The sequence below is a fragment of the Myxine glutinosa genome, chromosome 3 (genome assembly GCF_964187855.1).
Source record: "Myxine glutinosa chromosome 3, kmMyxGlut1.1, whole genome shotgun sequence".
Classification (NCBI taxonomy): domain Eukaryota; kingdom Metazoa; phylum Chordata; class Myxini; order Myxiniformes; family Myxinidae; genus Myxine; species Myxine glutinosa.
Window position 1 is genome coordinate 76247317 of NC_136263.1, and position 72089 is coordinate 76319405.

The window sequence follows — 72089 nt, forward strand, 5'->3', positions numbered from 1 at the left end:
CATAGCCAGTGCAGGCAGAGGTGAGGGCATAGCTAGTGTAGGCAGAGTTGAGGTCATAGCTAGTGCATGCAGGCAGGGTGAGGGCATAGATAGTAGAGGCAGGGTGAGGGCATAGCTAGTGCAGGCAGACGTGGGGGAGGGCATAGCTAGTGCAGGCAGAGGTGGGGGAGGGCATAGCTAGTGTAGGCAGAGGTGAGGTCATAGCTAGTGCAGGCAAGGTGAGGGCATAGATAGTAGAGGCAGGGTGAGGGCATAGCTAGTGCAGGCAGACGTGGGGGAGGGCATAGCTAGTGTAGGCATGGTGAGGGCATAGTGAGAGCAGGCAGAGGTGAGAGCATAGCTAGAGCAGGCAGAGGTGAGAGCATAGCTTGTGCAGGCAGGGTGAGGGCATAGCCAGTGCAGGCAGGGTGAGGGCATAGCCAGTGCAGGCAGGGTTATGGCATAGCTTGTGCAGGCAGGGTGAGGGCATATCTAGTGCAGGCAGGGTGAGGGCATAGTTAGTGCAGGCAGGGTAAGGGCATATGTAGTTAGTGTAGGCAGGGGTGAAGGTGTAGTGCATGCAGGCAGGGTGAGGGCATAGGTAGTGCAGGCAGGGTGAGGGTATAGCTAGTGCAGGCTGGGTGAGGGCATAGTTAGTGCAGGCAGGGTGAGGGCATATGTAGTTAGTGTAGGCAGGGGTGAAGGTGCAGTGCTTGCAGGCAGGGTGAGGGCATTGCTAGTGTAGGCAGGGTGAGGGCATAGCTAGTGCAGGCAGTGTGAGGGCATAGCTAGTGTAGGCAGGGTGAGGGTATAGTTAGTGCAGGCAGTGTGAGGGCATAGCTAGTGTAGGCAGGGTGAGGGTATAGTTAGTGCAGGCAGTGTGAGGGCATAGCTAGTGCAGGCAGGGTGAGGGCATAGTTAGTGCAGTCAGAGGTGAGGGCATAGCTAGTGTAGGCATGGTGAGGGTATAGTTAGTGCAGGCAGTGTGAGGGCATAGCTAGTGCAGGCTGGGTGAGGGCATAGCTGGTGCAGGCAGGGTGAGGTTTTTGTGAGGCAACTTTGTAATGAGGGCTTAGTGATTTTAGGAAGAGAAGGTTTAGTCAATGCAGACAATGGTAAGGGTGCAGCAGTGCTGTCTCGCTTAGCAATATTTGGAGGTGCTAAATCTGAAACAAGAGTTCAGGACCATTTCCCTGTATATATTGTGAGCGTTCAACAAAGTATAGCGTGCTTATTTTGTTGCCATGCCCTCTGCCTGAGGCATACAAGGCTACCTTTATTCCTGGATTCATTTTTTACGAACAATGTTGAGTCACATGGTTACCTCATGCAATAATCATTCCGCAAGTGCAACTCATGCACCCTTTAGTTTTTAGTGGTAATGCAAGGCATTCTTAGCAAATTCAAAACAGTCTCCTGAGACACTAGCATGTGGCTCATCCAAAAAACACACTAATTATACTATTTACCAAGCCAGGTGGAGCAGAAAACGAAGGAACATGGAGGTGTATACTACGTATAAACACTGTTCGTACGGGAGGAGGGACCTCCTTTTTATTCTCTTTATTAATATTGTTTTTTTTTTAGTTTAGGTGAAAGCAAATTTGAGTAAAAAGGAGAAAGGTTGGAAGATCGTGAAGGAGTATGGTAAATTACTTCATGAACAGAATGGGGATAGAAAGGTGAAATTGGCTGGAAAAGATGGCGATGGAGGAAAGAGAATGGGAGGGGTGAGACAAAATGTGGTCACAGGTGGGGGAAGAGGCAGTGGGTGAGGGGGGGTGTGAGGTGAGGAACAAATTATTATCTACAGTCACGTGAAAAAGTAAGTACACCCCAGGTAAAGTTTTGACTTTTTCAACATATTTCAACATACAGCTATTTGATCTTCATTTCAACAATATTGATAGATAAAGGTGATATAATATAACAAATATCATGAAACATTTACATTTTGTAGGCCATTGTATAATTTAAATAAACATAAATGCAAATTTCACATGTGGAAAAAGTAAGTAAACCCCTACATTTATCACTACTTCAAATACCTAAAATTAGAATCAGGTGCACCAGCTCAGGTGCAAATGATTAGAACATCGTTAGAGAGGATCTTGGAGGAACCTGTCTTATTTAAACCTCAAACATTTAGTTTGGTTTGCTCTTTGTTATTGAAGTGTGTGGCGTCACCATGCCTAGACCAAAAGAGCTCTCTGAGGCCTTCAGAAAGAAGGTTATAGATGCCTACGAGTCTGGGAAGGGATTTAAAAAGATCTCCAAACAATTTGAAATCAATCATTCGACTGTCCGGAAGATCATCTACAAGTGGAGAAGATTCCAAACAACTGCCAACTTGTTCAGGCCAGGCCGCCCCAGCAAGTTCAGCCCGAGAGCAAAACGCAAGATGCTGAAAGAAGTCTCTAAGAACCCCAAAATGTCATCACGGCACCTACAGGGAGCTCTTGCCACTGTTGATGTCAATGTGCACGAGTCTACCATTAGAAAGAGGCTCTACAAATTTGATCTACATGGGAGGTGTGCCAGGAGGAAACCTTTGCTGTCCAGAAAGAACATCAGGGCAAGACTAAAGTTTGCCAATGAACACCTTGGCAAAGACCAGCATTTCTGGAACAATGTGCTCTGGACAGATGAGTCAAAGGTAGAGCTATTTGGCCACAGTACCAGAAGACATGTTTGGTGAAAACCAAAGACAGCATTTGACCACAAGAACCTGATACCAACTGTAAAGCATGGTGGTGGAAATATTATGGTTTGGGGCAGTTTTGCTGCATCAGGGCCTGGGCAGCTCATCATCATAGAATCCACTATGAATTCTTCATTGTACCAGAGGGTGCTTCAGGATAATGTGAGGCCATCTGTCGGAAAGTTGAAGCTCAACCGAAGGTGGACCTTGCAACATGACGATGACTCTAAACATACCAGTAAATCCACCAAGGAATGGCTGAAAAGAAAGAAATGGAGGGTTCTGGAATGGCCAAGTCAAAGCCCGGATCTAAATCCCATCGAGATGTTGTGGGGGGATTTGAAACGAGCTGTGCATGCAAGAAACCCGTCAACCATCGCACAGCTGAAGGCATTCTGCATGGAGGAGTGGGCAAAATTTCTCCCAGTCGATGTCAGAGAGTGGTAGACATTTATAAGAAACGCCTACTTGAGGTTGTTTCTGCCAAAGGCGGCAATACCACCTATTAGAGCCAAGGGTGTACTTACTTTTTCCACATGCGAAATTTGCATTTATGTTTATTTAAATTATACAATGGACTACAAAATGTAAATGTTTCATGATATTTGTTATATTATATCACCTTCATCTATCAATATTGTTGAAATGAAGATCATATTGCTGTATGTTGAAATATGTTGAAAAAAATCAAAACTTTACATGGGGTGTACTTACTTTTTCAGGTGACTGTATATTTTTTTGTTTGTTTGTTTGTTTATGTTTAAGATATTAAACAAAGGGTAAAAAGTTCAGAGGAAGTGAGGGGTGAAAGTAAAAGGTCATACAGAGAAAGGACGATCGTAGACACACAATGACTAACGAGGGATCTGGGTAGGCCTCAAAAAGCACGATACAAAAAATTCCAACTAATACTCACAAATCTGCACGAATTTTAAAGCAAAATCGAAGTAGAAGCACACAGTAAACACATACACCGCAAAATAAACAGTATAAATCTGACAAAAAACGATCAGGAGAAACTTATCTTTGAGGATACTGGAGGAGCCAGACGACCCACGACCGAGCCCAAGGAACCAGAAGTCCATTTCCTAATGTTCATTTCCTAATCTCCGGAAGAATCTGGGTAGTTCCATATTCTTTCCATATTCCATACTCACATACTCACACCATATTCCATATTCCATATTCCATGTTCTTCCATATTCCATATATTCCATATTCCATATTCCATGTTCCATATATTCCATATTCCATATCCATATGGGATATTCATATCCCATATTCCATATGCATTCCATATATTCCATATTCCATATTCCATATATTCCATATTCCATATCCATATGGGATATTCATATCCCATATTCCATATGCATTCCATATATTCCATATTCTTCCATATTCTTCCATATTCCATATTCCATATTCCATGTTCTTCCATATTCCATATATTCCATATTCCATATATTCCATATCCATATGGGATATTCATATTCCATATTCCATATGCATTCCATATATTCCATATTCCATATTCTTCCATATTCCATATTCCATATTCTTTCATTTCCTAATAATGGAGCCAACTGTGCTCTTGGGAATTTCAACATTAGAAATTGTTTTATATCCTTACCCTGATCTATACCTCCTCACAATTCTATCACGGAGTTCTACGAAATCCTTGGTCTTCATGGTAATTTCTGCTCTGACATGCACTGTCAGCTGTGAGACCTTGCATAGAAAGGTGTGTTTCTTTCTAAATCATATCCAATCAATTGAATTGGCCACAGGTGGTTGTTATGTAGAGACGTCTCAAGGATGATCACAGGAAATTGAATGCACCTGAGCTCAATTTGTAGTGCCATAGCAAAGGGGTTGAATACTTATTGACACAAGGCATTTCAGCTTTTCATTTTTTAAAATTAATTTGTAAAAATATCTGAAAATAATTCCATTGACATTATTATGTGTAGATCAGTGACAAGGAAATCTAAATTTTAATGTATCATAAATTCAGGATGTAACACAAGAAAATGTGAAAAAGTCAAGGGGTGTGAATACTTTCTGAAGGCACTATATGAGAGTATATTGTCTATGAAGTCCTTTACTCTCCCATTTGTTGGCCAGTGCACAACCAACAGCATTTGAGATCCATCAACAATCACACTATCTGCTTTGATCAGGGATCTTGTGCGCACTTCAATTTGCAACTTATTCTTCAGCACTGATTTTCCCTTTGTTGTCCCCATGTCACCGGAATTTGTGAACATGGAAGTTGGTACTGGTAACAATTCATGCCTCAGGATATCGTCAGTATCCATCTGCCTTCCGGAAGCTTGGAGACCAATTAAACTGAATAGATGACATTTGTGTCATCGAGTTTTGCTGAGCTAACTTGCACGTGTTTTGTCATAACTACCATTGTCTTGACTTCTTTTGCCATGACGTCATCAAAGCCACACATGAGGCCAGGTGCTTTCATATTCGTTCATCACTCTTTTACCGATGGGCAATGCTTCGTCAATATTTACAGCGGTGCCTGCAATCCACCCACTCACTATCTGGACTATGCCCTCCTTCTGGGTGACTGACAGGGTCCAGAGGGTCAATTGTTGTTCTAACTTCAATCTGATTTTCTGTCTTTCAGTGGCATCTGAAGTGACATGAGCCTTGTGCAAGTGAGTTGTAGACCTCTCGTCATCTACCATGTTTATTATGTTCTTCGCCAGGATAATGCAGGTGCGAGATAGGGTTCATATCTAATAAATGTCTACATGAAATGACACAACAGTAGAACAACAACCACAATGAAACAACGTCGCATCTTAATGGAACAGACCATTCATTTAATTTTAAGGGGTGACAAGTGACAGCTGTGAACTTGTGTTGCCAATGTTTGGAATAGAGATGCTGACTCAACAGTTCAAAAAGCTGTGGTTTTGACTTCCGTCACAAGCCTTGATCAGTGACCTTGGCCAAATTTCATAACCTTTAACCGCATACACCAAGTACATGATACTATCAAGCATGCCAGTGAAGTACAATAAATAGATCAACCTGAACAATTGGTCCAGTTTGCAAATGTATTGCCATATTAAGCTCAAATTGAACATGAATGTTGCTTGGGCTATGCCTTATCGAAGTTAAGTATGTTACTCTGACAACTGAAAAATGGTTCTCTTTGAGGAAGCTATTCTTTTTCTGTGAATGAAACAAAAAAAAATAGGATGCAGGGACATCAGAGACAAAATAAAAGTGATCTTATGAATGCTAAACCTGTAAAAAAGAAAAAGACAAGTCAGGAGACGACGATGGTTCACGAGCGAGCGGTATTCAATGACAAAGGACGGACTATAACCGAAACAGGCCCGGACAGGCCAGGCCCAGAAATGTCAAAACGAAGGTCACTGACCTTGAAATTAGATAGAAAATAATGTATAATCAGTTATGAGGTTAGTTAGCTACACAATACCGAAAATTCGGTGAAAAATGAAATGGAAGGGTGGGGGGGGGGGAGGGTGGGGGGGGGGGGGGATGAAAAAAAATGAATTTTTTTTTTTAAAGAAATGAAAAATCGAGCTCCGTGGGGCTAGACACATGACATTGGCCTAACCAAATATCGAAACCCCTGTCAGATTCCACCAACCCCTCGGAGAAGATGTAGGTTGAATTCGATTACCCCCTAAAAAGACATCTTTTTCGGGTGTGGCTTCGCCCACAATGGGCGCAATACGCCCATTCAAGGCATGACACAACTAGATCATGATATCAACCTCCCACCCAAGTTTCATCAAGATCGGATGATATCATCGGGTAGTTATGCTGTGGACAGACAGACACACACACAGACACACACACAGACAGACGCACACACATGACGAATATAGTGGTCACTTGATAACTCGTGAACCAAAAAAGTTCTCAACGTTCATTTTATGCACAGACTGAATTTTTCACTTGACCTTCAGTTTTTCTCAATGACCATGACCCCCAATTACCTTGGCTAGGTGTCTATTGGATAACACATATGAAATAATTTATGAATGAACACTTGGAATATCATTTGTATGTTCGGAGATTTGTAACTTTCTAAAATATGCAATTAATGTATGTTTACCATGGCAACAGGCATTTTCTCAATGCCCAAAGATTCCAGGTTGGCACCGCAATTTTCTCAATGTAAAGCATCTTGGGAGTCCGAATCAAGAAGAAGCCATTGTCGGACCTCCAGCTCAAGGTTAACCTAAAACCACAATTTGGCTACCAGACGACAACACTCAATGATGAAGAATCACTTACAATTATAAACAAACAAACTTGTATGTATCCGTATTCGGATTTTCACCAGAATCGAATCTATTCGTCCTTGGCATGCACCTAACCTGTCCACAAAGTTTCAGATACGTATCGTTTTTGGCCCCATCTCTCAAGGGTGAAGAATCACTTGCAATTTAAAAAATTCTTGTATCCAGATCCGTATTCGGATCTTCTCCAAAATCGAATCAATTCGCCTTCATCGCACACCCAACCTGTCCACCAAGTTTCGTCCGAATCGATCAATTACTTTTTGAGATATTGTGCTATATATTGGTTTTAGCCTTATCATTCAATGCTAAAGGATGACTAAAGATTCTCTCATCCGGATCTGGAATCAGATCTCCACCAAAATTGAATCAATTCTTCCTTGTCGCACACACTTGTCCGCCAAGTTTCGTCAATCTGTCTGTAAGGTTTTGAGATGTGCTATATTTCGATTTTTTGCCCGATCTCTCAATAGTGAAGGATCACTTTTTAAAATTCTAGTATCTGGATCCGGATCTTCACCGAAATCTAATTAATTTGTGGTGTCATACACGCAACCTCTCCAATACATTTAGTCCGAATCCATCCACAACTTTTTCAGATATACTGTTCACAGACAAACAACACAGACAAACAGACAGGGGTGAAAACATAACCTCCATCCACTTTTGGTGGGGAAGTAACTGGAGAGTTCATAGAACAGGATACCCCGCACATTGTTCAATAATATACAGGAGGGTCTTGCCGTTCACAGTCGTTACATTCTTGAAAATCCATGTGAACCGCAAATCTGCAAACTTAGGCAGTAATGGGGAAAATAGGATTTGGGACTTCAACTTAAAAAATTGTCCAAACTGGCTGTACCCTTAATTAACATGTTTGTGCATTGTTTTTCATGAATAAAATATTTCTATTCTATTTTAATGCTGTTAATTTTCATGAATAAAAGAGTCATTATGAACATCAAATAAAGTATTATTTCCCCTATTAAGAACATAAAATAAAATATTATTTTCCCTATTAAGAACATAAAATAAAGTATTATTTTCCCTATTAAGAACATAATATAAGGTATTATTTTCCTTATTAAGAACAAAAAATAAAGTATTATTTTCCCGATTAAGAACATCAAATAAAGTGCTGTATTATTTTCCCTATGAAGCACAAAAAATAAAGTATTATTTTCCCTATTAAGCACATAAAATAAAGTATTATTTTCCCTATTAAGAACATAAAATAAGTACTGTATTATTTTCCCTATTAAGAACATAAAATAAAGTATTATTTTCCCTATTAAGAACATAAAATAAGTACTGTATTATTTTCCCTATTAAGAACATAAAATAAAATATTATTTTCCCTATTAAGAACATAAAATAAGTACTGTATTATTTTCCCTATTAAGAACATAAAATAAAGTATTATTTTCCCTATTAAGAACATAAAATAAGTACTGTATTATTTTCCCTATTAAGAACATAAAATAAAGTATTATTTTTACTATTAAGAACATAAAATAAGTACTGTATTATTTTCCCTATTAAGAACATAAAATAAAGTATTATTTTTACTATTAAGAACATAAAATAAGTACTGTATTATTTTCCCTATTAAGAACATAAAATAAAGTATTATTTTCCCTATTAAGAACATAAAATAAAGTATTATTTTCCCTATTAAGAACATAAAATAAAGTATTATTTTCCCTATTAAGAACATAAAATAAGTACTGTATTATTTTCCCTATTAAGAACATAAAATAAAGTATTATTTTCACTATTAAGAACATAAAATAAGTACTGTATTATTTTCCCTATTAAGAACATAAAATAAAGTATTATTTTCCCGATTAAGAACATAAAATAAAGTATTATTTTCACTATTAAGAACATAAAATAAGTACTGTATTATTTTCCCTATTAAGAACATAAAATAAAGTATTATTTTCCCTATTAAGAACATAAAATAAAGTATTATTTTCCCTATTATGAACATAAAATAAAGTATTATTTTCCCTATTAAGAACATAAAATAAGGTATTATTTTCCCTTTTAAGAACATAAAATAAAGTATTATTTTCCCTATTAAGAACATAAAATAAGGTATTATTTTCCCTATTAAGAACATAAATAAAGTATTATTTTCCCTATTAAGAACATAAAATAAAGTATTATTTTCCCTATTAAGAACATAAAATAAAGTATTATTTTCCCTATTATGAACATAAAATAAAGTATTATTTTCCCTATTAAGAACATAAAATAAAGTATTATTTTCCCTATTAAGAACATAAAATAAGGTATTATTTTCCCTATTAAGAACATAAAATAAAGTATTATTTTCCCTATTATGAACATAAAATAAAGTATTATTTTCCCTATTAAGAACATAAAATAAAGTATTATTTTCCCTATTAAGAACATAAAATAAAGTATTATTTTCCCTATTAAGAACGTAAAATAAAGTATTATTTTCCCTATTAAGAACATCAAATAAAGTATTATTTTCCCTATTAAGAACATAAAATAAGGTATTATTTTCCCTATTATGAACATAAAATAAAGTATTATTTTCCCTATTAAGAACATAAAATAAGGTATTATTTTCCCTATTAAGAACAAAAAATAAAGTATTATTTTCCCGATTAAGAACATATAATAAGGTATTATTTTCCCTGTTAAGAACAAAAAATAAAGTATTATTTTCCCGATTAAGAACATCAAATAAAGTGCTGTATTATTTTCCCTATTAAGAACATAAAATAAGGTATTATTTTCCCGATTAAGAACATCAAATAAAGTGCTGTATTATTTTCCCTATTAAGAACATAAAATAAGGTATTATTTTCCCTATTAAGCACATAAAATAAAGTATTATTTTCCCGATAAAGCACAAAAAAAATGAGGTATTATTTTCCCGATTAAGAACATCAAATAAAGTGCTGTATTATTTTCCCTATTAAGAACATAAAATAAGGTATTATTTTCCCTATTAAGCACATAAAATAAAGTATTATTTTCCCGATTAAGAACATCAAATAAAGTGCTGTATTATTTTACCTATTAAGAACATAAAATAAGGTATTATTTTCCCTATTAAGCACATAAAAGAAAGTATTATTTTCCCGATTAAAAACATCAAATAAAGTGCTGTATTATTTTACCTATTAAGAACATAAAATAAGGTATTATTTTCCCTATTAAGCACATAAAATAAAGTATTATTTTCCCGATTAAGCACAAAAAAATAAAGCATTATTTTCCCTATTAAGCACATAAAATAAAGTATTATTTTTCCGATTAAGAACATCAAATAAAGTATTGTATTATTTTCCCGATTAAGCACAAAAAAGATAGTATTATTTTCCCTATTAAGAACATAAAATAAAGTACTGTGTTATTTTCCCTATTAAGCACAAAAATAAAGCATTATTTTCCCTATTAAGAACATCAAATAAAGTACTGTATTATTTTCCCTATTAAGAACATAAAATAAAGTATTATTATCCCTATTAGGCCAGATAAAAAAAAGAGTTGTTGATCGTCCCCGCCCGACCCTACGAAACACACCCGACCCGAAACTTTTTTTATTTTTTATTTTGAAAAAAATCATAAAAAACGATCTTTTCACATTCAAATTTGGCGCCGTTCTGCACCGCATGCGCAGTGCGTGCTGCGCAGAGCGTCGCAAGTGCCTCGGGCAACTTCACCCATTTTACGTTGGCCATTCATGGTGGCTATTGTGTGAGATTTTTCCCGCTCAAATCTGTATTGATTCGTGCTAGAATCGGCTTGAAATGCCTATTGTGATCGCATCAATAGCCCGTGAGGGCTCTTCCAAGACGGTGAAGGACTGGTTTGCGTGCAATATCGAGTTGGATGTTACAATCTCGGACTTCTATGCAGAGTTCTCAGACGGCAAGTATGATGGGGATAGGGAGCCATTGACTGACGATACACGCGGTACTTTTGTCAAAGTATTCGCCGGCCCCAGTAAAACTGACATGACGAAAGTTTCACCAGCTTGCAAAGTTTCTGATGTGACAAAGACTCTTGGCTCATTTCTCAAATTTGTGTTGGCTGCAGACACGGCCACGGATCACAGGATGGAACCCGATGAATGAAGAAATAAAATCATTTTGAGGAGAAAGGAGTCTTTATTTCATATTTCCATGTCAACAAAACTCAATGGAAAGTAGGAAAAAAATATAAAAAATAAAAAATAAAAACCTCCCTTCCTACCCGAACTTTTGAGAAAAAAAGGACGCTCAACAACTTTTTATTTTTATGTGGCCTTAAGAACATAAAATAAAGTATTATTTTCCCTATTAAGAAAATAAAATAAGGTATTATTTTCCCTATTAAGAACATAAAATAAAGTATTATTTTCCCTATTAAGAACATAAAATAAAGTATTATTTTCACTTTTAAGAACATAAAATAAGTACTGTATTATTTTCCCTATTAAGAACATAAAATAAAGTATTATTTTCCCGATTAAGAACATAAAATAAAGTATTATTTTCACTATTAAGAACATAAAATAAGTACTGTATTATTTTCCCTATTAAGAACATAAAATAAAGTATTATTTTCCCTATTAAGAACATAAAACAAAGTATTATTTTCCCTATTATGAACATAAAATAAAGTATTATTTTCCCTATTAAGAACATAAAATAAGGTATTATTTTCCCTATTCCTGCTCCCCCTCAAACCACCTGCCCCCCCTTATCCTTCCATCCCCTGTCTCAATTCTCCCCAGTCTCCCCTACTGACCTCTCTGAACTCCTCATCGGAATGAAAACTGCCACCTGCACTCTTGACCCCATCCCCTCCAGCTTTGTCAAGGCCTCCCTTCCTGCTCTCTCTCCACTTATCATTGCAACAATAAACTCCTCCCTGTCTACAGGCATCGTCCCACCATCCCTCAAAATTGCTGCTGTTACCCCCATTCTGAAAAAACCTGGACTAAACCCTGACACCCTAAATAACTTCAGACCCATCTCCAACCTACCCTTTCTGTCAAAGGTTTTGGAACGCGCTGTAGCCACTCAACTCAAACATCACCTCTCTGCCAATAACCTGTATGAAACATTCCAATCCGGATTCCGCTCCTACCACAGTACTGAAACTGCTCTCCTCAAAATCACCAACGACCTTCTCCTCTCCTCTGACGCTGGCAACCTCAACATTCTCATCCTCCTCGACCTCAGCGCCGCCTTTGACACCATCGATCACACCATCCTCCTCACCCGACTTGAAACCACCTTTAACATTACCGGGACTGCCCTCTCTTGGATTAAATCATACCTCTCTGACAGACGCCAGTTCATCTCCATCAATAACTGCAAATCCCCCACTGCTCCCCTCCCCCAAGGTGTCCCCCAAGGTTCAGTTCTTGGCCCCTCCTCTTCATCCTTTACCTGTCCCCCCTCGGTCACTTAATCCGCCGTCATGGTCTCCAATTCCACTGCTTCGCCGATGACATCCAGCTTTTCATCTCCACCAAGTCCATCTCCACCGCCACCCACTCTATCCTGACAAACTGCATCACTGAAATAAAATCCTGGCTTCAAATCAACTTCCTCAAACTTAACTGTGATAAATCTGAAATAATCATCATTGGCCCAAAAACGCTCACCAAGTCCACCCATAACTTTGCCCTCAACATCGACGGTTTCCCAGTATCCACCTCCCCTCACATCCGGAATCTTGGCATCATCTTTGACCAAACCCTCTCCTTCGACAAATACACTAAACAGATCACAAAGACAGCCTTCTTTCACCTGAAAAACATCGCCCGTCTCCGTCCATCCCTCTCCTCCGTGGCTGCAGAAACCCTCATCCACGCCTTCATCACCTCCCGTCTGGACTACTGCAATAGCCTCCTTTATGGTTCACCCTCAACAATCACCAATAAACTCCAATACATTCAGAACTCCGCTGCCCGTCTACTCACCCATTCCCGGACCCATGACCACATCACCCCCGTCCTTTACAAGCTTCACTGGCTCCCCATCTCCCAGAGAATCCAGTACAAAATCCTCCCCTACAAAGCCCTCCATAACCTGGCCCCATCCTACCTGGCTGACCTCCTCTCCAGACACACTCCCACCCGCAACCTCCGCTCTGCTGGTACCAACCTCCTGACCCCCCCCCCATCCGGACCAAATTTAGATCCTGGGGGGACAGGGCCTTCTCCATCGCTGCTCCCACCCTCTGGAACTCGCTACCTCACACCATCAGAGACTCCTCCTCACTCACCACATTCAAAACATCACTCAAGACCCACCTGTTCAACACTGCATTCAACATTTAACCCACAGCATCTAACCCCTGACTATCTCCTCTCCTTCTCCCTCCTTTGTGCTTTGAATATTTCCCTATTGATTCTTCTTTTTTGCAATTGTTTTTATGTTTTGCTATGCATTATGTTTTGCACTCTGTCAAAGCGTCTTTGGGCTTCCTGAAAAGCGCTATATAAAATAAATGCATTATTATTATTATTATTATTAAGAACATAAAATAAAGTATTATCTTCCCTATTAAGAACATAAAATAAAGTATTATTTTCCCTATTATGAACATAAAATAAAGTATTATTTTCCCTATTAAGAACATAAAATAAAGTATTATTTTCCCTATTAAGAACATAAAATAAGGTATTCTTTTCCCTATTATGAACATAAAATAAAGTATTATTTTCCCTATTAAGAACATAAAATAAAGTATTATTTTCCCTATTAAGAACATAAAATAAAGTATTATTTTCCCTATTATGAACATAAAATAAAGTATTATTTTCCCTATTAAGAACATAAAATAAAGTATTATTTTCCCTATTAAGAACATAAAATAAAGTATTATTTCCCCTATTATGAACATAAAATAAAGTATTATTTTCCCTATTATGAACATAAAATAAAGTATTATTTTCCCTATTAGGCCAGATAAAAAAAAGAGTTGTTGATCATCCCCGCCCGACCCTACGAAACACACCCGACCCGAAACTTTTTTTATTTTTTATTTTGAAAAAAATCATAAAAAACGATCTTTTCACATTCAAATTTGGCGCCGTTCTGCACCGCATGCGCAGTGCGTGCTGCGCAGAGCGTCGCAAGTGCCTCGGGCAACTTCACCCATTTTACGTTGGCCATTCATGGCGGCTATTGTGTGAGATTTTTCCCGCTCAAATCTGTATTGATTCGTGCTAGAATCGGCTTGAAATGCCTATTGTGATCGCATCAATAGCCCGTGAGGGCTCTTCCAAGACGGTGAAGGACTGGTTTGCGTGCAATATCGAGTTGGATGTTACAATCTCGGACTTCTATGCAGAGTTCTCAGACGGCAAGTATGATGGGGATAGGGAGCCATTGACTGACGATACACGCGGTACTTTTGTCAAAGTATTCGCCGGCCCCAGTAAAACTGACATGACGAAAGTTTCACCAGCTTGCAAAGTTTCTGATGTGACAAAGACTCTTGGCTCCTTTCTCAAATTTGTGTTGGCTGCAGACACGGCCACGGATCACAGGATGGAACCCGATGAATGAAGAAATAAAATCATTTTGAGGAGAAAGGAGTCTTTATTTCATATTTTCCATGTCAACAAAACTCAATGGAAAGTAGGAAAAAAATAAAAAATAAAAAAAATAAAAACCTCCCTCCCTACCCGAACTTTTGAGAAAAAAGGACGCTCAACAACTTTTTATTTTTATGTGGCCTTAAGAACATAAAATAAAGTATTATTTTCCCTATTAAGAAAATAAAATAAGGTATTGTTTTCCCTATTAAGAACATAAAATAAAGTATTATTTTCTTTATTTATTAAGATCATGAAGCTGCCCAGTAGGCACACAGACATTGGATCCACGTTGAATGAACGTCAAGATTCGACGTGGACCCGAGGTTGAAAACGAGTTGGATTTGCAAATTGGATCAACGTCATTTTTCCAACGTCGAAACAACGTCGAATAAACGTTGATACAATGTCACAACAATGTCATTTATTCGATTAAAAAATCAAGCCAAGTTGCCAACGGTGAAACAACGTTGAATGACTGTCGGGTTTTGATGTAGGTATTAATGTGGTTGGGTTTTGGTTGTCCGACGTCGCGACCTCATTCCAACAGTTATTCGACGTTGAAACAACGTCGTGTGCCCGCTGGGTGTTGGTGGGTTTGAGGGTATTATTGGGTTGACGACCCATGTTAATTAGGTGAATAAATGTGGAAAATAGTTCGCATATTTTCACCCCCAGCACTCCTGTTCTCTAACCCCAAGTGCTTGTACCTCCTCGTCGCAGTTCAAAGCATTTATTCAATTCAAAGCCCATATCTCTCTAGCTGTTGCTTGAGAGTGACCTCAAAGCTTCTGAATCGACTATCTGGTTGCTGTGAGAATACTCGAAGTTCTCAAATCGATCTATGTCCAACCAGCAGACAAGTTTAGTCCAAACTTGCATTGAGTTCAAACATAAAGCACAGCACTGAATGACAAGGTGCACAACAAAGCAAATGATGACTGGCTTTTCTTATTTCATTATTTTTTCACCTTCCCATAACAAATACACACAAACAGACACTTGGAGCAACAACACTTTTGAAAGCCCCTCTCTCTAAAACTCCCCATAACTGGAGAGTTCATAGAACACGATACCCCATACAGTGTTGAAGTTATACTTCAATTTTAGTTTGGGAAGCTGAGCACTATTGAAGCAGTTTTATACACCACCTATATAACATGTATTGCAAAAATGGAGGTTTTTGGAAGAAATGAGACGATTTGCATTCTATTTTAATAAAAAGTTAATATTTGTTAAAATTCAATTCAACTAAAATAAAGATTGTAAAATTCATATAAATATATAAATTCTGGGTTTTACCACCGTTTATGCAAGTGTCTTTTACATTGTAGCGGCATCTGGTTTATCGGGAGATTTTCAGTACCGTTTTAGCCGGAAGAAGTATGAGTGGGTCGGGCGGTGGCGGTTTGAATAAAGAGAATTGCCTTGGAATCCGAAAGTCTCAGACGTCCTTTCTTCAACGCTAATTTGGTGACCCTGCTTTGTTCCAAATAGACAGACAAGGAGTTACAATCATCCATGCTCTTTCTGGTCGCTCAACTGGCTTCATTGTTGGCAGAAGTTTTGATAAAGCTGCCGCCATTCTGGCCTAAAGATCAGCAACTGTGGTTTATGCAAGCCAAAGCCCAATTCGACACCCGGAACATTACTACCTAGTTGATGTGGTTCAACTACATTGTTTACTCATTGTCACCACAGTATGTGACGGAGGTGAGCGATATTTTACTACAATCTCTGACAAACGACCTATGCACTATTTTGAAGGCCACACTCATAAAGTGAACAACCCCTTCTGAGCACCGCTGCTTTCAACAACCTCTTACAGCCGAGGATTTAGTAGCTCGAAGACCCACACAACTACTGCGTCATATGCAGCAGCTTCTCAATGACTGCCATGCCACTTTCAACCAGTCGCTCCCTCGAGAGTTGTTATTGCAACGTTTAGCAGCACAAGTCTGCAAGATACTTGCAGCTGACGCTGCAATGTTTACTACCACACTTCCACATGGTACTTGCAGCTAACGCAGAGCTGGCACCAACTGCCTCTGCAGATATGGCCGGTCATCTCATTAACAGCGTTACACTGACCGTGGCTGATGTGACACCTCCATCACAGCACGTCATACAGCTACAATCTGAAATGGTGGACCTTAAGAAGCTCATCCTGGAGCTCCATGCTGTGCAACTCCAGTCTTGCCCGTATCCATATACCCCTTGTAGGAACAGGGAGAAATCAAGCTACCATTCGCCTTCACCTTACGTGAACACTCCAGATTGTTGGTGGTACCATGTGAACTTTGATGCTAATTGCTGATCAGTGTAGGGCACTGTGTTTATAACGGCCGCAGGGAACGAAGAGGCTCACAAATAATGGCGACAAGTTCACCTGGACCATGCACCAGTCACCTTTTCTTCCTCGTGGATCATAACAGCGGAATTTGTTGTCTTGTGGATGCAGTGGCAGAGGTGAGGATTGTGTCGCCGTCTGCTGCGGAACAGAAAAATTGACAGGAATATTTATGACATGCTGCGAACAACAGTGAGTGCTCTGCTACTTTTACATCCCCTCCAGCTTGATTTGGTTTATGTCACTCTGAAATCTCAGAGTGTTGGCTTAGCGGTTCAGGTGCGTCTTGGGATCCTAGGATCCTGGGTTCAAATCCCGGTCGATCGCTGAATTTACGCCAGGGGGGTTGAAGCAGCCTGTCCTCCTTCCGAGGTCGGCAAATTGAGTACCAGTTCACTGGTAATTCCCCGTGTGTCGCAAGAGGCGACTAACAGGGTTGGTGGCAGGAAGGGCATCCGGCCAGAAAACATTGCTTCAAGAATGGAACCACTGTGCCTGAAAAAGGCCAACCCCTTCTCTGCGGGGAAAAATGGCCCCTATAGGTGGTTCTTCTTTCTCACTTATTTCCTTGGGTGCTTACTATGGCCAACACCACATACTCTATCCTGGGTGTGGATTTTTTTTTTTTGCATCATTTCAAACTCCTCATAGATGTCAAACATCGCTGTCTATTGGATGTCTCAGCACAGCTTACTGTTCTCAATAAAGCATCCACAGTTTCGTTGCTGAATATCACGTGTCTTCAATCCACGCCCATGTGCCCTTTTCAGAAAGTACTTTATGACTTCTCGCTCATGGTGTGTCAATCAGCGGCAATCCTGTCCATCAAGGCATCGGAGTCCATGCCTTATTCCATGCCTTATCCATGCCTTATTTGAAAAATTAAAGCGGACAAATACGTGGATCAATGAGGTACAGGGCGCTCAAATGCGAGGGTTAATGAGCAAATTTAATGAAAATAGTGATGTCATAGATAACAGCCTGGAGGATCATCGTGCCGGTCGGTGTGGATGTCTCTCTGCTATAGGAAGAGACCGTCCATGAGACGAAAAACATAGAAGGTTTAAAGGGGGATATGTTAGGCCATGTGGTGTGCAGAGCAGCCTCCGTGGTTTGTGGTTGGGCAGTTACAAACGTGCGGGTGGACCCGGTGGGAGTTTTGCGGCACATCCGGGACCGACAGGGTGCGGCCCAACGCCAGCTTTGGTGGACATGCAGGCGGCCGAGCCTGAGCCGGTGAGCCAGCGCCATTATATGTTAATGTGGTTACTGTTGGTGAAGTAGGCATACGCATCATCGTGATTGCGCATGCGCGGCCCGACGGTTCCGGGGTGTTGGTCCATCTTGGTGTGCGGTTGCCTCTTGCCTCGTCATCCGATAAAGTGCGATGATGAAAAGCTGATGTTATAACAAAGCCTGAACGTGTTTTGGTTGGGCATTTGCTCTGAAGGAAGGAGAGGTGTTTACCCTTCGCTGGCAGTATCTTCGAATCCATTCTCCCGCTGATTCAACAACCGACGACGAACGAACTGGTAATTTCCCACCTCATTCCACAGGAGGGTTTTCACACATACGTGACCAACCAGGCATAGGATTACTAATCTGGATAGCACGGGCTTTGTTATTTCGTCAGCACACAGTGTAAAACATGGCAAATATACATCGGGCACCAAGACAATTTCCTGACCGAAGAGGTCGTGCATATATGCCCGACCGGCTCCCCGAAACAGTCGAAGAACTCCGCACTCCCAAAATGGTGGCGGCACATCGGGCTCCCAAACAATGGAGTCTGACGAAGCAGGAAACATTTACGTCTTTCGAGAACTGGTGACAAAATGTCCAGTATAACATTTCAATCGATCCAAACTTTTCATATTTTCATAGCGACGGCGTCACATGGGGACAGAAAACCAACCATTCACCCATTCGAGGTCTTGCAGATGCAGGAGAGGACGTTCCTGCTGCCGTGCGCCGTGCTGCACCTGCACTTCATGCTGAATGAAATCGCTAATTATTGTCCCATCATCTCCGGAGGCTCTATTGTGAAGGCTTCTACATCTCTGGCCTCCATTTGGCAATCCATTCGGCTCCATTATGGATTTCACACATTTGGGCCGTTTCTTTCCGAGCCTGACTATCGCTTCATGGCTGGTACTCGTCACATGGGGATTATCAACTATGATAGTGAAGAAGAAGAATACAACAAACAGTGGGTAACCGACTGTGGTGAAATTGTATCCAAGTTGCGACCCAGGCGCCATTACCGCTTCTCTCCACTACGTGGCTATTATAAGAACTTAGCTCCGAGACGTGAAGCGCAGTCCTGAGACATTTATTATGCTTTATCCACGCGTATGCTTAGAATGATAAGGGAACTACTTTTCATGTCACTTGCTCGCGTGCTTGATTATGATACTCTTATTGCTCATATGCTTGACATATATTGATCCTATGATTGCTAATTCTCTTTCAGAGATTGCTGGTGTTCGATACAGATTAACCTCACCTTCTGAGACCCTGTTGTAGATCTGATTATTTTACAACACTTAATCTGTATCGAGCTATTGCCATCATCCAAGAACAACATGACCCACAAGCTTTTACAGTTGCCCACGTTTGGAGCGGACCCACAAACTGCGGAAGCTCCGAGCCAGCTTAAGCGTTGGCTCAGTCTGCTGACCAGCTACCTGCAAGGGCATAACCACATCAACGACGATGTGAAGCACGCAGTGCTGAACTCCCATGTGACCCACGTCGTTCACAACTACATATCTCATTGTGCGACATTCGACGATGCCGTGACTGAGCTGCGCACCATCTATATCAAGCCGCGGAATGTTATTCACATGCGGTACCAGCTCACCTCCAGGAAGCAGGACGCTTCGGAGTTCCTCACTCATTTCGCCCAAAAATTGCGGCGTCTTGGCAAAGAATGTGCGCATGAGACCCGAACCCATGAGCAAATTTGTGATGATTTGATGCGTGACACTTTTATTTCTGGTCTTTACTCTACTAGCATCCGGTGACATCTGCTGGAAGAGCCGAACCTGACGCTGAAACAGGCCCTCGATCAAGCTATTGTGCTTTTCGAAGCGCAGGCACAATCTGAGGTGTACGGATGGCCTTACATTACAGTGGGGCACACTGAAGAGCGGCGCTCGGTGTCCGAAGCTGCTACGGAGTTCGCTGCTCCCGACACACAGCCCGTGGCGGCTGAGGCACTCGGAGCCGAAGGTACGAGCCTCGCCGCGACTACCTTGGCTGGGAGCAACGCTAAGTGCTTCTTCTGCAGAAATAGAAATCATCTCCATACTGCATGCCCGGCATGCAAAGTTTCTTGTCATACTTGTGGCTGGAAGGAACACTTTGCCAAAGTATGCCGATCGGGGTGCGCGCAGCGCACCCGACCAACATTGGCTAGCATCAACTCAACACGTATGGCACGCGCATCACCACTGGCCATTCCGGCGCAGCCTGGACCTCAGGGGCTGACCAGAGCTGTCGTCCCAGGCCTGATTGAGGGGCAAACAGCTGGAGCTTTGGTCGACACGGGATCGACCGAGAGCTATGTCGATATGGGCCTCGTCTGCCATCATGGTTGGCCTATCCTGGGAGGATCGCGCAGAATCTACATGGCGTCGCAATCTTTATGGATACGGACAAAGGGCGAATGTCGTGTGAAGTTAGTTATTAATGGTAAAATGTACCCTGATGTTCGCCTAATGGTACTGCCCACCTCATGCGCCGAAGTTCTATTAGGGCATGATTTTCTCGAGCGCCACGGTCGCTTAGAAATGACATTTGAGGGAGATGACACACTCTCGGTATGCGCCCTGGCAGGAATGTCTATTGAACCGATGACTTTGTTTCCGAACCTGACTTCGGATTGCGCCCCAATTGCGATCAAATCCCGGTGCTATTCCTGGGCTGATACTCAATTCATACCTGAGGAGACAAGCAAACTCCTCCGCAAAGGCATAATCAAGCCCAGCCGTTCTCCTTGGCATGCGCAAGTTTTGGTCGTGCATTCCAAAAATCATCGCAAGCGCATGGTAATCGATTATTCACAAACCATTAACAGGTTTACGCTTCTGGATGCCTATCCGCTACCAGGATTGGATTCTCTGGTTCGACAGGTCGCCCAATATGGCGTGTACAGCACTCTCGATCTCCGGAGTGCGTATCATCAAATCCCTATAGCTGACAATGACAAAATCTATGAAGCTTTTGAATCCAGACAGAGGTTGTATCAGTTTACGCGAATCCCTTTCGGCATAACTAATGGGGTCACTTGCTTCCAGAGAGCGATGGACGACATCGTTACCAAAGAACAATTAACAGACGTTTTTGTGTATTTGGATAATCTGACCGTCTGCGGCTACGATCAGGCTCATCATGACGCCAATTTGCAACGCTTCCTCCAGGTGGCGCGAAAGTATAGTCTGACATTTAATGAGGACAAATGTCGCTACTCCTCCAGGACGATTGATCTCCTGGGGTACACTGTGACCCATGGAACCATAACACCTGACAAGGAACATCTCTGCCCTTTGCTCAACATGGCACCGCCGCATGATCGTGCTTCTTTGAAGCATGACCTCGGGCTGTTTGCACATTATTCAAAGTGGGTCGAAAGTTACTCCGAGAAGCTTCGTCCCCTCATTGATTGTAACACGTTCCCTCTCCCTTCCTCTGCCAAGGTCGCCTTCCAGGCTCTGAAGTCGGACATAGCTGGTGCTGCTGTGTCTTCTATTGATGATAGCATTCCCTTTGTCCTCAAGAGTGACGCGTCGGATCACGCCATCGCTGCTACTCTCTCTCAGGGGGGGGAAGCTGGTGGCGTTCTTCTCAAGGACGTTATCCTCCACTGAGAGACATCTTTCTTCTGTAGAAAAGGAGGCGTATGCGATAGTTGAGTCGATTCGTCGTTGGAGACCATATTTGCTCGGCAAACGCTTCGATGTAATTACCGATCAGCAGAGTGTTGAATTCATGTATGACAAAAGATATGCCCAGCACATTAAAAATGAGAAAATCATTCACTGGCGCATAGAGCTTGCTGATTATAGCTACGGTATCAAGTACCGCCCTGGGTGGGAGAATCACGCAGCAGACGCTTTATCCAGACCAGGGGTTTGCGCGAGTTTAAACTCCTCCGACGATTTACGCGTTCTCCATGATACCTTGTGTCACCCTGGGGTGACTCGTCTGGCTCATTTTGTGCAAAGCCGCAATTTGCCCTACTCTGTCGAGGACGTTCGTCGTTTGTGCCGCTCTTGTCCAGTTTGCGCCGAACTCAAACCCCGCTTCTACAAACCCGACATGGGGACGCTGATTCAGGCTACTAAGCCCTGGGACCGATTAGCGATGGACTTCAAAGGGCCGCTGCCTGCCTCCAGGGCCTCTCGTTACCTCCTCACAATTGTGGACGAGTACTCTAGATTCCATTTTGCCTTCCCGTGCAGCGATATGTCCGCGGCTACGGTTATCCGATGTCTGCAATACCTGTTTTCGATGTTTGGGAATCCGGGGTATGTGCATACCGACAGAGGAGCTGTGTTCTTGTCGCAGGATGTGCGGGCCTTTCTGTTGCAGCGTAATATAGCGTTTAGCTACACCACCCCGTACAGCCCACATGCTAATGGTTGCGTGGAGCGCTTTAATGGCACTATATAGAGGGCCATCTCTTTGGGCCTCAAGACTCATGGCCTGCGTCCGGACCAATGGACTGGTATGGTACATGGGGCTCTTCATTCAATCCGCTCGTTCCTATGCACTGCTACAAACGAAATTCCGCACGATCGTTTATTTTGTTACCAGCGTCGCACGGGATCTGTCCACCCTTTGCCTGGGTGGCTTGCTCAGCCCGGTCTGGCCTTTCTCAAACGGGCGGTGCGCGTGAGCAAATACGACCCTCTCGTTGACAAGGTTCAAATCCTCCAAACTAATCCTGACCACGCTCGAGTCCATCTGCAAGATGGACGTGAGTCAACTGCGTCGGTTCGTCAACTCACACCCTGCGGGGAGGGGATCTCGAACGAATGAACCGGGGATCTCGTTGGGACCGAGCTCTGCTCGGGGAACCCGGTGTTGGGGAATTCGCCCCCGCGTCTACCTCCTCACTCGCCCGAGCCGCCAGATATAATTGCACCACCCCCGTCACCGTCGAATGAGAGCACTCCTGATGGAGTCGATCTAGATGCTGCCAACGAGGGCCCCGACGTGTACTGCATTCGCAAGGGACGAGAGATTCGCCGCCCTGATCGTTTTGGCTGGTCATGATGTAACTCTTATGTAATCAGCTGCTAACTGTAGATATATGCTTGATGCTAACCGGCTTGCTAGCAAGGTTTTAAACCCGGGGAGAAATGTGGTGAAATTGTATCCAAGTTGCGACCCAGGTGCCATTACCGCTTCTCTCCACTACGTGGCTATTATAAGAACATAGCTCCGAGACGTGAAGCGCAGTCCTGAGACATTTATAATGCTTTATCCACGCGTATGCTTAGAATGGTAAGGGAACTACTTTTTTGGTAAGGGAACTATTCGAACTACAGCAATAAATTCATTTTTTTAAATTTTTATTTTATTTTTTTGTATACAAGATCGAGGCTCGTGAAAGAGCCAACATGAATCACACAGAAAGTCAAACCGACACATAAAACACAAAATAAGGGGAGCGTTAGACAATATTGGGAGAGAGAGGGAAGGACACACACACAACATTGAGAGCAGGGACATCGAGAGAACTGAGGGAGGGAGAGGGCTTGAGGGGAGGTGGGAGAGGTATAAAACATATGGACACAGCAAGGACTTCCACGAAAGAAGTTCGAATTTCAAAAAAGTGGATTTGGTGTGAAATTTCGCGTGTAATTTCGGTCCCCTTGTGTTTTATACCTCTCCCCCCCCCCCCCCCTCCCCTTCCCACGCCTCCTGCCCCCAAGCCCTCTCCCTCCCACACTTCTCCCTGCTCTCAGATGTTGTGGTTGTGTGCTTCCCCTTCTCTCCACATCTTGTCTTCCGCTCCCTCTTTTTGTATATTTTGTTTGTCTGGTTGATTTGTTTGTGAAATAAATGTTAGCTCTTTCACGAGCCTCGATTCAGTATACAAAAAAAAAAAAAAAAAAATTTGGCGGGGGTAGAAAATATCAAGGTTTTGGATGGGGGAAGATAAGAGATGGTGGTGAACAGCTGTTTTAAAGCCCTGGAGGGAGGAGTAGGATTGAAGGGAGTGGGGGAGTTTGTTCCAGAGGCGGGAGAAAAGGGGAACGAAAGAGTGAAGGTGAGCAAAGAGCCTAGATTTTGGCAGTTTAACCAAAAGAGGGTTGCTGGCAGATCTTGTGCGACCTGTAGGAATATTTGGGGGACAGAGCACAGAGAGAGCTGGGGGAGCAAGGCCGGAGAGGAGTCGGTAGAAGATAGAAAGACCACCAACCGGCCTGTGGTGAGTGAGTGAAATGCCCTCGGAGTTAGCTCCATCGCGGGAGATTCCAATGATTCTGAAAGCTTTGGTTTCAACAGCGAGAAGCCGAGCTAGGTGTGCGGCAGGAGCACCGGCCCAGAGGGTGGAACAGTATTCCATTGAGCTGCGGATGAAAGCCTTGTATGTGGTGAGGGGCTCAGGTGTGCCCAGGAAGGACTTCACACGACGGAGGATGCCCAGTCGCCGACTGGCTTTGGAGGCAAGCTTGGAAATGTGGTTTTCCCAAGAAGGATCATGGCAGATAGTGAGACCCAAAAGCTTGAGCGACAGAACTTCTTGGAGAGGATTGTTGAGAAAGTAGATGGGAGGGTTTTCCAGTCGGTCTTTTTGGAGAGGCATAGTAAGAGTGTGAGATTTGTCAGGATTGAAAGACATGTTCCACTTGTTTGACCAGTCTGTGATTTTGTCCAGGTCGGCAAAGAGTGGAGTCATCAGCAAAGAGATGGAGAGGATTTTCCAGAGAGTCAGAGAGATCATTGATGAAGACCAGAAAAAGCACAAGGCCCAGAACACTACCTTGGGGAACTCCAGCCTGAACAGGAAGAGGAGATGAGAGAACCCCATTCAGGGCTACACGTTGACTACGACTAGAGAGGAAGTCCGCCAGCCATGCGTGGAGATTTCCATGGATACCAAAGAAGGAGAGTTTGGTGATCAGAGCGGGGTGCCAGACCATATCGAAGGCACGTGATATGTCAAGGGAGACAGCTCTGATTTCCTGTTTGGCATTGAGGACCTCCATCAATTGTTGAGACAGCAGAAGCAACATGTCCAGAGAAGAATGACCTGTTCTGAATCCAAATTGATGATCGGAGATCAAGCCATTGGAGAAGAGGAAGGATTTGATATCCGAAGCAATGATGGATTCCATGACTTTGCTGATGATTGGGAGCAGGCTGATTGGTCTGTAGAAGCAAGGATCTGTTTTTGCACCTTTTTGTGCAAAGCGGTAATGCTTGCTGATTTCCAAAATGCTGGCAGATGACCTTGAGCAAAAGAGAGGGTGAAAAGAACAGAGAGAGGGTGAGATAGAGCGGCAGAGCAGGATTTTAGGACCCATGGGCTGATGCCGTCTGGTCCAGTTGCAGAATCAGAGTCGAGGTTTGACAAAAACTTCTCCACCTTGTCAGGAGAGAAGGACACAGAGTCCAGGAGCAGTTGGATTCGACTGGGTAAGGTGGGAACAGAGAGAGATGGGTTTGGGACACAAGATTTTGAGGCAAACACAGAGTTGAGGCATTCGGCTTTGTCATGTGCGGTGTCAACTGGGCAGCCATTTGAGGTAACGGAGGGGATGGAGGGGGAACAAACACCAGAAACGGATTTGACCAGATGCCACCAGGATTTGGAGGAAGGAGACAGATTTGAGAGTTCATTCTTGAGTGTGGAGAGACAGTGCTTACTGGCACCCCTGAGGGTAGACACACACTTGTTCCGAGCTTGGTGGAAGGAACTGAGATTGCCTTCAGTTGGATTTGCCCTCCAAAAGGCAAAGGCAAGTTGTTTCAGGGCAACTGCCTCACCACAAGATTCAGTGTACCATGGACGTGAGGAAGGGTAAGACAACTGAAGACGAGATGGGATAAATCTGTGCATGAGAGAGAGCAGTTTGCTTTGGAAGAATTCCCAGGAAGAATTTATGTCAGAGGCAGTAGAGATGGGAGACCAGTCCAGATGATTGATGGCTGCTTGCAGACCATGCCAGTCAGCCTGAGTGAATGCCAGACTCGTCGGTGCTGAAGAGGCTCTCTGAGAATGGCCAAAGAGATATCCACTTTAACAAGCACATGATCAGAAGAACCGATTGGAGCAGAAGAGGAGCAGCAGACATTTGCAGGGAAGTTTGTCATAACCAAGTCTAGAAGAGAAGATACTCCATTGACTGAGATCCGGGTCGGGAAATTGACAGATTGTCTCAGTCCCAATGAGTAGCAGAAGTCCTTTGCTGAGGTGCCATGGCTGGTGAGAGAGGAACCCACACCCAGCCAGCTGGCATGATGACAGTTGAAGTCGCCACATATGAGGAAGAGAGAGTTTGGATGAGTGGATAGAAGTTGGTCCATGTTGTCAGACAGCGAAATGTAAATGGAGTCATCACTGTTTGGAGGACGGTACAGAACACATATGAACAAAAGGTGGGAGCGGAGAGGAAGCCGTAGCCAGAGGTACTCCTGGGGGTGAGGTGGAGAGAGGGCAGTGCAAGGAGAGTGAGGAAGAGTTTTTGATAAAGATAGCAACCCCACCACCAGGACGAGGCTCAGTTCTATCATACCAGAGGAGGGAGTAACCAGGAAGAGATATTAAGGAATCAGAGACATCTTGAAGGAGGAACGTTTCTGTTAAGCAGATAAAGTCTGGATTGTCAGAAGCAACCTGAATGGAGAGATCAATCAGGTTTGAGCGAAGGCCCCGGATGTTTGAGGTCCATACCGTTAATGAGGAGAGAGGAGGAGCATCGGGCGCAGGACAGGGGAGGGGAGGGGTAGGGTCAGATGAAGGATGAGAGGGGGAGGTAGGGAGAGCAGTTGATAGTGTGTCAGAGATTAAAGAAGAGTTACAGGACAGGGAAGGATGAGGAGGATGAAATGTTTGATGTTGATGGGATGAGGAACAGTGATGGGGTTGTTTGAGGGGGGGGGGGCAGAGGAAAGTAGAAGGTTGGGGGAGGTGGAGGTATGAGATAGAAGGGAGGCGAAGTGGGGAGGAGGCAGCTTTGAGGAGGAGGAGGGAGGGGGGAGAATTGGAGAGGCATGGTAGGGGGCGGGGGGGAGATTTGAAGGTGAGGGGTTGGGGAGGAGATTTGGAGGGGAGGAGCAAGGTGGGAGTATAAATTGGATGATTAATGAAAGATGAACATTTATAACAAATTTGGTTTATTGTGATTTTCAAGTTAGCGATCCGTTTAAGAACGATAGAGGAGGGGTGGAATGAATGTGAATTTAGAGCATGTAGTGAGAAAGAATTATCTGAGATTTAATTTTTTTTTGAAGTGGAATGAGTTGAAGAGGAAATTGAAAAGAACCTTTTAAGTAGGAAGAAAAACAGCGTGGTGTAAAATACCACTGAATAAAACACTGCAGGAGGAAGTTGAAACATCGTTAAACGTGAAGAACAATCTTATATTCACAAAATACCAACGGGGAGAGGGCTTAGAGGGACAACCATGAGTCACGTGAACAGGGCAAAAGGTAGAAGGCAAGGAGATAATGGGGGCGGGGCGACAGCGCACGTGGACAGAAGCACACATGAGACAAACAGCACACGTGGAGAAAGGGAAATAAATGTTTTTGTTGTTGTTGTTGTTGTTGTTGTTTTTGGGGGGGGGGTTAAAACGTTAGACAAAGAGTAGATGTTCGGGGAAGTTCGGGGGAGAAGGGAAAAATCTAAGAACCAAGCAAAAACAGCGAAGGAAAGAGCTTAAGTGAACAAACTTCGACAGGGGAAGCCTCAGGCTACAAGGCCGCACACACGGGCAAACAAAAACGATTAAATTATGAAAGATTAACACCGATAATCTTCCTAGGAACACACTATAAGCACACACGCCGAAAGATAAATACAGTTTCGACAAAAATACAATTGTGAACAATTACTTAATTTCGAAAACGTGGAGAACGTGTACAGCTTCGAAAAACCATGCCATCGCCAGAAAGATCTCGCGAGACCCCCAAGCATGTTCGTAAAATTAAAAAATATATAAATAAACCTAAATTTATATCAAGAAGCAGGTCGGAAATGCTTGCCATTGATCATAAAGCTTCTATTTATTATGTACCTACGTCCCGAAGCACGGATTGTTATTGCTTAGACAATGTGTAAACGTACCCCACTAGTATGTAATGAATATACATACTCACGTTTTGTGAAGATGGACAAACAGACAGACAGACAAAATGAAAAATCACTCATAAAGCGACACTTGGCAAAACAGAACAAAGCAGAATGGCTCTCAATAGAGAATCCTTTTGATCTCACAAATAATTGGTGGTTGAATTCAGTAAGCTGATATGAAAATCCTATTCAAATTTCAAGTCAATCGGATGAAAATTGTGTATTTTAGAAATTCGGAAAAAGTGGTTGACCTTTGGCCTATGTTGACCTTTTGGCCTATGCTGATCTCCAAAAAAATAGGATTTTGTCGGACCACGAACTCTACCATTTGGTGAAGTTTCGTGAAGATCGGTTTCAAATTGTGACCTGTAGGCAAGTATAACTGAGCGTACAGACAAACACACAAACACACACACAAACAAACACACAAACCGGTGTGATCAACATACTGGCAAAAATTTTTTTTTTTCCAAATAATGACCCTAATGCAATCCTTTGGTGAGGGTAATAATATGCTCATTACAAAGTTTTATCATGGCTTCTTGAAAGGTCGATGATAATTGTTTTCTACATAAACTGCTCACTCCCTGTCACTGTGCACAACTGCCTCCCAGAAAAGTGGCAAGACTAGTCTGTGTTGAACTTTTTCAGCTTTCTTTCTTTTTTTAAATCGCTCATGCAGAGATAAACTGTAAAATGATATTCCGGCCTGTGAGTTTGTATTTGTGTGAAAGAAACAGGATGAATTATCTTACAATATTAATGCCCAACAAAACAATAATTGTTTTCGGACACTGTATTCAAGAGACAAATTGCCTTTTCCTTACAACAGCAAGCTATTTTTCCACATCCATTATAGAAAATTGGCTGCAGTGAACAACAAGCCATTTCAGCAAACATTTCTCAGCATAAAGTATGATCATTAAATCATATTTTGACACAATTATTTGTTTGTTTGTTGTTTTTTTTAACAGAAATGATGCTCATGGAAGAGCAAGCAAGGTACAGGATGTTCCAAAAAGACCAGGATAACTTTTGTTATTATTATATTTAGAACCACAGATGATACGATAAGCTTTGGTTTATTTTATACAGAAACTCGTAAAATTTTGTGCACACATTCAATGTGAGCTCCGTTTGTCGCGCGCAGGACATCAAGGTGGTACACGAGTTCTTGCCATGTTCGGCTCAGCATGTTTCCATCCACAGTGTGCATAGAGCTGTAATCTGACAACGAAGATCCTGTAGATTTGCCACCTTGGTGTTGTAGACAACATTTTTGACAAACACCCACAGAAAAAAATCAAGGGGGATTATGTCTTGTGATTGTGGGGGTCAGGCAATCGTTCCGTTTCGGCCAATCCAGCGACCTAGAATTTCTTTCATTCAGGAAGGCGTACATGGAGAAGGCCACACCACACATTGACCTTTGGTCTATCGCGTATGTGTTCAATGACTACATGGGGGTTTTCAGAGCCCTAGATCTTCATATTCTGCTGCTTAACCTTCCTCGTTACATGAAAGTAAGCTTAGTCTGTGAACATGGCCTTTTTCATGTAATCTTCGTCATCCTCTATACGACTGAGCATTTCCAAGGTTTGAGTTTCTGCAGAATCTGCACCTATGGGCATAAAGCTTCAGTCTTTTATGCAAAATCCTGTGTATAGTGGTGGTTGGTAGTCCCAGTTCTCGGTATGTGCGTCGGATTGATTTTGGACTTTGTTGAAATGATTCACGCACTGTTCAACGTCTGCCGCACTTGTGCTTGGTCGACTGCTACTTTTTTGCTTCTGTCAACTTCCAGTGTCCTTAAACCTCTTGTACCACTCCCTAATACGAATCCGTGATGGCGGATTCGTTCCATACCTTGCATGGAAATTACGCTGAACGCGTGTCAAGTCTTGTCTCGATGAACCATTCGTCACATTGATCTTTATCCTTTGGAGTCGCCATTTTCTTTTACACTAAACCACCAGACCTGAAAATATAGAAAACGTCATGAGTTTCTGTGTCACAAAAAATAAAGGGTATCGTTGTATAATTGGTGGTACTAAATATATTAACAACAAAATCTGTCCAGGTCTTTCTGGAACACCGTGTATAACCGACAGTGGTACAAACATCAAGGGAATGAAATAACAGGAAAGAGGAAAGGAAGGATGACGGGGTACTGAAACAAGCAGGTGAGACGGTCGAGTTGGGAAAGGTTAATGTGGTTAATAAAGATCATGAGTCAGAATTGGGGATGACAAGAGAAGGCGGTTTACTGCTTGTTTGATGCCCTGGAGGGAAGAATGAGACAGAGCACCTTCTGGAAGGTGGTTCCATAGACAGGAGAAGGGAGCAATAAAAGAGATGATGTTTAATATAATATAAGAATAACTATATCAATATATCATGGTCCTTATAGTTTTCATAATCAATGCACACACATTCCTTTTTTTTGTATACTAAGTCGAGGCTCGTGTGTAAGAGCTAACACATAGAGTCATAGAACATATAATAACGGGAGTGGGAGACAAGAGGGGGAGAGAGATGGAAGCACAAAAACAACAGAGAACAGCGACATCGGAGATCTGTGGAAGGGAGAAGCCTGGGGTGGGGTACGTGGGATAAACAAGATGTATTCATTTATTTATTTTATAACATAAGGTTAGGAAGGGGGGGGATTATATTATTACCCAGGCCAGAGGAGAGGGTGTTGCATTTGGGTCTGTTTGTTTGTTAGTCCGCAGAGAACATGAGTATGCTTTTCTCTGCAACCATTGGTCCGATTGACATGAAATTTTCACCATAGGAGCGCCTCCTCCTGTATAGGTTTTAATGAGAATTATGACATCATAGGTCATGTGGTACCTGCACTATCTTGGAAAAACTGAAAAAAACTGTACCTCTATATCTCCGAAACCACTCCATGGAAAAAAAATAAACGTGGCTCCATTGTCATGCACTCCTCATAGGGAACGACATGTATTCATGATGATGTCATCGGTGCATTCATTATGACGTCGTAATTAGACAAGTAGAACGCTTGATCTGATCAGTTTGAAATTTCTTGAGCATGATCTACCCAAAAATTGTATGGGAGAATTAAATTGATGACGTCATCGGTCACATGTTTCGGCTGCCATATTGGATTGAACATAAATCTATATCATCAATAAACCACACACACAGCAGCTAATAAACACCACACAGAATATACCACACAGACACGTCCTGATGAGGGTTTTCAATCTCTGATTGCTCTTTCTTGTAATCCTTATTGGTATTGCCAATTCTAATTACTATTATTATGGTTAGTATTGTTGTTGATATAATTATTATTTTGTAAGATTAATATACTATTATCGTTGTTATTATTACTTTGGTTATTGCAGGCGACTTTGGAAAAACGCCACGATTACGTGGAATGGTGCTCAAGCTGCTATTTACACACAATAACATGGCGCTTTTCCAAGGTAGAAAACCCCATTTTGGGAGGGGGAGAAAATGAAGTTACTTCAACCTCCATCGTGTGACCCCTAGTTCCCCTGGCAAGTTTGGTTGAAATTGGATAAGTAACGACTGAATGTACTGCGATCAGCCAAACAGACACCAAATTGCATATTTTGGTATGACCATTGAGATTGAAACTGATGACTGTTATATGAATTATCTTAGCTTTTGGGTGGTTAACGGTGAGCCAAGTTGTGTTTTTGATTCAGCAGTAAACCTCAAATTAGACTCACTTACGTTCTTTTTTTACATTTTCGTCAACGTGGACAGTGGTTATCTGCATATACTGCAGATCTCCAATCGGCTCATCTGATCATGTGCTTGTTAAAGTGGACATCTCTCTGACCATTCTCAGAGAGCCTCCTCAGCGTTGACGAGTCTGGCATTTCACTCAGGCCAACTGGCACGGTCTTCAAGCAGCCATCAATCATCTGGACTGGTCTCCCATCTCTACCGCCTCTGACATCAACTCATCCTGGGAATTCTTCCAAAGTAAATTGCTCTTTCTCATGCACAGATTTATCCCATCTCGTCTTCAGTTGTCATACCCTTCCTCCCGTCCATGGTACACGGAATCTTGTGGTGAGGCTATTGCCCAGAAACAACTTGCTTTCGTCTCCTGGAAAGCAAATCCAACGGAAGGAAATCTCATTTCCTTTCACAAAGCCCGAAACAAGTGTGTGTCCACCCTCAGGAGAGCCAGGAAATAATATCTCTCCGTTCTCAGGACCGAACTCTCTTATCTGTCTCCCTCTTCCAAATCCTGGTGGCGTTTGGTCAAATCTGTTTCTGGTGTTTGTTCCCCCTCCATCCCCTCCCTCACCTCAAATGGCCACACGGCTGAATCCGCACGTGAAAAAGATGAATGCCTCAACTCTGTGTTTGCCTCTAAATCTTGTGTCCCAAACCCATCCCTCTCTGTACCCACCGTACCCAGTCGTACCCAGCTGCTCCTGGACTCTGTGTCCTTTCCTCCTGACAAGGTGGAAAAGTTTCTGTCAACCCTCGACTCTGATTCTGTAAATGGACCTGACGGCATCAGCCCACGGGTCCTAAAATCCTGTTCTTCCGCTCTTTCACTCCCACTCTCTGTTCTCTTTACCCTCTCTTTTGCTCAAGGTCATCTTCCATCTGCTTGGAAATCTGCCAACATCACCGCTTTGCACAAAAAAGGTGCAAAAACAGATCCCGGCAACTACAGACCAATCAGCCTTCTCCCAATTATCAGCAAAGTCATGGAATCCATCATTGCTTCAGATATGAAATCTTTCCTCTTCTCCAATGGCTTGATCTCTGATCATCAATTTGGTTTCAGACCTGGTCACTCTACTCTGGACATGCTGCTTTTGCTTTCTCAACAGTGGATGGAGGTCCTCAATGCCAAACAGGAAATTAGAGCAGTCTCCCTTGACATATCACGTGCCTTCGATACGGTCTGGCACCCCGCTCTGCTCACCAAACTCTCCTCTTTTGGTATCCATGGAAATCTCCACACATGGCTGGCGGACTTCCTCTCTAGTTGTAGTCAACATGTGGCCCTGAATGGGTTTCTCTCATCTCCTCTTCCTGTTCAGGCTGGAGTTCCCCAAGGCAGTGTTCTGGGCCCTGTGCTTTTTCTGGTCTTCATCAATGATCTCTCTGACTCTCTTGAAAATCCTCTCTATCTCTTTGCTGATGACTCTACTCTCTGTCGCTCCATTCTTCATCCCTCAGATCGGCAGTCTGCAGCCTCCTCACTCTCTGCAGACCTGTACCAAATGACAGACTGCTCAAACAAGTGGAACATGTCTTTCAATCCTGACAAATCTCACACTCTTACGATGTCTCGCCGAAAAGACCGACTGGACAACCCCACTTTCTGAATAATCCTCTCCAAGACGTTCTGTCACTCAAGCTTTTGGGTCTCACTATCTGCCATGATCTCTCCTGGGAAAACCACATTTCAAATCTGGCCTCCAAAGCCAGTCGCCAACTGGGCATCCTCCGTTGTGCGAAGTCCTTCCTTGTGTTACGTGGTCCTCCCGGTAACTACCTGGTCCTGGTGACCCCCGGACCGTGGGAGGACGCCGCCAGAAAGATATCTGATTTATACGCTTTCGTAGCGCAATCAATATGAAAGACACAATAATTCAAGTCAATAAGAAACCCCACACCAAGGATTCGGATTACTTAATAATATATTCTCCATCCATCATCAGCAATCAACAATCCATCAACAATCTTACTAAGATGGCCATCTCATAAATTTCCCCCCTTTCCCCACTCACGACCCCTCAATGGTCACTGTCCCTCACAATGTCTCTGGGCCCCTCCAGACCAAGGTGAAGGTCGACTTCTCCGCACACGGGCAGTTGAACGAACCCCTGGCTGACGTGTTCCAAACGTGCACGTCGCGTACCGGGAACAGCTGCCGCAGCGCACACCTCCTTGCAAAGCAAAGCGGGCAAAGCAAAGCGTGGCTTGCAAAGCGCGCGAGGCCCAAGGTGCGACCTGTACGCGTCCTTGTAGACGTTGAGGCGAACTGTGCCGGACGCTTGGTTCCGTGCACGACCCCACGGCAACTTGACGTGTAATCGGTAATTACCCCGCGCAGGTAACTCCTTTCGCCAGACGGGCTTTCAAACGCAGCGTCCCCCCACGCTGCTCAATATCGACACCGCTCACGTCGGAGCTGGGCGAGGAAGAAGAAGATCACCGCTTCTCCCGGACCTCGTGTCTTTTTCTTCTTCCGGTTCACTATCCCGTTTCCGGTCTCCTGTTATCCGGAGCCTCTCTAACCCTTTAACCACAACAACCTTTAATAGAATAAACATTAATAAGCAATGACATGAATAGTAACTCCTCTAAATCCGGGATCCGTAACACTTGGCACACCTGAGCTCCTCACCACATACAAGGCTTTCATCCGCAGCTCAATGGAATACTGCTCTCCCCTCTGGGGTGGTGCTCCTGCCTCACACCTAGCTCGGCTTCACGCTGTTGAAACCAAAGCATTCAGAATCATTGGAATCTCCCGCGATGAAGCTAATTCCAAGGGCCTCTCACTCACTCACCGCAGGCAGGTTGGTGGTCTTTCCGTCTTCTACCGACTCCTCTCTGGCCTTGCCCCCCCAGCTCTCTCTGGGCTTTGTCCTGCAAATATTCCTACAGGTCGCACAAGATCTGCCTGCAACCCTCTTATGGTTAAAATGCCAAAATCAAGACTCTCTGCTCACCTTCACTCCTTCATTCCTCTTTTCTCCCACCTCTGGAACAAACTCCCTCACTCTCTTCAATCCCACTCCACCCTCCAGGTCTTTAAAACAGCTGTTCACCACCATCTCTTATCTTCCCCCATCCAAAACCTTGATCTTTTCTACCCCCGATAATTTCACCCCAATTCCACTTTTTTGAAATACCAACTTCTGTCCTGGAAGTCCTTTGTGTCCTTGTGTTTTATACTTCTCCCTCCCCCCTCCCCCCTTCCCACGCCTCCTCCCCCCAAGCCCTCTCCCTTCCACACATCTCCCTGCTCTCAAATGTTGTGTTTGTGTGCTTCCCCATCTCTCCCCATCTTGTCTTCCGCTCCCTCTTTTTATATATTTTGTTTGTCTGGTTGATTTGTTTGTGAAGTAAATGTTAGCTCTTTCACGAGCCTCGATTCAGTATACAAAAAAAGAAAAAAAAAGAAAAAAAGATGAGATAAAGCAGGTGGTACCACAAACTTGTAGACAAACGTTTTGGAGCACAGGGTGCTCCAGTCGGATAATCGCCGCACCAGAATGGAGTGTAAAAATATATTTCAATATGTGGATTTATGTGGATTCAATTCCCAGGGTACTCAATATGTGGCTTCAATATGTGGATTCAATATGGATTGTAGTGGATTCAATATGGATTCAATATGTGGATTTAAAATAAAAATATTTTGTTGGCTAGCAAGTAACAAGTTTAAGTTGTGAAGTCTGGCATTAATTATCCGGGAAATTTTAAAATCATATCGGGCATTTTATGCTGAAGAATGGGGAATGGTTGGAGAGTCCGCTCCGAGTCAGGAAATCGGAAGTTAATATCTCAGCTGAGTCATACCAAAAACTTTTTTTATTGGAACTTTTTGCTTTCTTGCTTGACATTCAGCATTTAATAGGATAAGAGCATGGACAGTCCCCATAGGTTGGCATCCATGGGGATGAGGAAATTCTTCCTGAGGAAATGTTCCACTGAGTGCATTGGGAAAGGCGACACCATTGTTGTGGCATTGTTGGTACCCAGAGTACCCTGGGAAGTGATGGAACTTGTCTCGTGGGTGTGTTTGTCTCGTCTAACGGTCCTGTGCTGTCTCGTGTATTTGTCTGTATGTTCATGTGTGTGAGATTTGTGTGTGGCAGCTCCACTACAAGCCTTAGTTCCTGTAAAAGAATTTAAAAAAAGAATAATAAAGAATTGCAAAAAAGGCTGAAGTCAAAGGTCAAACTGCATTCGTCAGAATTATGCAATTTTAGAGTACAGTGGTATGAAGCAGGTTTTTAAAAGCCTGGTCAGCAAAAAAAAAACATTTTACACAGCACAGATCTTTAGCACATAGTTTTTAATATGTGAGTTAGGGTGCATCACACCCTCCATTTTTGAAAAATATTCTGATATTGATCTAGTCATACTTTTTTTTTTGTTACGCTAGCAAGCACCGCACCATATAGCATTTATTTAAAATATTTCGGATTTTCGACTTTATTTAGTCCCCCCTTCCAGGATCTGGTAAACATTGGGTACCCCCACTAATAGGCAACATCTGCCATACACCATCTGCTACAACTCAGCTGACTCAGCTTGCTCGTATGCTGGACAGTCCGGACTCTGTCAAGGCCAGGACGCCGATGGCAACGCAACAGGCCAGCGCTGTGGTCGGTCTGGGCAGTACCATCAATAAGGTGGATGCACAGATAACGGGAATACGTCTTCCCCCTTGCCGTAAAGTCCTGCGCTGTCTCATGCATCACATCGAGATGGGTGCGGTGGCAAAGCGCACCGGCTGTCCTGGTGCTTCCCCCAAATGGGCGTCTGCGCAGCTCGTCCTGGCGGCTGGCACAGGTCGCCGACCTTTACAAGAAGGCCAACATACTTACTGTCTGTGATCACCAGGCGTGCATCTTGTCATTCAGCTTCTGGACGCCAACTGCAAGATCAGGGAGATCTCGACCATGTGTAGATCAATGCTGGCCACGCTCGCCATGCTGCAGACCATGGAACAACCACTGGATGCGGCCTTCCGTTTGTGGTGGGCCAATATTGAATCCGGAGGATCGCCTGTTCCTGTAGTAGATGAAGACTGACCGCAATCATCTTTTAGCACATAGGACAAGGTCCTGTCGCAGAAGTTGCACCGTCGCCAGGTTCGTGAGCAGGCCGAGGAAGAACGGCGCAAGCAGAAGGTGCAGAAAATTGATGCTACTAGTTCTATCATTTCATTGGCAGACAACAGTGAGGCGGCAGCCAGCAGCAACGACGAAAGTGATGTGACTGCCACTCAGACGACCACTGTGACTTCCACTCGGACCCATAATCGCAGAGAACATACCGTCACCCCGGAGTTCATCCCTCACGATATCCGACAGTCAGAAGTTGGTTTCCCTGGCCACTCGACTCAAGCTGACACCGACACAACACGCCAGCTTCACGAAGGCCATGATTGTTGAATGTGGGGGGAAATCCTGGCAATTTATCAACTTGTCATGTTTCGAAGAGAGAATAATATAAACTTTGAAAAATTATTCTCTTTTTGGTTCGTTGGTTATCCGATTACCAAATTTTCAAAGAAATTCAACAATTCTTTTTCCAATATTTATCCCACCACCTTTTAGAGGCCATTTTTGGAATCGGTGACTTCGAAATACTGTAATAAAGTGTTCTTACTTTTATATAATTTGACAAAATCTCGCATTTGGCCAAAGCAACCCATTAGTAGGGGGAGGGGAGGTACCCGATTTTACCCGATTTTGGTTCCCGGGGTCTAAATAAAATCGAAAACCAAAATATTTTACAGAAATGCTATGTAGGGCTGTGTAACAAAAAAGGTATGACTAGATCAATATGAGAATATTTTTCAAAAGATGTTTTGTTTTGTTTTTCAAAAAATGTATTTTTTTCAGTTGTTTTTCAAAAAATATTTTCATGCAGCTTAATGTGAGTATTTGGCAAAATAATTATGTTAAGGTCTCATTAATACTCTTTATTTAGCCTACAGATATATCTCCCTATGTTATTGAATCATAATGGCATGTCATCAAATCAATAGCATTGTGCAAGTGCAAAGACCTCAAACATAAATGTGTGCAGTATTTTGAAGGAAACTTTTTGTGGTGTTTTTTTGTAAGTATGGTAAAGTGTTTCAACAAATAAGCTACTGCAGATCATGCATCAGTCATTCATAATGTATACATGATATTTTTTTAAAACACTAGATAGTTCGTAGAACACCTTACCCCACACAATCTTGAGAGGAAAAATGGACATGGGCTGGGTCTGCGAGCGGCTAATTTGATTGGTCAAGATGATGTAAAATGTCATATTTTGTCCAGGTACTGCTAGGCGAAAGGTTTTGAAAGTGTCAATAAAGCAATTTGTGTTCTACAGTGTTCAAGTAAATAATTTGTGCAAGTGCATGTTCAATTGAAATAAAATAAAGATTTTGAAGAATGAATGAATGAATGATCGTTTTAAGGCCATTTTTCCCCGCTAGAGCGGGGGTTAGCCTTGCGGGCCCCATGACAATCATGGTTCCCTGTTTGAGGCAATGTTTTTTACTCCCGGTCCGCAAGTTTGAAGGTTGGAGAAAAAAATATTCGGAAGTTTCCCGCTATTGATGCCGCATCTTTTACACCACCTTATTTAACGTATTACATTAGTTCTTCGTGCCTGTTGTTTTTGTCTTTTATGGCGTGCTTAAAAACAGCAAGTTTCCTGTTTAGAATGGTTTTCTATGTTGTTTGACTGCCAGACAGGCAGACAGACTAAAAAGAAATTGCACCCGTGTCTGAAGAAAGCGGTTCAGTTTAGCATTTTAAATATGAAATAGGCTAATCCCAGAAACAAACTAAACCCATTAAAATTACCGTTTAGACTCCTTTAGAATTATCGTTTAGAATTACCCTTTATAATCACTCTTTAGAACCCATTAGAATTACCCTTTCAACCCCTGTAGAATCAAACATGGTGGGTGGAAAGGTTCTTCTTCATTTTTGACTGACGGATAGACACATGGCAGGAAGGACATAGCCAAACATTGAAGCGGCTTCACCACTTTAAAATTATCTCTTTCCTCTCTGCACATGCGTGATCGGGACGAATTCAGAGTCAAAGATTGCTAAACTGCGGGTTCATTTTTCTGATTCATGGTCCGATTCGTGTTCAAAATATAACATTCAATTGAAATTAAGTTGTTCCTCGATCACTAACTGACGTTTGTGGATAGACGGACAGACAAAGTGAACCAATTGCTTAACCTCACTCTTCACTTCGCGTGCAGGGTAACTATTGCTAGCGGATGGTCTTCAGCTTAAAGTCCCTCTAAGGGTTAGCACGTTTTGGATGCAACTCTCTGCCTGTGAATCACCAGTATGACAGTTAATAGTCAGACTGGAGATTGAACACAGATTAGACAGCTCAACGGTAAATGTGCTTTGCTGTGCCCCAACCTACCAGGACAGGAAACTGCCCCAATGCTGGGAAAATGTTTGTCATCGGCCAAAAGCTACACATATTAGAACATCTACAGCAAGTTTAATTAGTGTGCAGGGCCATTCTTTCTTGCTTGGATAAGTGTTTTGGGCACTCATCTAATTGATGTGGCTAAGAGTGGTATGAAAGCTCAATCATGTGTGATTTAAAGTGAGCTTTGCACCCTGATATGGATTAATCAGGAGAGAGAACTGAACGGGAATGTTATCCTTCAAAAAATAAAAGGTGTACAAATAAGGTAGATTGACCAAACACCTTTGATGAAGATAGAAAACAAGAGGTGTTACCAAGCATCTCCAGCTGTGCAACTGATGGTTGGAGAAGAGCAGACACTTGTGAACTTCGAAATACGAAGCCATCGATGAGTCAAGCACATGGAAGAAATGACAAGTTGAAATTGTGCAGTTGGACAGTAGCTACCTTACGGTCAACGTTACAATTACAGAACCATACCAGCTAGTCCAAACATGGATTTCAGATGTAGTTTACTCCACAAAGTCATCTCGCAAGTTTTCCAGAAGACACCAGTTAAAGTTTACAGCTCTGGTTGAAATGGAATCTGGAAAAGCTCCAGGCTCCAGGATGGCCGACCAGCTGAGTTTTACTTGGAATTTTGGGACCTTTTAGGTCCAGAACTCTTAAATGTAATCCAATAATCCTTGCGACCTGGTGCAATGCCATTAAGCCTAAAGAGAGCAGTGGTGAGTCTCCTCCCAAAGTCAGGAGATCTCCGGCGGATGGAGAATTGGAGACCAGTTTCAGTATTGTGCACTGAATACAAACTGTTTTCAAAAGCGATGGCAAATCGTTTGAAGAAAGTCATTGGTGATCTGGTCCTACCCGATCAGACTTTCTGCATCACCAGTCGATCCATTTATGATAACATTTTTTTAGTTCGGGATTTAATGGACACTTACCACGATCAAAATGATTTTGGAATAATTTTTCTAGACCTTGAAAAAGCCTTTGACAGCATTGATCGTGGTTTTTTGTGGCGTGTTCTTGAAGCATGTGGTTGTGGGATTAATTTCAGAGCCTTCATATCTCTATTGTACACTGACATCTCTAGTGTAATAAGGTAAACAATGAACTTGTTTCCCCCATACAGGTTCAGAGAGGGGTATGGCAGGGTTACCCAGTCTCAGGATTGCTTTTTGAGTTAGCAATGGAACCATGACATTGCACGCTCAGGGAGAATATCTCTGGCCTGACGTGTTTCCGAAGGAGTCCACCATTGACTACATCAGCTTATGCAGATGATGTGTGGGTCATAATCAGAAACAAGCAATATATTGATGCTCTTGTTAAACCCTTGAGAACCGTTTTCCAGGCTTCTTCCCTGAAAGTTAATTGTGGAGGAAAAGCAAAGCTATTTGGGTGCCATACCTTAATAGTTGCCTTCCTGTCTCGACCCATCTACCTCCTCTTCCAGAAAGCTTAGAATGGAAGGCAGATGGTATTGACTACCTTGGTGTGTCCCTCAGTTCCACACAGTTTATGAAAAAGAATTGGGATGGCTTGATTGGAGAAATGGAGAGGAAGCTGAACCTGTGGAGGAGAGCCCTACCGCACCTTTCATTTAAGGGCCGTGTCTTAGTTGCCAATAACTTGGTTGCTGCAACTTCATGGCATCGATTTATTTGCCTACAACCACTGGAAGTGCTGCTTAGAATGATCCAGGCCAAACTTGTGGACTTTTTTGGGGGAGGCCATCATTGGCTGCGGCCAAACGTAATATGCCATACTTCATCTGAAGGAGGCCGAGGCCTTGTTCACGTGAAATTCCGCCTCGTGGCCTTTCACTTGTGCTCCATTCAGCACATTCTATATGTTGAGCACCTGCCAAATTACCCATTGGCCTGTCATATTTTGCAACAGGTGGGCAGACTCGGCTATGGTCTTGAAGTATTCCTGACCCGCCTCAAGTATGTGGAGACATCAATGCTCTCTATATTCTACCAGAGCCTTCTCAATGCCTGGAAAGGTCTTACTATGAGTTGCAAAGTGGACACATACTCCCCAGGGATGATCGAAGTTGAACCATTGTTTTTCAACCCTCTCTTCCCTGATGTATTCAAGAGCCGTGATTTGTGCCAACGCTTCATTGATGCAGGCATGAACAAGGTATGGCATCAACGGCCAAACTCTGGTGTAGGGTGGAAGACTGTGGAAGAAATTTCAAATACGGCAGAAATTCGGTCCAAGAGGACAATCGGCTTAATAATGAGGAAAGCCGTACAAAAAGGTCATCAGCTACGGTTATTATGGCCTCGGAATACACATGGACATCCTGATGGGTCATATTTCCCGAAACTGATTTTTGACTGCTCCCCCAGGGAACTTCCACCTGTTAGCACAGGGACAAATGAATTACAAGGTGCAAGCAGCAAGAGCCTGTATAGGTGTTGTGTATCTCTAATTCTCGGTGTTTCTCCATTAAACGGAGTAGCTCGCTGGAAGAGACTACTCCCTGCCGGCCCCCCACTGAACCTGTATGGGAATCTATGTATTGTAAGCAAATCACCAAAAGAACAGGAGATCTCCAGTGGCACATTTCCCACTGGATCATCCCATGCAACACATATGTGAGGAATTTTGCCCCAATATCTGCATGCTGCCCCTTTTGCTTTGTAAATGAGGATGTATTTCATTTTTTTTATTGGCTGTGAAAGACTTTTTCCATTATTTAACTGGTTAAACTTTGTGTCACACAAAATGAATTTCAGATTTACTTTTCGTTCCTTTATTTTTGGGTTCAAAAAGGAACGGCAACATGACAAAAAGTATGAACTGTTGTGTGATTTTTTGTAGCTACAGCAAAACTTGCTACATACTTGTCCAGAAAGGAGAAGTGTAACGGTAAACCGCTTCACCAATGTAACGTCATGACGTTTTTCACTGCGCTTGTTTCTGCAAGGTTAAAACTTGAATTGAATTTTTTCAAGACCATGTCTGAACTTGATGTGTTTGTGGAAAAATTGTGTTTGGAAAATGTCTGTGAAGTTCGCCAAAATGAGTTGGTATTATCTCTTTCTTAAATAAATCAAGGGTTTCTATATTTTCGTAGTATTGCTTTATTTTATGTTTTTGTTAAAATGAACTGATTAATTGTTATACTCTCGTTGTTTCCTTGCTTTCATATTCTCTCCTGTTTTGTTGCGATTTTTTATTTGTAAATTGTACATACTGTTACGTGGTCCTCCCGGTAACTACCTGGTCTTGGTGACCCCCGGACCGTGGGAGGACCCCGCCAGAAAGATATCTGATTTATACGCTTTCGTAGCGCAATCAATATGAAAGACACAATAATTCAAGTCAATAAGAAACCACACACCAAGGATCCGGATTACTTAATAATATATTCTCCATCCATCATCAGCAATCAACAATCCATCAACAATCTTACTAAGATGGCCATCTCATAAATTTCCCCCCTTTCCCCACTCACGACCCCTCAATGGTCACTGTCCCTCACAATGTCTCTGGGCCCCTCCAGACCAAGGTGAAGGTCGACTTCTCCGCACACGGGCGATTGAACGAACCCCTGGCTGACGGGTTCCAAACGTGCACGTCGCGTACCGGGAACAGCTGCTGCAGCGCACACCTCCTTGCAAAGCAAAGCGGGCAAAACAAAGCGCGGCTTGCAAAGCGCGCGAGGCCCCAGGTGCGACCCGTACGCGTCCTTGTAGACGTTGAGGCAAACGCTGCCGGACGCTTGGTTCCGTGCACGAACCCACGGCAACTTGACGTGTAATCGGTAATTACCCCGCGCAGGTAACTCCTTTCGCCAGACGGGCTTTCAAACGCAGCGTCCCCCACGCTGCTCAATATCGACACCCCTCGCGTCGGAGCTGGGCGAGGAAGAAGAAGATCGCCGCTTCTCCCGGACCTCGTGTCTTTTTCTTCTTCCGGTTCACTATCCCGTTTCCGGTCTCCTGTTATCCGGAGCCTCTCTAACCCTTTAACCACAACAACCTTTAATAGAATAAACATTAATAAGCAATGACATGAATAGTAACTCCTCTAAATCCGGGATCCGTAACACTCCCCCCCTTCAAGAAAGAAAGTTTGAACCCCGCGAAAACTTTCTGTGCCGGCCAACTTTGATAAACCAACCCGATACCCCAAATCATCAGTTCCCCCCGGGCACAATTATCGCATCTCAAAAATAAAGCAACAAACTTTCACCAAAACCCCCCAGAGATTCCAAGGTAATTCCCTCTAGACCAAGCGTCAACCACTTCTAGTTGCTCTTGGATGGAGGCCCAGCTGAGTACTCACTACATGGACGCCTTAAGGAATGTGGGGTTCACGATTAGTCCGGGGAGGAAAGTTCATTACATGGACGCCTTTAAGAACGTGGAGTTCACGGTTAGTCCGTGTAGGAACGTTCCCTACCGGGACGCCTTTTAAGAACGTGGCGTTCACGGTTAGCCCGTGTAGGAGCCCAGGCTCGGCGGCTCCGCCGTATATAGAGTGCTTCAACTTCTCCGGACTCCTAACAGTTACGGTGGGACCCCTTGTCCCAGCAGTCCCCTGACTGGCGGTCTCCTTCTCGGCCAGTCCTCTGCCAATCATTCTTTCGGGAGATGCCGTAACTCTGGGAGCCTCCATAGTAATATCGGCTGCTGCCAACACCAAAACTACCGCCAAGTGGTCCTCTTCTGTAGACCTGTCGACGCCAACGAAATGCCTTCCCTACTATTATGGTCCGACCCTCCAAATCCTTACCATTCCAATTCTTCTCTGCCTCCCTGGCGTCTCTTGTGCTTGCAAACGTGACAAAGCCGAACCCTCTTGACCGTTGCGTTTCCCTGTCTTTTACCACCCGCACTTCCACCAGCGGCCCATATCTGTTGAAGACAGAGGTCAGAACTTCTTCCTCTGTGTTGAAGTTCAGTCCCCCTACGAATAACTTGGAACTTTTGTCGCCATCCCGAGCTGGGGTGGTGTTATTTCCCCTGCGGGGCTCTTTACCCACCCCCGGGTTACCATAAATTTGCCCCCTGGCCAAATCATTCCCGATAATCACAGATACCCCCTCTACAGGAAGCGTGGCTTGTAAACCGACGGTGACCGGTCCTGACACCAAATCGGATTCCAAATGGATGACATGAAGTGGGGCACTAACACAGCCACCGATCCCTTGTAACCGAACACTATCACCAGTTGCGGTACTCTTTGACAATGGCAAAATGCCTTCAAGCATTAAGGATTGATGGGCTCCTGTGTCCCTCAATACCCTAACAGGTCTTGGGTTAGTCAAGTCTCCCTTGAGTGAGACAAACCCCTCATAAATAAATGGGTGGTAACTCTTCTGTGGGTGATTTCTTACGCGAGCCATCGCATTCGGAGTTGTAATAGTCGGACTCCGCTCTGGGTTGTCCCTTTTCATGAGGTAACAACTGGACATCAAGTGTCCAGGTTTTTTGCAAAAGGCGCAAGTAGGCCCGGAGGAAAACTCGTGGTCTGCCTCGGGCCCCCCGGGAAATAAATTTGTCTTGGGCCCGTAGCCCTCTGATTTCGAACAGTTGGGGTATCCGCGTTGTCCCCATAATCCTCTCGAGGCCGCCGCCATGTATTGTCGTTCTCCGCACCGGGTGTTCTATAACTCCCCTGCTGAAGTCTAGGCGAGGAGCTAGGTGTGTGGACCCCTATCCGGTGTGTTAAGGCATAATCATCTGCCATGGTGGCTGCGTCCCACAACTTTGGTACTTTCTTTTCCTGCAGGTACACTTTGATGTCCTCGTGGACACACTGTTGAAATTCCTCCACCAGCATCAGGTCACGCAATGCTTCGAAGTCGTTCCCGACTCCTTTCGACTCACACCACCGATCAAACATGTTTTCTTTCACTCTGGCAAACTCCACATGGGTCTCACTCTCCCTCTTCCTGGCATTCCTGAATTTTTGCCGGTAAGCTTCAGGAACCAACTCATAGGCTTTGAGGATGTGCTTCTTCAATACCTCATAATCTGCACATTGGTCCATTGGTAGCGCCGAATAAATCTCTTGAGCTTTACCCACCAGCACACTTTGCACTAGTATGGTCCAGGCCTCCTCCGGCCAGTTTAACTGTCGAGCCACTTTCTCGAAGTGTGGAAAAAATTGAGTGACTTCCTTTTCACTGAAGGGTGGAACCTGCCTCACATGTCTGCCCACCTCCCAGGTGTTCTGGCTAGGTGTCGACCCCGTCAGCAAGGGTGGTACCTCTCCCCGTTCTCTCATTAAATCCAGCTCCTTGAATTTAATTTCTTGCTGAAGCGCCAGATCACGTTCCTTCAACTCCCTTTCGGCTTTTCTCTCCTCTGCTTCGAGTTCCCTGGCAGCTCTCCTCTCCTCTGCTTTTCTCCCTTCTAACCTTTCCTGGAGTTCTCGTTCCACTCTCCTTTCCTCTGCTTGTTTCTCTTCTCTCCTCTCTTCTGCTTTCCTTTCTTCTTCTGCTCTTTCCTTTTCTGCTTTCCTTTCTTCTTCTGCTAACCTTTCCTGGAGTTCTCGTTCCACTCTCCTTTCCTCTGCTTGTTTCTCTTCTCTCCTCTCTTCTGCTTTCCTTTCCTCTGTTTTCATCCTTTCTAACCTTTCCTGGAGTTCTCGTTCCACTCTCCTTTCCTCTGCTTGTTTCTCTTCTCTCCTCTCTTCTGCTTTCCTTTCCTCTTCTGCTCTTTCCTTTTCTGCTTTCCTTTCTTCTTCTGCTCTTTCCTTTTCTGCTTTCCTTTCTTCTTCTTTGATCCGTTCCTGGCTCCGTAATTGCAACTCCAGTTTCCGGATCTCAACGTCTTCTGGTTCTTCGGGTAGCCACTGCCAGGCTAACTCGTCCCATGTTCCTAATCCCACCATAGATTGTATCACCGTGGTCTGCAACTCTGCCTTCCTCAAATTAGTTCGGACCTCCAAGTTAAAATGTTTGGCCAATTTCAAGAGGTCCGCTTTTAGTAACGCTCGGAACTGTGCTTCACTAGGTCTTACCGCAAAGTTCTGTGCAACAAACGCCATGGTGACTATCGTTAACACCTGTTAACCTTCACCCAAGACTTTACCACAATTTCTCAAAAATTTACCAATTAATAATTAATTAATAAATTTTAATTACTAAAAATTATTATTTTATTATGTTATACAATTTTAGATCCCGGAATTCAATTGGACGAGCCCCCAATTCTGTTACGTGGTCCTCCCGGTAACTACCTGGTCTTGGTGACCCCCGGACCGTGGGAGGACCCCGCCAGAAAGATATCTGATTTATACGCTTTCGGAGCGCAATCAATATGAAAGACACAATAATTCAAGTCAATAAGAAACCCCACACCAAGGATCCGGATTACTTAATAATATATTCTCCATCCATCATCAGCAATCAACAATCCATCAACAATCTTACTAAGATGGCCATCTCATAAATTTCCCCCCTATCCCCACTCACGACCCCTCAATGGTCACTGTCACTCACAATGTCTCTGGGCCCCTCCAGACCAAGGTGAAGGTCGACTTCTCCGCACACGGGCGATTGAACGAACCCCTGGCTGACAGGTTCCAAACGTGCACGTCGCGTACCGGGAACAGCTGCTGCAGCGCACACCTCCTTGCAAAGCAAAGCGGGTAAAACAAAGCGCGGCTTGCAAAGCGCGCGAGGCCCCAGGTGCGACCCGTACGCGTCCTTGTAGACGTTGAGGCGAACGGTGCCGGACACTTGGTTCCGTGCACGAACCCACGGCAACTTGACGTGTAATCGGTAATTACCCCGCGCAGGTAACTCCTTTCGCCAGACGGGCTTTCAAACACAGCGTCCCCCACGCTGCTCAATATCGACACCCCTCGCGTCGGAGCTGGGCGAGGAAGAAGAAGATCGCCGCTTCTCCCGGACCTCGTGTCTTTTTCTTCTTCCGGTTCACTATCCCGTTTCCGGTCTCCTGTTATCCGGAGCCTCTCTAACCCTTCAACCACAACAACCTTTAATAGAATAAACATTAATAAGCAATGACATGAATAGTAACTCCTCCAAATCCGGGATCCGTAACAATACACACACTTTTATAATTTTGTAATAAAAGGATCTCAAAAGTAAAAAGAAAAAAAAAGTCTCTCTCTCTCTCTCTCTCTCCCCTCCTCTCTCTCTCTCCCCTCCTCTCTCTCTCTCCCCCTCTCCCCTCTCCCCCTCCCTCCCTCTCCAACTCTCCCTTCCTCTTTCTCTACCTCCCTCCCTCTCCCTCTTTCTGTACCTCCCTCTCTCTCCGTCCCTCTCCTGCCCTTCCCCTATGGGAGGGTGGGGGGCGGGGGTGGGGGGGATACAGAGGGAGGGGAATGCGGTTGGCGTCCCACATCCATCATATTGTAAACACAATACTGATTGTCCCAGAGGGGAATATATTGGAGATGTTTGCTTCCCATATATAAACAGAAATAATTCCCATGAGACCATTGTCTCCTGACCGAATCTGGCTGAATGTCGGTAAAGGTGTCTTGCCAGAATCGGCCGTTCAAAAACTCGCGCCAAATTACAGCGTAAAAAAGCACCCAATGGTTGCACCAAGGAAATTAAACGCAAAAATGACAGCACAAAATGAACGAGGCAATGGAATCGCAATGTTTCTGAGTCACCGGGAGACCAATGCTTCGCTCACTTTTTAAATGCATGTTCAGAGGAATACAAGCAGCGCCAACGATCGGACACCGTGGTTGGTAAAACCGGGCCTTTTGCCTACGACGAATGTCCAGACAAGTTCTTGATTATAATGAAGTGTCGTCACCGTAGAACACTCCACAGAAAGATGTTGCTTTCCATTCATCAGTAATCCAGCCCATGCAGCCATGCGGGCATCAAAGAGACTTCGCCGTGCAAACGGATTTACAAACGAGAGACCATCAGGGACGTGGTGATCACGTCGTTCTGTACGAGGGAAGAGGGGGAAATAATGAAGATCTGAAGAAACAGGTGGAAAGGTGGGAGATGGTGGAAAAAAAGTAGACCACGAAGGATTAATGAGGATCGCAGCCCGGATAAAGACATGGACACAAAGAGCGATCGTCCCAGCTGTTCGTGCGGCCGTTGGCCATCATACACTATTTTAGCCTCTCGGGCTCGCCTTTCACCATGACCGCAAGTGGACGCCTCTTGAGATACAAAATGGCAAAAAAAAATTTTTTTTTACAATACTTTACTGAAAGGTAAAGCAATGCAGTGATGGCCAAAAATCCAAATGGCCAAAACATGAAACCTAACCCTAGCCCTAGCCCTAACCTAACCCTAACCCTAACCTAACCCTAGCCCTAACCCTAGCCCTAACCTAACCCTAACCCTAACCCTAGCCCTAGCCCTAACCCTAATCCTAGCCCTAGCCCTAGCCCAACCCTAACCTAACCCTAGCCCTAACCCTAGCCCTAACCCTAACCCTAACCCTAACCCTAACCCTAATCCTAGCCCTAACCCTAACAACCCTAACCCTAACAACCCTAATAACAATTGGTTTATGCAGAATTGCAGGTATAGGTGTGTGTCCAATTGATAACGCAAGCACGCCACACACACGGAGCAGGATTAGAAGAGCACACAATAACACTTTGCCTTTCATCAGCTGCTTTTAAAAGTACACCCCACAGAGCATTAAATCAGTGGTTCCATTACACCCAGACGAGCTAAATAAAACGGCAATCCATTTTAACGAGGCCAGTGGTGAAAGTCATAAATCACAGGGCGTTGAGTTCTAATGCATACTAAGCTGCGTTTTCGCCAATCGATATCCGGTCATTGTGTGGTATGCATTTATGTTATACCGGTCATTTAATCGCCGTCTTCGTAAATGAGTAGTGTGTTAACACTCGATGGATCGCTACAATGGATGGGTTCTCTCGGCCGTCGTACTGCAGGACCGGACCGGCCCTCATAATTACAGACAGTGCAGAAGAGGGAGAGGAATTCCTGCGCGGCTTTCTGTGCCGGGACGAGCTGGCGCCAGCACGTGTCGCGCGCACTCCCCGCACGACGGATGCCCGGGGGTTGGGCGCGAGGTCTCCCGACGGGCGGCGGGGAAGCGAAGGCGGCTCCCGGAGAGAACATATCGATTTCCTTCCGAGCATCCATCTCTGCGACCTCCGAAGAAAATGCATCTTTAAATATTAACTGCCAGCCTGACGGCGGCATGGGATCGGTGGGCTGGGTACGCCGGAGGTCGAGGCAGGGAGAGTATCTGCCGCGAGAGCGCGGGGTGAAATGCCTTCTTCATTCTTCGGTTCTGTCTTCCAATATTGAAATCATTATACCCACGTCTTGGGCTTTCTCCACACTGTACGGTGTTTCTAAGTTACTGACAATTTTAAACACCACTATGTTCAAGCGAATTATGTCATGCAATTTTTTCCCCCAAACATATTTGCAGAGCTCAAAAGGTTCTATGAATGAGATGCCAAAATAGGTATGTGTGTGTGTGTCGTTAGTTGTTATCTCCATATGCGGGTTTCAGAATGTGGAACGCAGTCCTCCCAGGTCTCAAAGCATCCACCTCCATTTTGGCAAGGGATGATGATTAATGGACCAAGTTGTGAAGTTTTCTTGTTCCCAGAGTTATGTTTCAGGATCATGACCGAGCTCCGGACAGCCTCCAACTGTTGTTAATTTGTTGTAATGTTCCCAGGGATGGTTTGCATAGGATCTTTGTGAGGTTCTTCTTTTTCATTCCTGTTGCTCCAATTATCACTGGTACAATTTTTGGTATTCTTCAACTTCCAACATCTTTTCACTTCATTCTTGAGGTCTTGATATTTGGTCATTTTCTTGATTTCTGTGTTATTTAGACCAAAATCATTGGGTACTGAAACCTCAATTAGAAATGCCTTCTTTTCCTTTTTATACCCAAGTACTATGTGTGGTCAAAGTGCTTTTTTTTCTATGTCCATGCTGGATGGGATCACCAGGTCAAACATGAGTGCTACATCCTCTTTTTCAATGATCGTTTTTGGTTCCTGTATCCATACATTTTCTGGGACTGAGATATTGAAATTTTTGAAGATGTGCCAATGGATTATTCCACATACCTTGTTGTGCTTTTGGGTGGACAGGTGTTCTGACATGAGTTTTTTTTACATCCCGAGAAAAGGTGACTCATGCTTTCTGTTTCTACCTTGCAAAATCTACACTCGTCTGATTGACTCAGTCTTGCCATCTTTTTAAAGCCATTGGTGTGACATCCTTCGTCTTCGACATCTATTATGATTTGTCCTCCATCCCAACTAAGCTGACCTCTTGTTAGCCATTCCAATGAGCCTTCTTAGTCTATTCCCAATCTGTCCCACTCTTTTTTTTTTCCAGCTCTTTTGTCCTCCTCCCAGTTGTCACTATCTGTTGATGTTTCGCCTTATTTATTTTGTTTGTCTTTTTTGCAATCGTTGGGGCTGTATTAGTTGTTGTTTCCTTTTGGTGCCCAGCATCTTCTATTCACACCTGTTTTTGGAAATTTCTTGCAAGGTGAGTGAGAGATACCTTTTCTGGTTTGTTTTGTTCATGCTTGTACACAAATTGTATTCTGTTGAGTCTGTTGAGCTTTTCACATACTGTTATACCTACAGTCGCTCTGTACCCTTGATTGAGTTCCATCAGGCCACCACCTCCTCATTTTCTTAGCAGGTACGTTATTGGGATGCGCTGATTTTTGGGGAACATAGTGTGGATAAGAAGGGTTCCCTTGATTTGATATCTTGTTTTTTTATTTCTGATTGTGGTCAGTTTACTATTCTGCAGCTGTACTGGAATACTAGTACTGCTCGTTAGTTTATGGCTTTGATTTCTGTTTCTCAGGGAGAGACACGTTTTCAGGATCAGCTTCGTTCTGTGCAGGTATTCTTTGGCAATTGTTTTGTGCGTTTATTTGTGATATATTGTATTTGGTGGTCCTCTTCTACTCCAGGGTAATTGTAAGTTGCTTTGTTGTCTCGCTCCTACATTGTTGTACTTAGGTCGATTTTTATGTAGTCCAGTTTTGTTTGTCCACTGTGTACACATGTGCACTTGTCTAGGCCAAATTCCATTTGGATGTTGGGCAACGCAACATATCGCTGCTCCATCCACTTAGTGACTTTGAAGCCTTTTGGCCTATATACTGATTAATGATACATCTATCTCTACCTCCAACTATGATTGTTGAGGAGGCCAGATCTTATCTGGAACCTAAAAGAGCCATCTACAGTATATAAGTGTGATAGCCCCAATAAGGGTGAAACTAGACTCCTTTGCTTGTCATCTGCTTGATGACAGCATTTGACCTTAATATATATTTGTACTTCTAAAGCCACTTCTGGGTTTGCAGTCATGATGTCTTCATGAAGGTATGATCACGGCATTTGTCCAGGTTGGAGAACTTCAATAATCACATTAGCAGAACTCCTGACTGCTTAAAACAATGATTAATGCTTCCTGGTTGTGATTGGTGAGGCCAAACACACATGTGTCCATGTGGCAGATGGCACTTGTTGCACTTTTGGGATATATATATATATATATATATATATATATATATATATATATATATATATATATATATATATAGTTACGGAAACGACTTAGATGTTGCTTGACCGAGCGGAATGGCCGCCGTGTTCGCACAGTTTACCCGATTACACTCGAACGTTGGCCGAATCGCGCTACGCTAGATCAATGAAGGAAAGGACACAACGGCTGGGATTAATGAAACGACACAAGGGGTACAGTTCTCAAGACCTCCGGAGGAGGATATAATTGGTGATGCAGAAACGGGTAGATTACACGGTAAGAGGTAAAGCACAGAAAAGATGGGCACTTAGACACAGTCTTATCTTATCCCCGACAGACCACAGACAAACGGGACAAGACTGACTTACACGGGGATTGATGGCAGGGAAGGGCAGGCAGTTGATAGCTCAAGGTGCACCTTGGCTCAGGGGCAGAATCGACCCGGTCCGGTCCAGAGATGCGGGGAGGTATTTCTCAGCGCTAGGAGGTGGCGTCCTTTCTTCTCCGTAGCTGAGGCGCATCTCACGTCACCTCCCTCTTCCTGCGCATGTCCAGCGGGGAGTGACACGCCCTCGGCTCGTTAGCTCCGCCCCAGATGGAATCGGTCCGCCGCTTCTTATTGGGTGCGGGGGGTTACCGGGCTCCGCCCTTGACGAGGAGCTGACAGTGAGCCCCTGCGTGGTAACCCCGTCGGAGCACATGTTCAATGGCGGCTAACCAAGCCGGAGTGAGGACGCACACTCCCCGCGCCGCCGCCGCTGTTGTTGTTGTTGTGGTTGTAGTTCCATGAGGAAGAGCTGCGGGGAGGTATTGGGAGGTCCTAAACTTTCTAACGGTGCCATACAATCACATTCTGGTGCAACGAAGAGTCAGAATTAATGGAAACGAGTCCTTAACTGACATAGACTAAGAATAACTAGCAAGATGTCCTATAGTTGTCTACGTGAGATGCGGTGAACCTGGGTGCGACATTTAATGGGGGAAATAGGGGAAGGTCGGTTCTACAGAGTGTTGTTTACAGACAATGGGACTAGGGAATGGGGGATTGGGGATAGTTGGGGAGTATTGGGGAAATAGGGGAATATTTACAAGCGGATATGGATGGAGGCCAAATCCCATATCCGCAACAATATATATACATACATATATATATATATATATATATATATATATATATATATATATATATATATATATATATACATACATACATATGTATATATATATATATATATATATATATATATATATACATACATACATATGTATATATATATATATATATATATATATGTATATATATATATATATATGTATATATACATACATATGTATATATACATACATATGTATATATATATATATATATATATATATATATATATATATATATATATATATATATATATATATATATATATATATATATATATATATATATATATATACATACATACATACATACGTATATATATATACATACATATGTATATATATATATATATATATATATACATACATACATACATACGTATATATATATACATACATATGTATATATATATATATATATATATATATATATATATATATATATATATATACATACAGACCCTCAATTTAATGCCTTGTCGGACTCCTGTCAAGCAGCATCAGAGAAATGGATAACCTTCAAGGAGCAAATAATCACCTTATCGTTTCTGGAGTGTGATGGCAACACCAACCAGATATCCTGTGGTGGGCGCCACTGTGGCATTGCGTTTTGCGGGGAATAAGGTGGGGCACTGTTATTGGCACTAATACTGCATCCCTTACTGGTCCTTCTCCCACAATGTCATTTTTCTCGACCATGGGTTCCTCCATTTCCTCTACTAAACCCCCTGGATCTGATCGCCTGAACCGACATAGCTGTTTAAATTTTCGAAATAAAGATTTCACCCTAATCACGCTCCTTTACAATTTTGAGGTTCACTAATCATGCTTCGGGTTAAATTTCACTTCTCAGACACCAAATGTTACTCAATTGGTGTCACGGTATGAGTCCCACTCCTAATGTCAAATCTTACATTTGACATCAAGGGGTGTCATATCCCACTCCTGACACCAATTGTTACGGAACTGGGGTTTTTCAAATTTTGAGTTTAAAAATCTATTTTGACCTCTGTGACTATCCTTCCAGGCTGACGTTAAGTCCCCTGGGACATGAAATGCAGGTCAAATCCAAGAAAATCACATTTAATACATTCCCCAATGTTGACTGCATATACAAAGTTTCATTAAGAACAATGTGATAGTCTAGGTCCCTCACCTTTTAGATGGTATTAGGAATAGATCTGTGTAATATGAAAGCTAAATTTTGAACGGTTTTTGAAATATCGCATTCACAATAGTACGTGGATGGATGATTGGTCGGTCAGTCAGACAGAGTTCATCTTAATATCCCCCGTTTATGACCTTGGCGGAGGAGCGGGGGACAAAAATGTTTTTAAATGTGTCCCTAAACTGCATTTTTGAGTGGTTGACCTTTTAACCCCACCCAGGGGTACCAGTGGATGGGGTCAAATTGATACTGCCTAACACCCTCTTGTAGTTAGGCAGTTAAGAGGAAGCATCGTTCATTATTTCAGGAAAGCACCAAATTTGGCACAGATGTAGTATGGACCTATACAATTGTTTTCCTGAGGGGCGCCCAAAAATTCTGAAAATTCCAAAAATCCAAAAAAATGTCCTGGATGCCGTGAAAAAGGGGAGAAAACGGGTATTGATTCGAACTGTAGATTCTGATATTGTGGTCTTGACAATAGCACACTACTTTACCTACCAGTCACACGGTGTGGAGGAACTCTGGATTGCCATTGGCACTGGTAAAAGCTACCGCAACCTTGCCATCCATAAAATTGCCACCGGCCTTGGCCGCAGGAAGTCCGAGTCTAGAAAGATATGTTGCCATCCTCTATGACCGGACTACCGAGATAAAGACAGTGAATGACATGCGCCGACACTTGTTCACGAAGAAGGCAAGAACAATTGATCACATTCCCCCAACAGCAGACGCCTTCGAACAACACCTAAAACGTGCATGTTTTCAGGCTGGACACGTATGGAGTCAGGCACTTGTGCCCTACCCAGAACTTCCATCACCAGCTGATTGGGGCAGGATGAAAACAGGGACTTCTTGGACACCAATTTGGACCACAATACCACTGATACAGGAGGCATGTTCAGAGCTTACAAGCTGCCATTGTAAGTCGGCCTGTAAAGGCAACTGTAAATGCTCCAGGGCAAATCTGCCCTTCACATCACTGTGTGACTGCGATGGGCAGTGCTTGTAGTACTACGCGTCTGTGCGAGAGCCTCCACCTTTCAAGTGCCCACAATATTTTAAGTTAAAACTGCAACTGTTTGTAACTTTCATTAATTAATACCATTCCATTGTTATCAGAGACCAATAAAACAATGTGTATCACTTGGAATTGAAATTTTACCTAAAACACCTATGAGAGATTCAAGGAAAATGGAAACACCATGGCGGCCATCTTGAAATTAAAGATGATGGATGCCAATCTTTATGCAATTGATCCCATTGGATTCAGAGACCATGAAAACATGGGGTAAGACACTGGAACTGTGGTGTTATCACTCATAGTATAGAAGTTATTGAGGGAAATAGGTCACAGAGGGTGGTCATGTTGAAATTCAATATGGCGGCCACCAGGGGCTCTGAATTTTTTGGCGCCACTCAGGAAAACAATTGTATAGGTCCATTCTACATCTGTGCCAAATTTGGTGCTTTCCTGAAAAAATGAACGATACAACCTATTTTTCGGTCTTAACTGCCTAAGTATTGCCACATGGTGATCATAACTACCAAGTTTGGTGAATTTCTGCACAACAGTTTAGGACAGTGGTTCTTAACCTTTTTAAAGGTGCCGCACCCAAACAAAACCCACCGAACACTCGCGGAACCCCTCAAATTTGACCAAAAAATTAAGAAGAATTGCATATTAATGCGTTTACTGTTCTTATTTCGGGAGGCGATCTGGGAAATGCGTGGTTTTGTTTTGGCAAGGGCCACGCTCAAATCATTTTCGCATGCAAGCCTGCTCCTTTTCTTTGTTTTAATGTCCACCAGTTTCGAAAACGCATGCTCGCAGAGATACGTTGTAACGAATGGTGTGAGGATCTCAAGGGCAATTTTAGCGATGCGAGGATACCCTTCCATTTGGCGGCACCAAAACGTTGAGAGCGTTGTTGTGCCGAAGAGTTGTTGTTGAGTCTGGCTCTGCTGAAGTTTGATGAGGCCGTCGAGGTATTGGTCGTTGACATCTGCCGTTGCAACGTTGAAAGTAAACGGCTGCTGCACCCATGCTGGGTATTGCACTTGGTCGGGGAAGTAGCCGTCGAATGACTTTCCCAGCTCATACAAGTGCGTGGCAATCGCTTGCTTCAGCTCCCCCAGTACAGTACAGCAGTGCCTCCAACTTCAGACTCATCTTCGATCCCGCTCACGCACTCGTCCAGTAGCGAAAAGTTTTCGAAGTTGTCGTTCTCTGTTCGCCGCCTCCACAACGGTAACTTTTTTCGGAAAGCGCTCAGCTTTTCTTCAGATTCGATGACATTCACTCCACCGCCCCGCATCTGGCAATTGAGATGATTGAGTGCGTCAAAGATGTCAGCCAAGTATGCCAAGGCGAGGATGAACTCTGACTATTGGAAGTGCGTTGCATGGCAATGCTGGTGTTCTCACAAAAACAGGGCTAATTCTACATGCACGGCAAAAACACGGCTCACTACCTTCCCTCGTGATAACCATCGAACATTAGAGTGGTAGAGAAGGACTTCAAATTCAGAGCCGATTTCATTGCACAGCTCTTTGAAGATGCGATGATTCAGAGCACGGCTTCGCACCTAATTCACAGTTTCAACGACGATTTTCAGAACATTGGCCAGTTTTGGAGGCAGGGTTTTTGATGCCAGCGCGTGTCTCTGCAGGACGCAGTGCGTGATGATGATGTATGGTGCATCGGCTTTCACCAGCGCTCCAAAACCGGAGTTGCATCCCAGCATGGCTGGAGCTCTGTCCAAGCAAACTGCAGACACCATGTTCCACGAGAGGCCGTTACTTCTGAAGAAGTCGTCCACATGCTTCTTCACGTCAGCTGCCTCCGACGTTGTTGTGAGAGGCTTGTAGAACAGAAAGTCTTCCTTGATCTCGTCTCCTTTGACATAACGCACAAATAAGATGAGCTGGCTCAAATTTGAAACGTCGGTGATCTCGTCGAGTTGAAGGCTGAATTTCGTCGGGCTCGCGACTAAATCTGCAACTACCTGGGCGAGGATGTCGTCGCTCATGTCGTCGATTCTGCATCTGATGGTGTCTTTGAGAGTGGAACGAGAGACAACTTGTTTTCAGCAGCTTTTCCCAGGATGATGTTGGCCATCTTCAACGCGGCCGGTTTGATGAGTGTCTCGCCAACGGTGTGCGGTTTGCCCTGCTTTGCGATCAGGTACGCAACTTCATACGATGCGGTGAGGATCGGTTTGTCAAATGGAATGAAGCCGAGAGTGGGCAAGGTAGCACTTGCGTCGAATCGGACTCTCTTCAATTTGAATTCATCCAGCGTTGCGTCTTTGTACTGCCCCTCGCCGTGCAGTTTTTTGAAGTGTTCCCATAGTTTTGCTGGTGCTCGGCTGGAGTTGCTCAACTTGACATTGCAAAGCATGCATTGAGGACGTTGACTTCCGTCCCGTTCCGTCAAACACGTGAACCCGTACCGCACGTAATCCTCCGACCACTTCTTTTTTTGCTCGACATACTGCAAAAAAAGTAATAAACTGATCTTATTTGAGTTCGGGCAAATAATTATATGACAAAAATTAAAAAAGGAACATGCTTAAATATAAACAGTACCCCTCTGAAAACTGAGAAATTTTAATGAAGAACACATAACCTATAGTTACGATGATGGGATTTATTATCTACTCAACTCTATGTCACCTCAAATCCCATTATAATATCACATAGAAAACTGTGAATTGTTAGTTTTGAATTGCGACCAAAGGAGTTATATCAGCTCCACCTAATTTTCTGAGTAATTCAATCATATTTTATAATCACCATCCACTTTTGACTTTAATATAACTCTGAACCCGCCCTGCATATCCACAAACATTTCCAACTTACTTTTCAATTAATCAGTAACTCCAAAGTAAGGCGCGACCAATGACGCACGGCACACGGCAAGCTAATCGAGGCTATTCACTGGAATTTCCGAACACCTGCAAAGTCCAAAATCCAGTAAGTAAGTAAGCAAGTAAGCACCATCAACAGATTAATTAGCAAGTTTCTCATTGATTCAACTTACTACAGTCAGTGTGAAACAACTTATCTTAAACACAGACAAGAGAAACCATGAATGGGATGGGAATACAATTACAAATAACATTTCCATTCGTTCGTAACATACATAGCAAAATAATAATAATATTAATAATAAGCGTAATTACACATTGATTCAAAATTGATACAAAACTTTAAAGAAATTTAAATTTTTTTTTAAAAATTGCAATTCGTTTCGGAGGACCTCCGCTGAACCCCTGAGACTGGCTCACTGAACCCCTGGGGTTCGGTCGAACCCAGGTTAAGAACGACGAGTTTAGGAGGCGATAGCGGAGATAGCAGACAGACGGAGCTGATTACAATATCCCCCAGTTTAAAAAAAAGCGTGCGGATAACGATGTAGATTTTATTTCAAGAATTATGTCTCCTTGTCTTTTAATAATCAATGAAAGGAAGGTTGGACTGTCTGGACAATTGGCCAATGCATGCAAGCAAAGTAGTGGGTGCAGCCAGCCATTGGACATCAAATGTTCCCGGTGGTACATACACAAAAATAGTTCTGAACAATGAGGAAATCAAGTTTCCACGATCATTGGCTGGATGGAGTTGATTACAAGCTGTGGTTGACTGCAGATAAGAAAGATAATCAACGAGCATACTGTGGAGTGTGTGATCGTGGGCTTGATGTATGAAATGTGGGTGAAGCGGGTGTATAGGGTCACATGGCTGGAGCAAAACACGTGGAAAAATTGGGGAAACTAATTTTGTGAGATCCCACGACATAGCTACTTTCATCAGTTCTTCAGTGAAAAGTGACCCATGCGATATATAACTTTTGTTTGTAAAAACCATTTGGTGTTTTTGGTAGTTTTATGTTCGTCATTACTACCTACTAAGGGCACAAACTATTTGTAAGGGCACATACGTCTGTTGGTGAAGGTTGGTGAAGGATTGGTGAAGAACATTCAATTTTTTTGAGTGTTTTGTTGATGGAATGGCATGCAATAAATTACATTTGATTTTGTGTTCATCTTCTTATTAGTCCCCTACCGGCGTACGCCGGAGGGGACTATAGGTTTGCACGCCGTCCCTCCGTCCCTCAGTCCGTCACACAAAGAACAGTTTTCTGGACTTTTTTTTCTAAACTCTTAATGCTAATGATTTCAAACTTGGTACATGGTTTCCTCATGATAAGTTACAGGTAAAGTTCGAACTTCACGACGTTTCGATCATTTTTGACAAAGTTATGGCACTTTGAACTTTGGGAATTCTGATAATTCTGATGCTTCTTAACTCAGTGCCATTTTAAGTTTTAATTTCCTTTAAAAAAGATTTTCTCTGCAATAATAGGACAGATTGAGATCAAATTTTCACCATAGGAGGGACTCGGTCTGTAGAATATTTTAATGGTAATTATGACGTCACAGGTCACGTGGTTCGGCCGCCATATTGTTTTTCGTGAAAACACGAAAACCCCTTTTTCTCTGCAACGGCTGAACAGATCGAGGGCAACCTTTGCAGGCAGAATCGCATACCCATGACGAACAAAAAAGTCAGCGAGCATGACGTCATGCATCACATGGTTTCAGAGTTATGACGTTTTTAAGCATGAACCTTTAAAACCAAGCTCCTCCCTCATTTTTGATCCAATCAAGGGGAAACTTCACAGATCTGTTCAGCGTGTCAGTCGACTAAAATGTCCTTTTGGAATTTACGATAGGGCGCGTGGTTTGGCAGATATCGTTAATTAAACGAAAATATTTAAAAAATGGATATCTCTTGTTTATTCCAGAGTTCTCCTCAAGCCGCACCGCGCGCCCTCAGCCTCATCTGTGAACATCAAAAGCGCGACACAGCGCGCGCTTTCGGGAGGGGCGGAGCCAAGCCGAGCAACATATATATATATATATATATATATATATATATATACATACATCGATCATTGATCGTGAACCGGAAAATAGAATAAATTACTGATATTTAGCGACTCGAAAGGTTCTTTATCAACAACTTAATTTCTCGTGCTTCTGCTGACCTGTCTGCAAGGTGTATAGATCGAAGTCCCGAGTGCGAATCACAGGTGAGTCCGTCCTGAGGTAATTAGCGATTGGGAACGATTCAGAACCTGTGGATAAATAACCCTTGAAAAATTCCCCAATAGTTTTCCGTACGACAGACTGCCGGTAGGGGACATGTATTGCAGCGCAATACTCAGAATGCTTGTTTTAGTTTGGTATATTGTAGGTATTATATTGAGCTTCTGTTAATTTTAACTGATGGTGGCTAAAACAAGAAATAACTTTTTCCCATTCCCATTCACCCACAGCACATGGACAAGTTTATTTTCTGAAAGTTCCATTGGGAATGCAGCCAAAACCTGTTCGGTAATCAGCTATTTTTTGGTTGTAAACTCGAAGCTCGTGGAAGGGTTAGACAGAACAAACCAGAACACTAGAACGGTACACAGCATACCCCTCCCAGGCTGAACAATTTACGTTTTGTATCCCACTGATAGGCCGGATCTGGATTCGGACTGAACCAAAATCTAATCGGCTTGTTCTTGTCACCTAACCAACGCATTCACCTAGTTTTGTCATAAGTCATCCATAACTTTTTCAAATATAATTTTATATATCGCTTTTCACCCGATCTCTCAATGGTGAAGAATCACTTAAAATTAAATAATTCTGGTATCCGAATACATATTCAGATCTTTACCAAAATTTAATCGATTCGTCGTTGTCACACACCCAACCTGTCCACCAAGTTTCGTCCAAATCCATCTATAACTTTTTGAGATATAGTGCTATGTATCGGTTTTAGCACTATCACTGAATGGTTAAAAATCACTTAGAATATTCTACTAGATGGATCCGAATCCACATCTTCACCAAAATCTAATCATTTCGTCATTGTCATATACACTTCCTCTGTGCTCAATTTCGTCCGAATCCGTCCACAACCTTTTGAGATATCCTGTTCACAAACGGACAAATAAACAGACAGGCAGGGGTAAAAACATAACCTCCCTCCACCATCGGAGGCGGATGTAATAACAGAACAAGAAGAACATCGTGGAAAGGGGAGAAACATCAACAGCAAGATCGAGGGGCAGGATACGGGGGGGGGGGGGGGGATACCTTTTATATGCAGGAGCAAGGCTCATGGAAGAGAAAGATAGAATTGACAGTGAGACAAACATCGAGGGAATGATGAGCAGGAAAGAGGAAATGGACGAAGGGAGGAAACAGTGAAACTATCAAGTGAGACAGTTGTGTTAGGAAAGGTGAATGGGGGTAATAAAGATCATGTGTCAAAATTGGGGATGACAGGATGGTGGTGCACTGCTCGCTTAATGGCCTAGATGGAAGAGTAAGATGGAACTGCTGTTCCATAGTCTGGAGAAGCGAGGAGTTGAGGTGTTGTGCAACTTCTGTGAAGATCACAAGGTGCTGATGTTTCGGGCTTTGCCCTTCGTTCTTTGTTGCTTCTGATGAAGTGTAAAGGGCGAAACTTGATCCTTCATTGAGGATAGCTGTAACCATTTTATTCTTGTTTTTATTACCTGGGCCACCAACGCACAGTTTTGTGCTGGAATAATTATAGCAACTACGTACATTGTGGTTAATATGACATGGAAGATGCTAGACTTATCCTCGAAAAGGCGTGGAATTTAATAAGGTGTATGAACCCTGATTTTGGTGCTGCTGTGAGTATCCTGGTTTTATAATTTTTTGGACCATCCCTTGCGTCCCTTGTGTATACCCCACACGGAATAAAGCAATGTCAAAGCAATATCGACAAAAATCAATATCTTACATACTAACCGGATACTTTTGGCTGACCTGAAGAATACCCAAGAGAAATAACTCCAGTATGTTGGAGCCACAACATCATCTCAAAGTTAGAGCTATTCTCATCACACATAAATCCCTTCAATTAAATAACCTTCAAAAATCCTTGTAGACGATAAATTAGGACATGATCGTTATGCATTGTATGCATTTGCCTCTAGAATTGTCAATTCGTTCGGCTGTTCACTCCGATGACGACTCGTATATTCATTCTGACAACTTATCACAATGTTCTGGACGAGGTCGAGCAAGCACCGAGGGCTCGTTGCAAGTAACACTCATCCTGCACAAGATATTAATTTTCTGGTTCTTTCCCACGTTTGCAGAAAGGCCTTTTTGCCTTTTTGTCCTTCTTTTACCTTTTTTGTCTTTGCCTTTTTTCCCCTTTTTTTTCGTTTTTGGTTTTTTTGCCTGTGTATCCCCCGAGCCAGACTTCCTAATTTCCGTCTGTGAACCTCTGCACAGTATATAAGCATTGAGGTTTTCTCTCTGTGGTTTTCATAAACGGCCACCTGTGAAGTGGAGAACACGGAGTGCGATGTTGAGCTAAAACTTGCATGTCATCTTTTCTTCATTGTATCTGCAGGAAACAGTCGGGAGGCTGGAGAATGACGAGGCTCGGAGCGAGAAAAACGTTCGCCATTCTCAACGTCGTAGCGAAATCGCACGCTGGACGTGCTGAAACCGCTTCGAGTGTCACGGTCAGTGAACGGAGGACAAAGGTTCATTATCCACTGTGCATGAGGAAAGACACAAGGCGTACTTTGCAAATTCTCAGAAACAGCGGCTGACCCTATATGAATGGCTGGATTTCAATGAAGGCCCGATTCCCCAAAATTCCAATATACTGAATTCATTATTTTTGTCTTTGTTGCTGGTGCCTGATTAAATTTATGAAAACCATAATCCCAGTAGGATTTAATCATACCACCCAGCATTTTCCCCTGTTATAGCCTGGATAATTTCCCATATGGGCCTCTCCCTGAAGCTACCTGCATGGATGAAGAAGGAAGTAAATAACCTCATGTGATTCCTAACGGATTTGAGCTCAATTCAGTTTCAAAACATTTACAGCACGAAAATATATTTTTATTAATGGCAACTGCCCCCAGTGTGTAATTCAGAAGTGTGCTCTGGAATTTGTATAGGGGAGTTTGATGGGGAGGATATAAGAATTATATAATAACTACTTTGTCCAACAAAATTCCATTTTTCAAAATCAGTAACAACTACAGACTTTCAAAAATAATACAGTTAGATCAAATACTCCAATGATATATATTTTATTTTTCAATAACCAAATGTATATTATTAGAAAGAAAATATTTAATTTATAATTGACTGTGTACTTGTATTTTAAAAAAAATATTGAACTGTTATAATAATTTCGTTATGGAACATTTGGAATGGTCCACGGCCGCCATCAATTACTAAAAGGAGAAGCATGCGTCTGTCCATCTGCGTGTATATCCGTCATGTTTACGATAATAAATATGGTACCGTTGGAAAGCTAATACTACATTTACTTCGAATAAAAATTTGTGTCAATTTAAACATAATGATGCCCGTTTTAAAAGCCATCTGTCAGGCATTGAAGAAGAAGAAGTGGGGATTATTAGCTTATTACAGTGGTCTCAACTCCCAACGGTAACATTTTTAGAATTCTATGACAGCAGGAAACCTATAAAATAAAGTGTGACAGGATATAGAAAAAGGACAATATGAGGACACAAAATTATATTAAGTAATACTTCACTAAGCACTTCAACTGTCATGCCAGCTGGCTCGGTGTGGGTACCTATCACACCAGCCATGGCATCTCAGCAAAGGACTTCTGCGACTCATTGAGACTGACACAATCTGTCAATTTCCCGACCCGGATCTCAGTCAAAGGTCATCATCTCTTTTAGACTTGGTTATGACAAACTTCCCTGCAAATTTCTGCTGTTCTTCTTCTGCTCCAATCGGTTCATATAATCATTTACTTGTTAAAGTGGACATCTCTTTGGCCATTCTCAGAGAGCCTCCTTAGCGTCGACGAGTCTGGCATTTCACTCAGGCCGACTGGCACGGCCTTCAAGCAGCCATCAATCATCTGGACTGGTCTCCCATCTCTACTGTCTCTGACATCAACTCATCCTGGGAATTATTCCAAAGTAAACTGCTCTCTCTCATGCACAGATTTATCCTATCTCGTCTTCAGTTGTCATACCCTTCCTCCCGTCCATGGTACACAAAATCTTGTGGTGAGGTAGTTGCCCGGAAACAACTTGCCTTTGCCTCCTGGAAGGCAAATCCAATGGAAAGCAATCTCGTTTCCTTTCACAAAGTCTGGAACAAGTGTGTGTCTACCCTCAGGAGGGCCAGGAAACAATATCTCTCTACTCTCAAGACTGAACTCTCAAACCTGTCTCCCTTCTCCAAATCCTGGTGGTGTCTCGTCAAATCTGTTTCTGGTGTTTGTTCCCCCTCCATCCGCTCCCTTACCTCAAACGACACAGCTGACTCCGCACTTGAAAAAAGCTGAATGCTTCAACTCTGTGTTTGCCTCAAAATCTGTGTCCCAAAACCATCGCTCTCTGTTCCCACCTTACCCAGTCATACGCAGCTGCTCCTGGACTACGCATCCTTATCTCCTGACAAGGTGGAGAAGTTTCTGTCAAACCTCCACTGATTCTGCAACTGGACCAGACGGCATCAGCCCACAGGTCCTAAATTCCTGCTCTTCCGCTCTATCTCACCCTCTCTCAATTCTCTTCACCCTCTCTTTTGCTCAAGGTCATCTGCAATCTGCTTGGAAATCGGCAAACATTACCGCTTTACATAAAAAGGTGCAAAAACAGATCCTTGCAACTACAGACCAATCAGCCTGATCCCAATCATCAGCAAGGTCATGGAATCCATCATTGCTTCTGATATTAAATCTTTCCTCTTCTCCAATGGCTTGATCTCTGATCATCAATTTGGATTCAGACCAGGTTATTCTACTCTGGACATGCTGCTTCTGCTGTCTCAACAATGGATGGGGCCCTCAACGCCAACCAGGAAATCAGACCTGTCTCCCTTGACATAGTCACGTGAAACAGTAAGTACACCCCATGTAAAGTTTTGACTTTTTCAACATATTTCAACATACAGCTATTTGATCTTCATTTCATTAATATTGATAGATAAAGGTGATATAATATAACAAATATCATGAAACATTTATATTTTGTAATCCATTGTATAATTTAAATAAACATAAATGCAAATTTCGCATGTGGAAAAAGTAAGTACACCCCAACATTTATCACTACTTCAAAAACCTAAAATAAGAATCAGGTGCACCAGTCAGGTGCAAATGATTAGAACATCGTTAGAGAGGATCTTGGAGGAACCTGCCTTATTTAAACCTCAGACATTTAGTTTGGTTTGCTCTTTGATGTTGAAGTGTACGGCATCACCATGCCGAGATCAAAAGAGCTCTCTGAGGCCTTCAGAAAGAAGGTTATAGATGCCCTTAGAGTCTGGGAAGGGATTTAAAAAGATCTCCAAACAATTTCAAATCAATCATTCGACTGTCCGGAAGATCATCTACAAGTGGAGAAGATTCCAAACAACTGCCAACTTATTCAGGCCAGGCCGCCCCAGCAAGTTCAGCCCGAGAGCAGACCGCAAGATGCTGAAAGAAGTCTCTAAGAACCCCATAATGTCATCACGGGACCTACAGGTAGCTCTTGCCACTGTTGATGTCAAAGTGCACGAGTCTACCATTAGAAAGAGGCTGCACAAATTTGATATACATGGGAGGTGTGCCAGGAGGAAACCATTGCTGTCCAGAAAGACCATCAGGGCAAGACTAAAGTTTGCCAATTAACACCTCGGCAAAGACCAGCACCTCTGGAACAATGTGCTCTGGACAGATGAGTCAAAGGTAGAGCTATTTGGCCACAGTACCAGAAGACATGTTTGGCAAAAACCAAAGACAGCATTTGACCACAAGAACCTGATACCAACTGTAAAGCATGGTGGTGGAAATATTATGGTTTGGGGCAGCTTTGCTGCATCAGGGCCTGGGCAGCTCACCATCATATAATCCACTATGAATTCTTCATTGTACCAGAGGGTGCTTGAGGATAATGTGAGGCCATCTGTTGGAAAGTTGAAGCTCAACCGAAGGTGGACCTTGCAACATGGCAATGACCCTAAACATACCAGTAAATCCACCAAGGAATGGCTGAAAAGAAAGAAATGGAGGGTTCTGGAATGGCCAAGTCAAAGCCCGGATCTAAGTCCCATCGAGATGTTGTGGGAGGATTTGAAACAAGCTGTGCATGCAAGAAACCCTTCAAACATCGCACAGCTGAAAGAATTCTGAATGGAGGAGTGGGCAAAAATTTCTCCCAGTCGATGTCAGAGACTGGTAGACAGTTTTAAGAAACGCCTACTTGAGGTTGTTTCTGCCAAAGGGGGCAATACCATATATTAGAGCCAAGGGTGTACTTACCTTTTCCACATGCGAAATTTGCATTTATGTTTATTTAAATGATACAATGGACTACAAAATGTAAATGTTTCATGACATTTGTTATATTATATCACCTTTATCTATCAATATTGTTGAAATGAAGATCAAATAGCTGTATGTTGAAATATGTTGAAAAAGTCAAAACTTTACATGGGGTGTACTTACTTTTTCACGTGACTGTATCTCGTGCCTTCGATACGGTCTGGCACCACGCTCTCATCACCAAACTATCCTATGGTATTCATGGAAATATCCACGCATGGCTTGCGGACTTCCTCTCTGGTCGCAGTCAACGTTTGGCCCTGAATGGAATTCTCCCCTTCGTGTTCAGGCTGGAGTTCATCAAGGTAGTGTTCTGGGCCCTGTGCTTTTCTGGTCTTCATCAATGATCTTTCTGACTCTGGAAAATCCTCTCTATCACTTTGCTGTTGACTCCACTCTCTGCCGCTCCATTCTCATCCCTCAGATCAGCAGTCTGCAGCCTCTTCACTCTCTGCAGACCTGGACAAAACCACAAACTGGTCAAATAAGTGGAACACGTCTTTAAATCCTGACAAATCTCACACTCTTACTATATCTCTCCGAAAAGACCGTCTGGAAAACCATCCCATCTACTTTCTCAACAATCCTCTTGAATAAGTTCTGTCGCTCAAGCTTGTCGGTCTCACCATCTGCCATGATCTTTCCTGGGAAAACCACATTTCCAAGCTGGCCTCCAAAGCCAGTCACCGACTGGGCATCCTCCATCGTGCAAAGTCCTTACTTGGCACCTCTGAGCTCCTCACCACATACAAAGCTTTCATCGGCAGCTTGATGGAATACTGCTCTCCCCTCTGGGCTGGTGTCCTGCCTCACACCGAGCTTGGCTTCACGCTGTAGAAACCAAAGCTTTCATGATCATTGGTATCTCCCCTGATGAAGCTCATTCTGAGGGCCTTTTACTCTGTCACCGCAGGCAGGTTGGTGGTCCTTCTTTCTTCTACCGACTCCTCTCTGGCCTAGCTCCCCCAGCTCTGACTGTGCTGTGTCCCCAAAATATTTCTGCAGGATGCACAAGAACTGCCAGCAACCCTTTTCTGGTGAAACTGCCAAAATCAAGACTCTCTGCTCACCTTCACTCTTTTATTCTTCTTTTTTCCTGCCTCTGGAACAAACTCCCACACTCTCCTCAATCCCTCTTCTCCCTCCAGGGCTTTGAAACAGCTGTTCACCACCATCTCTTATCTTCCCACATCCAAAACCTTGATCTTTTCTACCTCCGTTAATACACCCCAAATCAACCTCTTTCAATCTCCGACTTCATTCCTGAAATTCCTCATCGTGTCAATTTGTTTTATACTGTGTACCCCTTCTCTCGCCCCCCCCCCCCCCAGCCCTCTCCCTTCCACATATCTCCCGATGTCCCTGTTCTCTACTGTTGTGCTTGTGTGCTTCCCTGTCTATCCCCATTTTTTGTCTCCCCCTCCCTTTATCATCTTTTATATGTCCGTTTATGTTTTTGTGTTTTATGTGATAATCCTTGATATAATGTGCTAGCTCTTACATGGCTCTTACACGAGCTTCGATCTTGCATACAAAAAAAAGCAACATAAAAATATATAAATAAATTCACTGAAAAAGCAAACAAAACAACAACTATCATAACCACCATCATGACAGCAGTAAAAAGAACAATTATGTTGTATAAAAAAAAGATTTTTTTCATGTACTTCACTTCATTTTACATCCTCATTAACACTCAGATAGATGTGCAATATGTTTGTGAAGTACAACATGCTGTCTTTTGTTTAAAGCTGTCAGTGAAGAGGTGGGTAAGCACACCTAGTACAATTACCCCATGCGCGAGAAGCGAAAAGCGGAGTTAAGCAATCGGGTGCGTACGTACGTAGGTGTCTGCTTTTTGTTAAGAGTGTACATCAAAAACTGTTCAAGGGATGAAAGTGAAACTTTACCACATGTTACATGACCATTTGATAGAGTGACCCCAAAAACCCAAAAGACCCCAAAGCCCCAGAGAACCCAAAATACTCAAAAGACGCTTAAAGACCCCCGATTACCCTTAAAGACCCCCCAAAAACCCTTAAATACCCCGTGTCTGCATTTTGTTAAGAGAGTACATCGAAAACCGTTCAATGGAAGAAATTGAAACTTTACCACAAGTTATATGACCATATGATTTATGATATAGTACATATTACATGGATGATGCCCGCCTCTTTAAAACTTACATGGTAAATTAAACAAAGCCTAATGCCCAAAGTCAATGCCACTTCCTCGCATCAGAAATTAGAATCATTGTAATTGCTTCAGCCTTTATTGTGCTCGGTTGTTGAAATAAAGCGAAGAAGAAGAAGTAGTACAATTTGGCGTTTAAACGATCCCCCGATTTATACTTTAGCGATCTATTCTGGTGTCTTTATCAGTCTTGGTAGATTTGCAGACACTTGAGAACGAAAATAAAAGCCTCTTTGTAAAGGCTTATTAATGTACTCTATAGCAGACTTTTCAAAGTATATTTTGTGCACATTTACCTCAGAAGTGTAGATGGATGCAATTACAAATTTTCCGCCTCAAAAAAGTGCCGCTCTGGGCGGACGCCTTGTCTGATCAACGCGAAGCTCTAATTGACCAATTACCCATGGGAAATCCAGTTTGATAAAAGTGAAGTCATTGGACACGTGGTCTGGCAGCCATATTGGATTTTTAAAAAACAACTAAAAAAAACAGAAGAGTTGGCTCATACCAAATCCTTCTCAAGACTGTGCAGTGCAAGTATTCTATGAATGCCATCCAGTTTAACTGTAGCATTATACAACTATCGGGGATGCCTCTTTACACTTATTGGAAATTTAACGTCAGACTTCTAGAAGATCATTTATTTAAAGAAGCCTTTCGTGTCTTTGGACCGTTCTGAGCACAAATAAATCTTCTTTCCCCTCCATTAGTTTGTGGTGGGATAACCTTAAAGCTCAGATCCAGGTATTTTGTCAGAAATTTAATTCATATAGCACAAACGATAAACACATCACAATGGCTTGCTTGGAATCAGACATCTTACGGTTAGAGAAAAAATTGGCAAATCAGGGTAACGAAAGAAACTACCAGTTGCTGCTCGAAAGGAGGGCCCAGGTGAAGGGATTTACTCCAGGAAAAGGCAGCAGGTACACTCGTAAGACTGAGAATACAGAATTTAAAAGTTTTGGATATGCCAAGCAAGTCCTTCTTTCAGTTAGAAAGTGTAAACAAGCCATCATGGCTTATATCTACTGTTTTAGACCCAAGAGGGAATATTCTTCATAATCGGGATGATGTAAGATTGCATATACAGACTTGGCATTTAATATGGAATATTTTTTTTTTCTTGACTTGGGTTTAATTTCTTAACTCAGTATATCAATCTGGTGAATTTCTTTTACACGTTGGTGATTTATTTGTTAAAAGAACAATGTCACTGATTGTCTGTCGCAGCAAGACGTCAACAACAGGATTATATCACAGGTGGCATGGCAAAATGTATGGACAGGTGCATTTGATGATTGGCTTCACAGTCGGGTATACAAGGGTTGTTGCGTTCTGTATTAGTGGAAAACAACTGCTGCACGTCTCCAAAAGTTATTGCCGCTTCCTATGGAGATGGTCCATCAACTCGACAATGCTGTTTGTCATGGAGTGGTGGCTTTACGAAATTACGGCATGAAACAGCGTGCTATTGCTCGGCAGTATGGCATCACTCAAGGTCAGGTGTCAAAGATCCTGAAACTAAATGCTCAGAGTGGTGTCCCTACTCCAATACCGAGGCCAGGACGTCCCCACAGAACCACAAGGAGTGATGATCGCCAGCTGCACCGGTTAGTCCGCAATGGCCGTACCAAGTCAGCTAATCGGCTTAGGGCTGAGTGGCAGCAACTGACAAATGTGCCTGTATCCAGAAGGCTAGTCAACCAACGACTGGTTCAAGCAGGCTATCGTGCCAGGCGTCCCCTGAGAAAGCCACGCCTGACCAGACAACACCGCCATCGCCGATTTCAGTGGGCCAGAGAGCACCGTCAATGGCAGCCAGGACACTGGAATCACGTGATCTTCAGTGACGAGTCTACATTTCTGGTCTATCGTCAAGATGGCCGCGTCCGAGTGCGCAGACAAGTGCATGAAGCCTACAACAAAGATTGTATAGTGCCAAGGGTCCAAGCTGGAGGTGGTGGGGTGACCGTATGGGCTGCTTTTCATGCAGGGGGCAAAACTGACCTGGTTGTTCTGAATGGAAACCTGAACCAGTTCAAGTACAGGGCCATTTTGGAAGAAACATTGCTTCCATTTGCTCGTGCAGCCTTTCGAGTAAACTTTGTCTTCCAAGTTGACAATGCACGGCCTCATCGTGCTCGCATGATCCAACACATTTCTTGCTGACCGTGGTGTAGAGCATATGGAGTGGCCTGCCATGTCCCCGGATATGAATCCGATACAGAACTTGTGGGCAGAATTAACGCGTCAAATCGACCACTTGGACCAGCAGCCGACCTCTGTGCGTGAATTGCAGCAGGCTATTGTCACTGCATGGCAAGCGATTCCTGTCCAAACCTTGGCAAATATCGTGAACAGCATGCCTCAACGTGTACGTGCTCTCCTGAATGCTCGTGGGGGTTACACGAAGTACTGAACTGTAATTTTACTGTCCGTAATCCCAGTCGTAATTTAACTTTTGTATTTGTTTAAAAATTTTTGGCTAATGTGCAAAATAAAGAGATACTTCTGGAAAACGTACAGAAGTTTATCACAGTACTGTCCATGAATTGAGTTCGATATCAGTTTACATCACTTTCAAGGATCAATTTTGTTTGAAATGTCAAATGTGGTTTTTGTTTCTTTTAAAGGTCACATTAACAAAATCTAGAATAATTTCAACATAATTCCAATTAACTTTTGGTTCTAAAACATCTTGAAAAGTAAGTTCACCCCCACAAAAAAAATATTCCATATTAAATGCCAAGTCTGTAATTGATTTCTTTTCGGATCTCTTTGAAAACAAAACTGTTTCTAATGAAATGAAGAATCGCTTAACTTCTCACTTCCCATCCCTAACTGAGGCTCAGCCTCTGGAGCTGGATGTTCCTACTACCCTTCCGGAGCTAACCCATGTGCTTGCTGAGATGGATTCTGGAAAGGTCCCAGGTATAGATGGCTTGCCTGCTGAATTTTTTCAGCATTTTGGGACCTTTTGGGCCCAGAGCTGCTCAATGTTCTGCATGCATCCCTTCTGTCCGGAAAAATGCTGCTCAGCTTCAGAAGAGCAGTAGTGTGCCTACTGCCAAAGACTGGTGATCTCCGCCAGGTGAAAAATTGGTGACCAATTTCATTATTGTGCACGGACTATAAACTGTTTTCCAAGGTACTCGCAAACCGGTTAAAGAAGGTCATCGGTGATCTGGTTTTACCTGACCAGAGTTGTGCAATTCCCGGCAGAGCCACCTA

General features: G+C 43.2%; 1 pseudogene; it reads left to right on the forward strand.

The window, feature by feature from the left end:
- The first annotated feature begins 21908 nt into the window (after positions 1-21908).
- On the forward strand, positions 21909-37400 carry LOC144891207 (uncharacterized; annotated as a pseudogene).
- The last annotated feature ends 34689 nt before the right edge of the window (positions 37401-72089 follow it).